Here is a 72,089-nt window from a genome sequence, read left to right on the forward strand (position 1 = left end):
AAACCTCAGTGTTGAGTATAGAAAAATCTCATAAGGTGGGGCAAACCTCAGCGAGGATGCTGAGTCTATAGATGGGGTGTATGTGACGCCCTATCTTAAGATTAGAAATTTCACATCGACAAAACAAGAAAGATGTTAGGTATTTAAGTAACTAGACCTTAGCAACTACTGACACATTTTAAAGTCGTGTGGGGCTAGGCCCTGAGTGGAAAAAACCCTAACGGGTTAGGTCATTACATTATTAATTTATGTGAAATCAATTTGACATGTCATGTATTGAAGGGCGGATGAACTACACACAGGCGTGGAGCTACAATTAATTAACGGGTTAGGTCATTACATTATTAAGCTATAATTTACATATTTACAGACTAGCTATAACTTACTCATTTTTATAATTGCACCTCGTTTGTATTATTTTTGGGTACGTTTCTATAATTCGCATGTATTTGTATAATTGAGTTATTTTCGTTCGTATTTATATAAATATATTTATGTTTGTAGATTTCTGTACTTATACAATTCGTATAAATAAAATATAGAAATATACAATTCAAATAATTACAATTACAGATTTATACAAATATGGGTATAATCATAGATCTAAAATTAGATCTGATGTTTGGAGTAATATAATAAAAAAATCCAAATTTATACAAATATGATAAATGATTTAATAAAAACACAAACCAAACGTATATATAAAACACAAATGATTGAAAATATACAAATAAGTAAATGTATACAAATGCTGAAACTGTATAAATAATAACTGGAATATGGTAGTGGCTGCCATGGGACAGCCAAGCTACCGCGCCAGCAAGAAAATGATAGTGGTTGTGCGTCATGCAGCTGAAACTCAGTGGGAAAAATTCTTGCCCTGCAATGTGGGGGTGTCACAAAACCATTCTTTCTCGAAATTTTCAAGAAATAAGATTTGAGAATGAGTCTGCGACGCGCAATGAACTCCCAGATTTGGTCGCGTCATTTTAAAGTCAAATTTAAATTGGTTAAATTGTCCAATAAGTTAAGGGGTATTTTGAATAATTTGGGGATGACTTATTAACGATTATTAAGTCTTTTTATACCCCTAAACTCACCAATCAAAGCTAAACCTTAACTCAAAACAAAACCTCTCCACTCTTCTCTCCAAAACCTTGATTGTTGAAGTTTGGGAGCTTCAAGGAAGTGTGATTGGTATGGTCCACTTATGGTGGCAGTGTTATGTGCTTTACTTGTGAATTATGTGGCCTCGTCACCATTACTTTATGAATTATGATGATCATAGCCTTTTCGACATTACTTGATATATTATGATGGTATGTGTAATTGACTATGTGAAGTATGATCATATCTATCTACGCGTGAGTAAGGTGAAATTATGTGTTATTCTATTGACATTAGGTGATCATGTTAGACTATGACTATGTCCTTATGTGTGTAGTTTTAGGATTTATGTATAATTCTTGCTACTTGATCATATAAGTGATGGTTATGTTTATGGTTCTATAGTAGTGTATAGGATGACCTATAGTTGAATTGGTTGTCTCTAGGTGCTCTAGAATAATATGCTAAGTGTATGGTATGGTGAAGTGTGTGTGTCTTGTTTTGGTAAACTTGTATCCCTTACTTAACACATGTATAAGTTGAATATGATGTCTTGACTTAGTATGCTAAATCTCCTTAGTCTTGTATGTGTGATTGAACATGTGACCTTGAACATAGGTAAGAAGGTCCTTTATGTGGAACCTTCATCCTAGATGGAAGGTTATGATAGCCTTGAAGTCAAAAGTCGTAATAGTATCCTTCTTGTGTGAATGGTGGACTTAAAGTTGGTTGGCTAGAACGGCATGAAATCATCCTTAGGAAAGTCATTGAGCTATCCTCTTAACCATTGTAGGTAGCCTTAGTGGAACCTTATTTGTAAGGTGAAATATGATTGGGGTATGAACTAGATATAGAACCTCTTCATGTGATACTTTATGTAAAACACTTAATGAGAACAAAGGCTAACACCGAGTGAGTATAGTTTGGGAATTAGATAACAAATAAACCCTTCATATTCCTTAACTATGTGCCTTCATGGTATGTGTCCTACATCTACCATTGGCCCGTTGAACAAACCTCCATCGGAGTAGGTTCATGAATCCGAATTCCATGCATAGCTTGTATGTTCTATGTCGGTTATTGCCTATTCTCATCATATGGGATACCCACTAGCGTTGGAGAAGTTTTATGAAGTTTAGGTGGTGGTATGAGACGGTATCTAGACATTGCACGATTAGGCTTTTAATATGTTTTTGAGTGAGTCCCTAGGTCTTCTCTAAGACCATTAATTCAATGTCTTTATGTGATGAATGTCTCTTAAATTAACTAATGAAGATAACGACTTAAGTTAGAAAGCATGTAAATAAATAAGTACTTATCTAGAGTAGTTTAAGAGTGTCTTAGTTAAGTTATGAAGGGGGTATAAAGGATGGTCTCTTCATGTATTACTTAGGTAAGTCTTAGAGTAATTCTAGGTAGGGAGTTTAACTAATGAAATGAGAATAATTTTATTCTAGGTAGTCTAAAGTATCTCTTTGATGTGTGTGAAGGGTTTATATGGGTGATCACTTCATAACTCACTCAAGTGAGCCTTAGATATACTTGTATTATGAAGTTTTACTCAAAAAAAATCATGTCATATACAAATGTCTGTTTCTTATGATTTTATGCATTATACCATACTTAGTACATACAATGTGCTAATTCCATATGTTGTTTACTTCTAAAAGTGTAGGTGGCGTTTGAGAGGTGTTGGGGAAGTCAAGCTTGGATTTTAGCAATCATTCAAGCAAGAGTTGTGGTATGTCCTCAATCGATTTGAGGACACCAATATGTTTAGATTTTCGAGTTATTGACATTGTAATAAACTTTGTTAATTCATATTCGGTTGTAGTATGGGATGTGACCCAAAGATGTTTCATGAGTCTAAGTTGGCTACTTAGAGACTTGACGTTTCTATTATTTCTTTAAATGAGATCTTTTAGATATGTTGTGAAAAGTATTAATTCCGAACTACTTTTCATATATGTTTTATGCAATGAAAGGTACGAAAGTGCTTGTACAAGACCTTCGAGAGGTCAAGTACGTCGTGTTGCACTCCGAGAGTGCCATATCTTCTAGGGTAACTTGGAATCAGAGCATAGGTTATGAAAGTAGTCTTTGGAATCAAAAAGTCTCATAAAACCACGTCTAGTAGAGTCCCGTTCATCAGTGTGAGTCGCGAAACATCTATGGACGAGAGGTTATAGGATGATAGTCTCCTTTCTTTCTCTACTCTTGTGTCATGTCGTAGAGTAAAAAGTTATGAATGTCTTTGTTAATGATTTTCTTTGTGTTTTTAGAAAGATGAATACTAGAAGGATGGCTCTAGAAGGTTGGAAGAGGGAAGGGTGAATGAGGAGATTCCTCCTCAAGTTGAGCAAGTTCATCAAGGTGCTAGGAATACTCAAGTTCCTATTGTAGAAGGAGGTCATGATGTTCCGGTGGTTCCCCCGGAAATGACTAATGGAGAGATTATAGAGACTCTACTTGCTTTAGCCCGAGCCATAACTACTTATGTGAATAGGGGTGTTGAGCCTAGAGAGAATGCTATGGAGAGAACTATGACATCTAGATTGAGATATTTTGTGAGGTGAATCTTCTTATCTTTCTTGGCTCTAAGGTGGGAGAAGATCCCCAAGAGTTTCTAGATGGTGTTTATAAGGTGTTGAGTGCCATGGGGGTAACTTCTTTGGAGAAGGCGAAGTTAGGTTTGTACCAATTGAGTGAGGTTGCTTAAGTGTGGTACACTAAATGGAAAGATAATAGGCTGGTTGAGTCGGACCCTATAGAGTGGAGGAGTTTAATGAGGCTTTCTTAGGAGAGGGAGGTGAATGTTGAAGAGTTCATTAATCTCAAGCAACACAATATGAGTGTTGAGGAGTATTCCTTGAAGTTCACTATGTTGTCTAGGTATGTTCCATCCTTGGTGTCTAACCCTAGGGATGAGATGACTAGGTTTGTGACCAGTGATGCCGACCTTATGAAAGAAGACTGTCGTACGACCAAGCTCCACAATGACATGAACTTGTCTAGACTAATGGTGTATGTTCAATCCATTGAGGAGTCTAAGCTCAGTAAGATTTCTAGAAACTTGAAAATGGGTGAATCTAGTGAGCAAAACAAATCCAGGTTCAAGAAGAGATCTCCAATGCAAAATGAACCTAGTGCTCCTGAGGTCAAACTTGAGAGTGGTAGTGGTTCTCAAGTTGGTAAGCCTACTTGTGGGAAAAAGCACTATGGGAAATGTCTAATGGGTACCGGGAATTGCTTTGGTTATGGTAAGGATGGACATAAGGTGAGGGATTTTCCTACTATTGCGGCTAGAGGAAAGGAAGGTAAGCAAGTTACCTCCACTAGCAGGTTTTTTCGGAAAACTCTATTTATTCTGGTGTGGATGGCAGGCAGGCCTATATTTCTTGGTTTTAATAGGACTCCTTACAAGCGTTGTTTCTATCTACTGTTATCTAAAAATAATCAAGTTAATAATGACTGGACGAAACCAAGAAATAACCCCTCACGTGCGAAATTATAGAAGATCCCCTTTAAGACCAAACAATTCTATCGAATTGAGTATTATTGTATGTGTGATAGCATCTACTATACCAGGAATATCAATGAAACCAATTATAGCAATTACGTGTTCTGGGTGATGATGTTCCAAAATAGAATTGCTTCTATGCACTCCGGTCTAATTGAACAAAGCCGAATGATGATGATGATGTTGGTAAGTTATAGCTTCTCTCTTGTAGTTGTTATGATTTCCTTCTAAGTGGGAGAGTATGATTAGTAGAGGAGGTAGATGGTCATAGTAGCATGTTGCATGTTGCATGTTGTATTGTGTTTAGGAGTCTTGTGGAATTGAATTTCATTGATTCCTTGCATTGTGCATTTCAAGAGATTATGTTATGTTGTAAAACTTATTTACTTGGTTTTATCTTTCATATTAGAATGTTACCATCATCAATGGTCTAAAGGTTGCATTATTGAAATTTTGAAGCATGTTCGCTGTAATACATCCAGCTTACTGTAAAATATTTGAAAAATTGACTAAATTATTCTTGGATCAAAAATTGTTATAATGTGTATAGAATTGATGTATATGAGCATGATAATGAATGTAAAAGGAGTTCATGCTATTTGAAATGAAGAATGTGAGTCTTATGACATGATGAGTCATAGATTTATTTCTAGCTTCTTATTGTGTTTTCAGTCTCTTGATTATGTGAAATTGATGTTTCTCCTATATGTGTGTACTATTTATTGTATGGTATGGTTATATGATGCTATTCTTGAGTTTTGTATCTCCTTGTAGTGTCAAAAATGAAGTAAGTGTCATTCGGGGACGAATGTTTCCAAGTGGAGGAGTATTGTTACACCCTCAAAATGAACTAGATGAAACTAGATCCTAACATGGGTGTCATGGTATTTTAAATTCATAAAATGGTTAATTATAGTGTTCTTAGGCAGTATATAAAGTTTGAAAGTGTTTGGAAGTCAAACATCCAAGAACGTCCAAGATGTTCGGAAACTAGTCGAAGTTAAACTAGTGTGTCGTAGTGTTTTGTGATAATGTTTTGGGAGTGAAATTTTGTATCGATGGTTCCTACGTGTATCCAGACATGAAAAAAGTCAAAATGTCAGAGAATGACACCCCGGGGACCAGCCAAAGGGTCCCGAAAGAGGACCCAAATATGGGACAACCAAGCTACCGCGCCAGCCAGAATATGGTAGTGGTTGTATGTCTCGCAACTGAAACTCAGTGGGAAAAATTCTTGCCCTGTGATGTGGGGCTTTCATGAACCATTCTTTCTCAAAATTTTCCAAAAACAAGATTTGAAAATGATTTCGCGACGCGCTGTAAACTCCCTGATTTGGCCGCGCTGTTTTTAAGTCAAATTTGAATTGGTTAAATTGTCCAATAAGTGCATGGGTCTTTTGGATGATTCGGGGATGACTTATTGACGGTTATTGAGTATTTTTGTACCCATAAACTCACCAATCAAAGCTAAACCCTCAACTCAAAACAAAACCTCTTCATTTTTCTCTTCAAAACCTGCATTATTGTAGCTTGAGAGCTTCAAGGAAGAAGACTGATTTTCTCATGTTTTTCTCCATCAATCTTGTGGGCTTTTCATCACAATTAAGGTATGATTTTCATCTTTGAATTTTTTTTCTTCATTCAAGACACCACTCTTAGTATATTCCATGGTTACAACACCACTGGGAGCAGAATTAGTCAAAGAAACTCGAAGAGTTTCCCAAGAGTCTGACAGAATATTAAGAAGCCAAAGTCCCTTTATCTCATCATCAAACTTTACAACCATTCCGGACAGCTGGTCAAGAACACTCTGAAAATCATTAATATGATCAGAAATAGGAGTTCCCTCTTTATACCCGATATTCATTAATTGTTTCAATAGGAACAACTTGTTGTTGCCAGTCTTCGAAGCATAGAGTGTCTCGAGCTTGTCCCACAAACTTTTGGCATGTGTCTCATTCACAATATGATTTCTAACATTATATTCAACCCATTGTCTAATATAGACACAAACCTGCAGATGCTCAAATTCCCATTCTTCATCATTCAAAGACTGAGGCTTATTAGAAGCAAACACAGGTAAATGCATCTTCTTGACAAATAGAAGATCTTTCATCTTGCCTTTCCAAATATGATAGTTACTACCATTTAAACACACCATTTTTCTCATATTTGCCTCCATCATTCAAAACGACAATCAACAATAACCAATGCTCTGATACCACTTTGTTGGGAAAGACAAGGCACTAACAAAGAATGTCTGACAAGATAACAGCGGAAGAATACCCAAGTCTATACTTTCCCTTCTAGATTTGAACCAAGAGAAGAAAAACAACCACAAGCAATATGATAGTAAGGCAGCAAGTAATTCAACCAAACAAATATAACAAGGCAATAATAAACCAATCACACAAGACACCAAGATTTACGTGGAAAACCCTTCGATGTGAAGAGTAAAAAACCACGGGACCAAAAGCTCCACTATAATCACCAAGAGTTACAATATTGTTCTCAAAAATTGTCCACAAAACAAGTGCCAAACAATGAGCAACAACAAAATAAGATTGCACTAAATCTAGAGAATTAAAGGAGCAAAATCACCAATTTCACAGCTACTGTTCACGACAGCAAAACTGAAGCTGCAGGCCACCAAATCCAACTCTGTCAGTTCCTAATCAAATATTGAGATGAATATAATATGCTATCCAAAAATCAGCTCAATCGGACAAGAAACGAAGCGGGAATTGCAATTGAAGTTGGCTGTTAGGGCTGAATTTTGACTGCGAAAACTGCTCTCTTTCTCTCTTGTTGGCTGCTGAAAAAAACTCTCTATTTATATGAAAATAAGTCCTAAATAGGCTTATATTTGTCTCATAAGAATGGGCCTATGGGAAAAAATGGGTTGGTCCAAATTGGGCTTTTATTTATCCACATAGGAAGGGAAAAAGGCCCATAACCCAACAGATCGAATGATAATAACAATGCATTAATAAGTGGTGTTACACCCCTTAATCAAAACAAGGGGTGTTTTTTTATTTTTCAACACATCTATCAAGGATAAGTTTGTAAACATCTTAATATTCAAGAGTTACTCCATCCGTTTTATAAAGAATGGTCTAGTTTGACTTGGTATGGAGTTTAAGAAAAATAAAGAAGACTTTTGATCATGTGGTCCTAAATTAAAGTAATGTTAAATGTACAAAATTGTCTTTTAATCTTGTGGCCTTAAACATGCTACGTGGAAAGTTTTTACCAAAAGAAAAGGAGGTCATTCTTTTTTTAAATAGACTAAAAAGAAAAGGAGGTCATTCTTTTTGAAACGGAAGGAGTAGTAGCTTTCTTAATGGGTATGTCCAAAATAAAAACATCACTTGTTTGGAAATGAAAGAAGTATTTATAATTTAGTTGTTGGATGTGAGTGTAACTACTATTGCTATTAAATAATGAAAACTAGTTTGTGTATTTCATAGTCACAAAATTTGGTTTGTTACACAACAACTTTCTGGTCAGCATCTTGATATATTATTTAGAAGCATGTATTCAATGATGTGATCATGTTCAAGGGTGCAAGGTACGTATTGGATTGGGTTACCATGTTTCGGATCAATATTGGATCGGATTGCCATGTTTTAACATAATCTATGAGATCGAATTGCCACGTTCCGAAAGCCTGGCTGTTTGTGTTAATATTTCGTGAGAGAACCAATTATGTGCTATATAATGTGAGTTATTTGTTGTTCGTGTACTTGTTGACAATATTGTATATGTTGAGATACATTGTGGATAGAAGTATTGGGTTGTCATGTTTTTGTTGTACTTAATAAACTCGTGCTCTTAGTAGCTTGTACCTGTTAGACTAGATCCTTGGGGTTGTTAGTTACTTTGTAATTCTTAACTAGTTCGTTGAAAAAGAGCTCGTTTATAAAGATTTTTATCTCTATAACATCTGTAGTTCGTTAATTTTTCACATGTTTAAACTTTTGGATATGAGGGTTCTCCTATTTAGGTGTTAGAGTGCTGCCCGCATGGCCCGGTAGTTTGGTTCGTAACAACATAATATTTTTAATATATTCTTTTTCTATTTAAGTTTGATACTAAAGCAATGATTTTAAAAAAATAAATTGATAAGTTGTATTTATTTAATAGGACAGTGACTTGAAAAATTAAATTTTAGAGGTCAATTGGGAAACATGTAAAAAATTATATTATTTTTTATTGAATTATTTTCATTTACTATCTTAAATATTTTAGTAGTTTAAAGAAATTATTTTAATAAATAATATGCTATGCCTCTTATAACATGTAAAAAGTTAAATCAACATTGAAAACACATAAAATTACATATACCCACAACCCGTCCTGCCCACGTTAGTTTTCAAAATCTCACTTCAACCCGATCCTCATCCCACTCGCTCCGCACAACCTTAAACCCGCCCCTGCCCACATAGCCTTAAACCACCCCGTCCAGCATCCGTCCCACCCCATTGTCATCCCTACAAGAATCCCACAGTAACCAAGAGCAAAGCAAAAAGTTCTATTTCAGATTCGTCACCATCCCTTCCTCAACAATTCATCGATATTATTTTCTGCAAGATTGAAGGATTCTTCAAGATTTGCCTTTGAGAAGATGAAGAAATTTGAGATTTAGAAAACGGCATATAGTGGATTTGATTGTAACCTTAGAAAAAGATTATATTTAATTGGGAGTGATGTAGGGTAATTTAGTCATTTTAAATTTTATTCATAAATTGGTTATTCAGAATTAAGAATTAAGTTATTTCACCTTCAATCCGTATAAAATAATATATAAATTGACTTATAACTTATATATGTGTTAATTATGTGACACTGTAATTTGCTAAACAAACGTAGTAATTTGTGTGTTGAATTTTATACATGACATAAAAATGCTATCAAACATGGTAAAGCTTATATAAAATTTTAAAACGGAATAACTCAACCCTTATTCGGTAACTAAACTGCCCCTAAGTGTTAATAGTATAGAGCTGTTCTGTTTAGTTAGTTCTTTTAATTATTTCCACTCTCCTATAAATGTATTTTGTACTGCCATCTTGTTTATGACATAAGAGAAAAAAAGATGGCAGTCTACAGCAAAAAAGATGATTTTCAGGCCACAATTCAGATTAGTTATGACAAAATGAGTGACCTAATAGCCTTTGATGATACTAAGGCTGGTGTCAAAGGGCTTGTTGATTCCGGAATCAATAAAGTACCTCAAGTATTCATTCTACCGCCAAAATACAGGGTAAAAACATGTGAAACACACATCAGTTTTCCAGTGATAGACCTCAAAGGCATTGATGAGGATCCGATAAAGTATAAGGAGATTGTGGACAAAGTTCGAGATGCATCGGAGACATGGGGTTTCTTTCAAGTGGTTAATCATGGAATTCCAACATCCATCTTGGAAAAAACGTTACTAGGAACACGACAGTTTTTCGAGCAAGATACCGAGATCAAGAAACAATATTACACTCGAGATATTGGGGAAAAGGTGATTTATACTAGCAATCTTGATTTGTATAGCCCTTCTGTTCCAGCTGCAAGTTGGAGAGACTCAATTTTCTTTTTCATGGCTCCGAATCCTCCTAGTCCACAAGAATTTCCAACAGCTTGCGGGTACATTTCTTATATACCATAACCACAGAGAGATAACCAAGCATACTCTGTTTTTTTTGTTTTTTTTTTTACAAATATGTCCTGTTTCAATGAATTTATGTAGGGAAATTCTAATGGACTACTCCAAGTATGTGACGGAATTGGGGTTCTCCTTGCTTGAATTATTGTCTGAAGGTCTCGGTCTCGATCGTAGTTATCTGAAAGATTATATGGATTATTGCCATCAAAGTTGCTTGTGCCATTACTATCCATCATGCCCTCAGCCAGAACTCACCATGGGCATCAGTCAACATTCCGACACTGAGTTTATCACGGTGCTTCTACAAGATGATATCGGTGGACTCCAAGTTCTTCACCAAAATCAATGGTTTGATGTTCCTCCTATACGTGGTGCTCTTGTCGTCAATATTGGAGATTTTCTGCAGGCTAGTACTCTTTTCTTTATAATCTTATATCTGATGCACCCGACCATATGGTAGAAAACAAAATGAATCATTGAAGCCATTTGAAACATCTTTGTTTATTTTGTACTAAAATTAACAAATTGTGCTTCTTTTTTTTTTCCAGCTCATGTCAAATGACAAGTACATGAGTGTTGAGCACAGAGCAATTGCAAAGAAAGATGGATCAAGAATGTCAGTTGCCTGCTTCTTTGGTGAAAATCCATTGCAATCTTCAAAGCTGTATGAACCAATCACTGAATTGTTATCAGAAGATAATCCTCCAAAATATCACGCAACCACAGTGATTGACTACAAAAATTATGTCCTTAATAAAGGCCTAGATGGAACTTCTGCGCTGTTGAGTTACAAGATCTAATATAATAATGTACCAGTAAGTGGTGTTACACCTCTTCATCAAAATAAGGAGTGTTCTTATCTTTTTTTCAACGTATTTATCAAGGATAAGTTAGTGAAAATACATCTTAATATCTAAGAAGTAGTTTTCTTAAAGGGTATTGCCCAAAATAAAAACATCACTTGTTTGGAAATGAAAGAAGTATCTATAATTTAGTTCGTTGAGTGTGAGTGTAACTACTACTGCTATTGAATAACGAAAACTAGTTTGTGCATTTCATACTTACAAAATGTTAGTATTTGGTTTGTTACACAACAACTTTCTGGTCAGCATCTTGATATATTATTTAGAAGCATGTATTCAATGATGTGATCATATTCAAGGGTGTAAGGTACGTATATGTATCAGATTTACATTAAAACTTGAAAATATTTGTATCGATATAAATGTTAGTGAAATAAACATCTACCTAAGATGGAATTATTAGTCTAAATATGAATGTTGGTGAAAGGCTGCCCCTTTTGTTGGTCGATAAAAATGACCATCAATTGATCATTAATAATGTTGATATGTTGGGATTTAACACAGAAATTGTAGGGGAAGTTGTTATAACAGCTAGTAGAGTATTAGTTGATCGAACTACTCATGGTAGTTAGGTGAAAATTTTCACATAACACTAGTTTTGTCTCAACAAGTGTTAGTTGATCAAACTACTCGTTGTGTCTTTTCTTTAATCACGTTCTTCAATTTCATGAATATATGTAACTTGAGACATTGTGAATGTTCATAATAAAATGAGTTTGTTGAAAGACAATCTTTCAAAAAGATAAGACGGTTCATTGGTATAATTAAAATAATAATTGGTGACAATAACTTTGATTACACATCATGAAATGTGTTATTAGTTGAAAAAGTATATGCACATTTGTGTTGGGATCAAGTTTTATGTTGGGTTTTAGCAAGTGTGAATGGGAAAAGAAAAGAGAGAATATCAAAAGTGAGGGAATTACTTTGGAGGAAAAATGAAAAGTCATTTGCAAAGTACAAATAAAAAGTCATTTCTTTGTATTTGGATTTGGCAAATGATGTGATTGATTGATAAATTTTATTGACAAAATTTATTTAATCAATTTTTGTTAAATCAAATAAATCCTGTTAATATTATCTCTTATAAATTTGCGGGTAACGGTAACATTCCGAAAAGTCGTTACTTTTCTGAAAAGTCGTTACTTTCCAAAAAGTAGTTATTTTCCTAACAGACACAATTTTTCGAAAAGTTATTATTTTTTCCAAAAGACACAACTTTCTGGATAAAATGGGTCTGAACAGATTTCACTGAACAGACATGTTCCTTGCTGAAAATGGCTATAAAAGGAAGTCAATTTTTTATTTTTTTTATCACTGAAAATTTTTCTTTCTCTGCATTTATTTTTTCTCTCAAAATAAAATCAAAGTGTCGATCAACTGAGTCTGTGTGACTTGTTGCTGTTCTTCAGTTCGCTGAAGTTATAGAAGTTTGAGGTACCGTTATTTCTTTAACAGGTTTAATCTGTTTTATCTTGGGAGAAATTAATCCATAACCTTAGGTACAATGAGGGGATTAAATTTCTTAAGGACACACAGTAGTTTCTGTGGACTCGGATTAATTCTTGTATTTTAAATTTTTTCTGCTTCATCTTGTTTCTGTTTCTGTTTATTAACTTCATAAATACAAGTTATTGTAAGAATAATTGTTTGACATAGTGATTGAGTTGTGTATTGTATTCATTGATCCCTAAAATAGATAAAAGTTAAAATTTTCCAGCCGTATGTAAAAGTTGGTACCTATGAAAAATGTGTGAAATTTGAGTCCTTGTAGATGTCGATGGACCTGTTGTAATATGAAAGTGCTACTTATAGTCCCTCATTTTTTGAGATCTTCTTTTAGAAAAATTCAACACTCAATTGCAGAAGTTATGGGAAAGATTGAATAAGCATCAATATATATGGTGGAATAGGATCCTCTTATTCTCAAAGTTATCACACTAATGCAAAAACTTAACATCAAATTCAAAAGTACAAGTATGAAATACACACACACAAAAAAAAATAAAAAAAGGAAGTAGTAACAAGGCTTAATTACTATGATGATTAGATCTAGTAACGCGACAATGCAGAAGTTCCATCAGCACCTCTATTAAGGATGTAATTAGTGTGGTCTTTCACTGTGGTGGCACGATATTTGGAGGATTATCTTCTGACAAAAATTCAGTAATCGGCCCATAAAGTTTGGAAGATTCCACATGACTTTCACGGAAGAAGCACGCAACTGACGTTCTTGATCCATCTCTGTTTGAAATTGCTCTGTGCTCAGCACTTAAGTACTTCCATTCGACAGGAGTTGCAAGGCGTTTGAAAATGTTTAGTATAACTTTTAAAGGGAAAAGGGTTTGATATAGCCCTCAACTTTGTCATTTGGAGTTAATATATGAAAAAATAACTTAAATACACAACTATAATTTTTATATACTTTTTTTAAATATTACATAATTCCCCCTTTTTTTTTTATTTTAGTGTAAGTTTTTAGATACATTACATTCTCTCTCTTATAATACACATTTACCCATTTTAATGCCTATTTTTTCTCCATTAAAACACTCAACCTCTTAAATCAGTTTTTGAATTTTAAATTTTATCCATTTAAACACTCAACCTTTTAATCAGCTTTTTGATTTTGAATTTTTTAATTTAATTAATTTTAATTAAAAGACTAAATTTTGAAATTTTGAATTTCAAAATTCAAAAAATTTGAAATTTAAAAAAGTAAAAATATCAGGAAGCAGGACAACTTCCATTAACTTCTACCGTCTTCTTCTTACTCCATCAAGTTTCAGTTCTTTTTTTTCCTTAATCATCTTCATTCATCTTAACCCATTACATTTTTTTCTTTTCTTCTTTTTATTCTTAATCTGTCATCGTCTATTTCTTCCTAATCTGTAATAGTTTGAACCCAGCATCTATTTTATTATTAATCCATCATCAATTCGTATATTCTTCTCTTTTTTGTTTTTGTTAATTGTTCTATTACATCATAGTAATGGATCCGTTAATTAATAGAAGGATATATGATTCCGACGATGAAAATTGGAAAGAAAATAAGAAAAAGTCTTTGCATGATCCTATGAATCTTCAGAAGGATTCAAACAAAGACTCTGGCGAAACATCAAAATCAAAGGTTGTCAAAATACAACAAAAAAGGAAAAAAGAAGCAGCAAACATTGTTGTTAGGCCTACATTGTCTAGGGTTAGTATTTTGGCAAAACCAAATGATACATATATACCAAACACACACTAAAAATAACTGATACATTGGCTAAACCGTATGTATCATGTACAATATGTTACCCTATAATCCTTAAATTTTACATGATATTTAGGTAAATTAAATAGCATATTCATATGAATTGGTATTATTTTTTAAAAGTTATTTACTGTATATTTCAAGAAAAGCATAACAAAAAAAGCATTACACAAGTTAAATTATATAAATTCACATGATACATGATTTATAGTCATTGTAAAGTACACAATAACCTCAATAATATATTTTTGTATTTTTTATCTAATGGAGATGTATCATTGTGCAAACCAATGATACACACTAAAAAGTACATGATACATTAGATAAACAATGTGTACCAAAAACACACAATAAAAGTACATGATACACTAGATAAACCATATGTATCATGTACATTATGTTACCTAATAATTCTTAAATTTATATATCTTACTGTAGCATAAGATTTATAAAATTTTATATTTAAAACAAATATTGACACGAGTATATTTATCAACACCAATAATAACAAAGTATTTATAATCAAAAGCACGACTTTAAATTTAATTACCACATGTTTGTAAGTTTATTTATCTAAACACAAAGTGTTCAATTTGCAGTTGTAATGAAAACTGAAATTCATTAAAATGTTTACGTTATAAATTATTCTTGATATCATAGAAATATTACGACTAATTCACTTCTCTTTTGGGTAGAAAGTACAAGTTCTTCTGTTGTGCCCTTCTTGTCCACATTGTCCACAACAGTTTGTGTTCACCAAAATCAGGACAGGATGAACTTCTCCGGTGCCTGCCCTTTCTTTTAGACGTCTCTTCTTGAGTAATCAAAGACCTTATCCGAGATAACATTGAACTTTTGGACACTTGATTAGGTTCTTTGATTTTTGACACAATCTGAAATGATACAGTCGATTACATAGTCAGTTTAGCGCGCATATATGTACATAATGTAGCAAGAAGCTGTCAACGGAGACTGCACAAAAATAGAGACTTAAAAACCTATCATATACTACCTGGCAAACTTACCGGGGAACTCTCAGTAGCAGTTGCATTATCCCCTAGATCTTCAACCACTGGAAAAAGTGAAAATAGTTAAACAGTATGCAAACATACAACTTCACCATCTAACATTTTCATCTGCATTCTTTCTTCTTCTTTTTCTTGGTCGTCCAGATGATATAATCTTTGATATTTAGGTAAATTGAATAGCATATTCAAAATAGATGATATAATCTTTGATTTTCAAATTTTGAAATTAATATTCAATTAAGTGCTGATTTAATGTTGATTAATGAACTGTTACCACAAATTAAGCTGTTTTAGTAACAACATTAACTTTACCATTTTTCTCCCCTATTTTTTCTTAACAATTTTAAATTACCATGTATCATTTACCATGTATCACTACAGTCTAAAGTATCACGGCTCAACAAATTTAAGGGATTTTTTGTAATTAGTAAACTTGTCGGGACAGAATGTAATTATTGATTTACACTATGGGATTCCTTAAATTTATACTTAATATATCCCTTGTCATGAAAGTGGCTCATATATGCCCTTACCGTTATTTTAACAGTTGACATATACCCCTGTCGTTACAAAATGACTCATATATATCCTTCATTTAACGGAAGTTAAAAAAATTAGTTCTAAATTTTTATTTATTACTTTTAATTTTTTTAAAAATTATTTAGGGGTATATATGATTCTTCTATCAAAGTTCAAGGTATATTTTAATTTTTTTTCATACATAAATTATTTTTTGACTTCTTTTATTATAATTATTTGAGTTTTTTATTCTTATTTTATTTTATTTTTTGTTTTCATTCTTTAGTTTAAAGAAAAAAATTAAAAATATTTTTTTGTCTATATTGTAATTTGATTTTTATATTCGGAGAAAAAAATTTGGTCCATCTACAATAAGTTTTACAAGAATATTAGTGAAACATAAATAAATTTGATTATCAAAATAATAATTCTAATTAGTCATTGAAACAAAAAAAATAAAAAAAAAATATGTTTGACAAAGATTATATTTTCTAGAAAGAATAGTAAAAAGTAAGATTTAAATTATCTTTTTTCTTCATTTCTGTTAGAGGAAAAGAGTATATGTGAGTCATTTGTTTATAAGTAGAGGTATATATGTGTCGCTTTCATAATAAGGTGTAAATCAGCTCTAATGACAAAGTTGAGGGTATATCAGACCCTTTTCCCATTTTAAAATTGCTTAATAGTGTATATGCGTACTAACCTTCAAAATATCTCCAAGGTTAACCACAAGAGCACCAGGTGTAGGAGGCACATCAACCCAATGATTCTGGTGAAGAACTTGGAGTCCTCCAATATCATCTTGTAGAAGGACTGTTACAAAATCAACATCGGTATGTTGAGTGTTGCCCATGCCGAGTTCTGGCTGAGGGCATGGTGGATAGTAATTGCACGTACAATTGAGTTGAAAAAAATCCATGTAATCTTTTAGATAACAACGAGACCAAATCCTTCATTTAATAATTCGAGCAACGAGAAGCCCAATTTTGTCACATCCTTGGAGTAGTCCATTAGTATTTCCCTGCACACATCGATTGAAACATGACATATGTTAAGAATAACAGATTATGCTTAATGACCCATCTTTTATTCACTTTTAGATAGTCAACTAACTGAGCTACTAAGATTTCTTTAACAATATACTCCAACACATTAAGCATAAGTAAATCATGTGTCATACTACATTTAATACTCCCTCCGTTTCAAAAAGGATACCCTAGTTTGACTTGATACGAGTTTAAGAGAAGAAAGAAAATTTTTAATCTTGTGGTTATAAATTAAAATTATGTCAAATGTACCAAAATATCCTTTAATCTTTTGATATTAAACATGTCACGTGGAAAGTTAAAGTTAAAGTATTGCCAGAAAAGGAAAGAATCATTCTTTTTGAAACAGAGTAAAAAGAAAATAAGGTTATGCTTTTTAAAACGGATGGAGTATATATTTGGATTAAGAAATGAATATGTACCAGCATGGTGTTGGAAATTCTTGTGGACCGGGAGGATTAGGAGTTATGAAACAGAAAAATGCATCTTTCCAACTTGCAGTTGGAACAGAAGGTCTATACAAATCAATATTGCTATTATAAAACACCTTTCTCCCAATATCTCGAGTGTAATACTGTTTCTTAACTTTGTTGTCTTGCTCGAAAAACTGTCGTGTTCCTTGTAACATTTTGTTAATGACGGATGTTGGAATGCCATGATTAACCACTTGGAAAAAACCCCATGTCTCCGATGCATCTCGAACTTTGTCCACAATCTCTTTATGCTTGATAGGATCCTCATCGATGCCTTGGAGGTCTACCACTAGAAAAGTAAAATTTGTTTCACATTTTCCGCCCTGATTTTTGGAGGTAGAATGAATATTTGAGGCACTTTAGCGATTCCAGAATCAACAAGTCCTTTGACACCAGCCTTAGTATCATCAAACAATTTCAATTCACTCATTCTGTCATAACTTTGCTCAACTTTGGAGATTGACATCTTGATAGAATGCATATTGCTCTCTGATAGGCTAGCTTTGAATGAGAGAGTTTATGAAGAAGAAGAATTTTTATTATTAGTTGAATGTGGCCATGTATCTGGCTTTATACAAATGTGATCACGTAAGCTCACATGTGGCATGTGCTGCTTCTAACTAACTCTGACACAATTAACTAAATAATAACAGAATTACTCTTATCTTTAATATCCCCCTCAAACTAGAGCTTTAGTATACATCAAACACTCATAGTTTGTTCAGTAGGAAATGATGTTGTGCAACACCTAAGCCCTTTGTAAGTACATCTGTCAGTTGCTCTTTAGTGCTGAGATACTCTGTGTGAATGAGTCCACTTTTGATGTGCTCTCTCACAAAATGACATTTAATCTCAATGTGCTTTGTCCGTTCATGAAAAATTGGATTGACATTGATTTGAATTGTTGATTTGTTGTCACAGTATAGTTTTACAAGCGTGTCAATGACTATATTCAGCTCCTTTAAAACCCCTACTAACCAAATGATCTCTGAGACTACAGCTGCCATGCTCTTGTATTCAGCTTCTGCTGAGCTTTTACTCACAGTATATTGCTTTTTGGATTTCCAAGATATGATTGAGTTTCCTAGCTTCACCAAATATCCTAACACTGACCTCCTAGTGTTGGGACATGATGCTCAGTCTGAATCACAAAAAACTTTCAAATGTGTGCTGGGAGTGCTCTTAGCAATATCTCTTGTCTTGGACAACCCTTGATATATCTTACCAACCTTAGACCTGCTTCCCAGTGAGAAACTTTGGGCTTCTACATAAATTGAGACAAGACTCGTACCGCAAAGCTTATGTCAGGCCTTGTTCTAGTCAAATATAACAACCTCTCAATGAGTCTTTGATAGGTTATAACATCGTTGTATAATAACATCATATGTGTTTCATGTGAGTTCATCATACTTAACTGTATTAAATTTATTGTTTGGCTCCAAAGGTGTAGCGGCTGGTTTGGAACCACTTAAACCTGATTGAGATATCAATTCCAAAGCATATTTTCTCTGGTTGAGAAAAATGCCCGTCTTAGACCTCAATACTTCAATCCCTAGAAAATACTTGAGATCTCCAAGGTCTTTCATGCTGAATTTATTGTGTAATGCTTCTTTTGTGTCTTGAAGTAGCTTGCTGCTATTACCTGTAATCAGTAGATCATCAACATAGATTAGGACAACAGCTACCTCAATTCCCTCCTTCTTAGTAAATAGAGAATGATCACAGGGACTCTGTGTGTATCCTGCTCCAACCAGGGGCTCAGTAATCTTGAGGTTCCATTGTCTTGAGTTCTGTTTAAGTCCATATAAGGATTTGATTAGTTTACATACTTTGTGTTCTTCCTGTCTTTGAAAACCCTGAGGCAATTGCATGTAAACTTCCTCTGATAAATCTACTTGTAAAAAAGCACTATGATCATTCTCTAATTACTAAGAAGGAGGGAATTGAGGTAGCTATTGTGCTAATCTATATTGATGATCTACTGATTAAGGTAATAGCAACAAGCTAATTTATGACACAAAAGAAGCATTACACAACATATTCAGCATGAAAGACCTTGGAGATCTCAAGTATTTTCTAGGGATTGAAGTATTGAGGTCTAAGACAAGCATTCTTGTCAACCAGAGAAAATATGCTTTGAAATTGATATCTGAATCAGGTTTAAGTAGTTCCAAACCAGCTGCTACATAGGACTGATATGTATCACTCATGTTAGAATAGGACAAGTAGTCTGCAATAGGATATAGACAACTAGAGTTGATTTTGTGAGGCATTATATAAAATCGTACACAATAATTGTGGTCTTGGTACTCTACCAGTTCTTCTAGTATCTTCAACTGGTGCTTCAATGTCAATGTCCCCAACTCTTGTACTAAAATTTTCCTCAATATCAGACTCTATTTGGGTAGTAGTTGTATCAGGCATTTGATCAACTGGACCATCTCTCTCTACAGATGATGACTCAGTAGCTTCATCAAGGTTTGGAATAATGGGATTACCATGCATTGCTTGTCTAGCAGGACAGACCTTAGCTTCAGTTGAACTTACAACATCTTGATCATGTTGGATAGGAAGTACAGTATCAGATAAAACACCAAAATGTCCTTGAAAGGAAAAATATGCTCCATGAATGTCATATCTCTGCTAATAAACACTTGATGACTTTCCAGATCCAATAATTAGTATCTTTTCTGAGTTTCTAAATACCCTATGAGGATGCCTTCTAGGCTCTAGGACTAAATTTATCCATTCGAGGAAGAATTGAAGCAAAACACAAGCATCCAAAAGCCCTTAAATGATTCAGAGCAAGTTCTTTCCCATATAGCTACTCATGTGGGGACTTCTCTTTCAACACTCTAGTAGGAACTTTGTTTATCAAATAAACGATTGTTTTAACACAATGTCCCCAATACTTAATAGGCATTTCACTATGAAATCTCAAAGCCCTTGCAGTATTTATTATGTGTCTGTGCTTCCTTTCTACTACCCCATTTTGTTGTGGGGTGTAAGCACATGAACTTTGGTGCACAATACCAAGAGAAGACAAAATATTACTACATTTGATATTAAAAAACTCTGTACCATTATTTGATGTAAGATTTTGTACTTTGACACCAAATTGTGTATTGATATAACTTCAGTTTTACATTGTATGAAACAAATCCAAGTAAATCTATTGAAATCATCAACAATTGTAACATAATATTGTTTCTTTTCATAGGTAGGGGTTTTGTAAGGTCCCAAAATATCTACATGCATAAGCTGAAAACACTTAGTTGAACTGCTATGACTTTCAGGAAAAACTATTCTACATTGCTTCGCTAAGGGATAAGTTTGACAATTATTATGTCTCTTAACATCTATATGATCCTTGAGGGATAAAATGTGTTGCATAACTTTGAGTGAAGGGTGTCCAAGTGTGATGTGCCACAAATCAGTGTGATTATCGGCTTTTATTGTTGTACTAACTACTGCAGGTACTTCATCTTTTAACAGATATAAACTATTGTGTTCTCTACCAATCCCAATAACCTTGCCACTATAAAGATCCTGCAATGTACAGAAATTAGGGAAGAAACTATTGTTGCAAGACAGGTCCTTAGTAAGTCTTGTAACAGAGAGTAAATTGAACTTGAATTCTGGAACAAATAGTACTTTTATCAAGTTCATGTCTCCTAGAATGGTTGAGATCCTAGTGTTCATTATTTCTGCTTTTTCTCCTACAGGTAATTGTACTGTGTTGGATCCCTCCAATCCTTTTAAATCATGTAAAATGTTTTTACTTCAACGACATGGTGTATTGCCCCTGAGTCAAAAATCCAATCAAATGCAGATGATTTTGAGAGAAGTGACACATTACATGCCAGGTTGGTTTGGCATTCTTGTCGCTCTTTGTTATACACTAGATTCCTGAACTGATCAAGCTCCTCATTACTGAGCTTAGTGTGATCCTAAATTGGTCTGTCAAGTGCTGCATTATTAGCATAAGGTCCTGAAGTTCCTTGTGTGATTTGAGTGCTTTAATTAGAACTACCCATACCAGTCTGGTAAGAACCTTGTTGTGTGTATCTACAATTACCCATTCCAGTTTGATAAGGACCTGGTGTTCCAGTTTGATAAAAACCTGATTGTGCGGGTTTTATCTTGCTCTTGAAGTCGGGTGGATATCCAACTAACCTATAACAATCAGCAGTGAGATGATTTTTAAATCCACATATTTCACATGCAGTCGCCAATAGTGGTTTCTTTCCTTTGTAATGCTGCTCTCTTCCATCTAACAATGTGACAGGTCCTTTGTTGGATACTACCACACCTAGTACACCTTGACCTTCCTCTTGCACTATAGTGGAATAGGTTTGATTTACACTAGGTATTTCTGTTTTGAGAAGAATATCACTCCTCACATGACTGAATGTTCCATTTAATCCCATTAAGAATATTAACAACCTTTGTTGATAAAGATGACTTATATATGACTTAGCCTCAACACATTCACAACAAGGGGAAGGGACTATCATATCCAATTCATCCCAAAGATCTCTCATCTTAGAGTAATAATCAGTAACAGAGTTAGTACCTTGCTTCAGGTTTGCAACTTCTGCCCATAGTTGATAAAATTTTGTCAGATTTAATTTTGTCGGATCTCTCATTGAAATCCTTCCAAACTCTCCTAGCATTTGAAGCATACATTGTTGTAGGCAGCAAATTAGGAGCTATTGTGCTACTGATCCATGACAAAACCACAACATTACACCTTTCCCATTTTGTATTTAGATCTCCCTTGTATGTGGACTTCAACAAGTTCCATCAATGAAACCAAGTTTATTCTTCACCAATAGGGCTAGCCTCATTGATCGACTCCACAAGCCATAGTTTTCTGGTCCTGTGAGTTTGACCGTATGTAAAGCAAACCAGGTGTGTCTGAAGACTGCAGATACAGAGGATGATGATGCTCAAGAGTGGCAACTGTTAATTCCGCCATTGACGGATCTTAGCACTTTCCAAGAGGATCACTCTTTAAGGAAGACAATCTAGAACAGTGATCGCTGCGTTGATACCATGATAGAATGGATATTGCTCTCTGATAGGCTAACTTTGAGTGAGAGAGTTTAGGAAGAAGAAGAATTTTTATTATTAGTTGAACGTGGTCATGTATCTGGCTTTATACAAATGTGATCACATAAGCTCACATATGGCAGCTAGACTCATTACAAACAAGATTAATGGCATTTGCATCACAAGAAACAAGAAGATCATCATTAGCAACAACAGCAACACGATTTTCGTTATCGCCTTCTCTCTTTTGTTGTCTCATATCTCTCTTGTGCTTGTAACAATATTTCATGATATGCCCATTCTTGTGACAATAGTCACATGTAATATTCTTGTATTTAGACTTTGACTTGCTTCTACTTTTACCTCTATCATTCTGACCTCTGGAATTGTTTCTCCCTCTATCTTCAGTAACCAAAACATCGGAGTGTGAAGCTGAAGAAGATGAGACTTGAGATCTTCTTCTCATTTATTCATTCAAGACACCACTCTTAGTACTGACACAATTAAATAACTATAACAGAATTACTATTATTTCTAATACATCTTTTCTGCTCTACTGTTTTATTGAATTCTAAGAGTTGAAATTCAGTGCACACCACATTCCATTTCTTTACTTAATAGGCTCCTTACGAAGTTCTAGTTACAAACAACTTCTCTCCTAATAAAGATTGTAGACACCATTTTAACTCCTCACATATTTCCTTTTTTAATCTCCTAATTGGTTCTATATAACCAAAATGGTATGTCAATTATTAATATTCTTGTGGTATAATATTATATTTCCATTGAATTCAATAACGGGTAACATGATTGGAGACACCATTTTAACTCCTCGAGGTATGACTTATTTCCTTTGTTTTTCTTCTAATTGGTTCTATATAACCACATGGTATGTCAATTATTAACATCCTTGTGGTATGTTATATTTCCTTAAATAATGTTGCCATAACGTTCTAACGATCAATTCTTTGATCTTTATATAAGTGCTCCCTTCGTTTAAAAATATAATATACTTTTCTTTTTAGATTATTTAAAATGAATGACCCATTTTTTTTAATATTTTAAATACAACTTTTCACTTGGATGTTTAAGACATAAGATCAAAGAACATTTTGGTACATTTAACATAAATTTAATTTAAAATCATAAGTTTCAAAAAAAAGTTATTTATGCTTTTAAATTTTATGTCAAGTCAAAACATGCCTTTTCTTTATGAAATGAAGGGAGTACTAGATAGGCCATGGTCCGTGCTCGGTGTAGGATATTCAATTGAAATAGAAAAACATCCATGAAACATCATCTTTTCTAATTAGTCTTGATGAATAGAGATATATTTATGATTTCGCTTCATTATTCCACCATTAAGGCTCACAAGGATGTCAATGTTAATATAAATAACAGTTAAAGTTCTTACTTTATTATTATTATTATTATAATTGCATGGTAAATTGAATAATGAGCAAACAAGTAAAGCTAAAAGATGGAAGGAATATCCAATTGTCAATCTACCAACATATAATAACATTTGGTTTATGTGTAAAAAAATCTAATTTACAATGAAAAATCTTTTTTGTGAGATTTTCTTATCCTTTTGAAAATGAAATAAAATTGTTATCCTAAAATATGACTTTTGTTTGGTTTGTAAATTGTAACTTTCAAACAAAATCTGTTTAAACTCTATAAAACTCAAAATAACGAGATTATACTTAAAAAAAAGGAAATATTTAATGCTAAAATTGTATAAAAATTACTAAGGGGATATTACTAGCATGAAAACAACATTATACAACACATACATAAACAAATTATGTATAAGCAGAACAATATTTATTCAAACAAAATAGAATAAAACCAAGAGATTCAAAATTTGAACCAAATGATGACATACTTAATTGTATAATCTGTTAAGATTCAAAATCTACCATGGAAATGTGCAGATAACTTGCTTGAAGAAAAGAAACTGATTGAGAAATTTGAGAGAGAGAAAAAACATGAACTTGCATACAAGATATTTTTGGTTATTATTTACAGTTGTATGTATATCTATTTATACAAGTGTTCCAACGAACGAATCACAATAATCGACCTAACTAACTTGCTAATCAACTAGTGTATATTGCAGTAACTAACTCACAAGTTTTGTTATGTAACTAACTAAAATATGATTACTAAGTTCCAAGAAACGTAACACTAACAATGTGATCTCTTCAATGTTGTGTGAGGTAATTCGTCAATTCCTCAACTCCCCCCCCCCCCCCTCAAGCTAGGAACAATGAAAATGTTTTTCATGCCTAGCTTGGATAGCTAATAAGAATGTTGGTGATGAGTGAGTCCCTTTGTGAGTATATCGGCCTGCTGCTCTGTAGTGCTCAAATAATATAGAGAAATCAACCCCGCCTGCACTCTCTCGTATGAAATGACAGTCAATGTCAATGTGTTTAGTACGCTCATGAAACACTGGGTTAGATGCAATTTAGATGGCCGATTTACCGTCACAATGCAAGGCCACAGGAAGGGAAACAATTACATCTAACTCAGTAAATAAGCCAATTAACCAGACAAGTTCAGACACGGTGGATGCTAAGCTGTGATATTTCGCCTCAACTGAGCTACGAGAGACTGTTGACTGTTTTTTAGACTTCCATGAAATGGAGGAAAGACCGAACTTAATCAAGTAACATGTGACCGACGAGTATTGGAGCACGATGCCCAATCAGCATCACAAAAGATCACATTCTGTAGAAAGGAAACCCCAAGACCAGGAGAATGTTTAAGATATCGAACCACTTGAGTGGCAGCAACCATATAGGATAACTTGGATGAATGCATGAACTGACTTAAGGTTTGGATGGCAAAGGATATGTCAGGCCTAGTATGAGTTAGATATAGTAGTCTACCAATAAGTCTTTGGTAGGAACCAACATCAGTAAGAGGTGGATCATCACGAGTACCAGTAAGACTGTGTAGGTCTACAATGTGAGTTTTAAGTGCAGCTCAAGAGGAGAACCTAATGGCTTGGCACCAGCCAACCCTAAATCAGAAATGAGGTCAAGTGCATATTTCCTCTGGTGCATAACTATCCCTACAGCACTTCTGGCAAATTCAATACCCAGAAAAAAATTTAAGCTCTCCAAGATCCTTGATTCTGAAACTATTTTATAAACATGCCTTAGTATCCTGTATCATATCCAAATCATCACCAGTGATTAGTAAATCATCAACATACACAAGAATAATGACAATCTTTCCTCCACTTTTCTTGGTGAACAAAGAATTATCTGATGGACTCTAAGAAAAACCAAATGAGATCAAAGCAGTTGTTAACTTCAGATTCCACTGCCTAGAGGCTTGCTTAAGCCCATAGAGAGATTTGAGAAGTCTGCATGCATGTGTGGATTTGTGCTGATTAGAAAATCCTTGGGTCATACTCATATACACTTCTTCCTCTAAATCACCTAGCAAGAACGCTTTATACACATACCATTTGATGAATATGTCAGTGCTTAATGGCAGCCAAAGATATCACAACTCTTATAGTCACCATTTTAACTACAGGGGAGAGAGTCTCCTGATAATTGAGTCTTTCCTGTTGGCTGTAACCTTTTGCTACTAATCTTGCTTTGAACCTTTCAACCTCATCGTTAGCTTGATATTTGATCTTATAAACCCACTTACGTCAAATAGCCCTCTTCCCTGGAGGGAGAGATACAACTTCCCAAGTGTGGTTATCTTCCAGTGCCTTTATTTCTAAATCCATTGCCTCAATCCATCTTGGATCTTTGATAGCTTGTGCATATGATTGAGGCTCTATGTCAGCAGAAAACTTTGCAACAAAACTTTAATAGGAGGGAGACGGTGTGTCATAGCTTAACATATCCTTGATAGAGTACAAACAAGTATTGCTGGATTGGCCATGTTCCTTGTGAGGCACAACAAAATCCTTCAACCAAATTGGAGGTTTAGTATGTTTATTGGACTTTCTGGGAACTATGCGAAGAACCTCAGGGATTGGAAATGTACTTTGACTTTCAATATCATGAGTAGAATGCTCACTCGAACTAGCAAGAGGAGTTGAAGGAGTATGAACATCAGGAAATGCTTGATCAGCATTAAAAATAGTAGTGACAAGCATGAGAGATGTGACAGTAAGTGAAGGAATAGTTCTATGGATGGACACTGAAGAAGGTGATTCCAAATCTAGGAAGGGATCATGAGTTTGTGATGCCGAAATAGTATCCGTAGAATTAAAAGGAAATATTGTTTCATGAAAAACCACATCTCTACTAATAAAAACTTGTTTCTTATCAAGATCAAACACCTTGTACCCTTTCTGATGTATGCCATATCCCAGTAGAATACAATTAACAGCCCCGACATTGAACTTACCTTGTCTAGGTAATAATGAAACATAACACAGACAACCTACAACTCTTAAATGATGCAAAGAAGTAACTTTACCATACAACATCTCAAATGGTGGTTTGTCTTGAAGAATAGTAGATGGCACACTATTAATGATGTATGTAGAAGTCTCAATACAGCATCCCCAAAACATAGATGGCAAATTACCCTGAAACTTGATAGCCCTGACTGTTTCTAATATGTGTCTGTGCCTCCTTTCCACCACTCTATTTTGTTGTGGACTATATGGACAACAGCTTTGGTGGAAAATCCCATGTACTTTGAACAATTCACTACAGGCAGTATTGAAATACTCTGAGCCATTGTCATATCGGAAAACCTTTATATGTTTTTCAAATTGATTCAAAATCATGAAAATGAATGTTTTAAGTACACTAGAAACATCAGATTTCACTCTTAGTAAAAAAAATCTAGGTCCATCTAGAGTAATCATCTACCAAGGTAAGAAAGTAGTTCATGTCATTGTATGTAGTGACCTTGTAAGGCCCCCAAACATCAAAATGAATCAAATCAAAATAAGCATAAGATCTATCAGTGCTATGTTTAAAAGAAAGTCTTGGTTGCCTGGCCATAGGGCATATATCACAATGGCCTAAGCAGTACTACATTTATTTGTAAGAACATCAATTTTCTTCAGAATTGGCAAAGGCACATGTCCCATCCTTTGGTGCCAAAGTCCTGAACCTGGTACCTCTTTTGACAACAAGGAATGACTAGTGAGTGAATATCCACTACCTTTGTGTTCCCTCAACAAGTAGAGCCCATCTTGTTCTTTACCAAGCAATTTCACCCTCCCAGTGGAGAGGTCCTGAAATGTGCAAAAGTCGGGATAGAATGAAGCATAACAATTCAGTTGTCTTGTAGCCTTAGAAACAGATAGGAGATTAAACTTAAATGTGGGAACACATAATACGTCTTTGAGTACATCACCTCCTGCCACCTGACTATTTTTCACATACGTAATCTCCATAGAATCTCCATTAGGTAGTTGTACTCTTCCCGCATTTCCTACTTTAGTTTCACTAGTCAATAGGTGTGAATCACCAACCATGTGATTAGTTGCACTTGTATCAACAATCCAACTAGGATTAACGTTAGAAACGTGCAGAGATGTACCTGTCATGTGATCACTAGGTTGGTGCTCAGTCACATTGTTCAGCATTCCTAAAATCTGAGCATACTGTGCAGGGGTAAACATAGGAGTAGCAAGTGGTGGATGAGGTGTAGGATTCCCTTCTCCCTGCACCATGTTTCTAACAGTAGTTGTGTACTTTCGTTTTGACTTAAAATCAGTTGGATACCCAACCAATCTGTAACAATTCTCCTTCAAATGAGCAGCAAGTTGACAGTGACTACATTTCATCAATTTGAAGCATTGACTCTTTGTGTGTCCTTGTACGTGACAAAATTCGCATTCTACTCCAAATTTTTTAGGCTTAGATCAAGAGCTTCTGGCAGTAAACAATGCAATGGGATCCGTTGCACCATTTCCAACAGCTATTTTCTGAGTTTCATCTTGCAAAATCATTGCATAAGCTTGATTGACATTTGGAATATGAGATTACATCAGAATTTGACTTCTAGCATGAGCATAATCATCATTAAGACCCATGAGAAACTGTAGGAGCCTCTGATATTGAAGATGTGTTGCATAATCCTTGGATTTGACACAATCGTAGCAAGGAGGAGGCATCCACGAGTCATATTCATCCCAGAGATCCTTCAACTTAGGGCCCGTTTGGATGGGCTTAATAAAAGCAGCTTTAAAAAAAGTACTTTTTAAAGTGTTGAAACTTATTTTTAAAATAAGCAGTTATGCGTTTGGATAAAAGTGCTAAAGTTAAAAAAAAGTTGTTAATGTGTTTGGCAAATAAGTGCTGATAAACAACTTTTTAAATGAAATGGTCTGAAATACCCTTAAAAGTTGTTAACATAATAAAAGTTAATTAATTTATATATTACAGCCATAAATAATTATATTTTGCTATCATTCACATATTTCTTTCTCATCACAAATTATTTATAAGAGAAATATAAACTTATTATAGATTTTAAAGATATATAATTTGAATAGACCAAAGAACAATTTAAGATTTTATTTTAGTTTCATTCATAGGTAATAATAATAGTCTATCATTCAAATATTTCTTTATTATCACAAATTATTTATAAGAGGAATATAAATTTTTATTTAAGTTATATGTGCAACTTATTTTACATTTTAATAATATATAATTTGAATAGATCACTTGAAAGATTTAAGATTTATGTTATTTTCATTCATTAGTAATAGTAATTGTCTATCATCCACACGTGAGAAGGGAAAAATAGAAGAGATGTTAGAGTTATGTGGGTAATTTGGAGATTGTATAAAAATATTAAGGGTAAAAGGATAAAAATTTGGTCAACTTAAAACAGCTTATAAGCTAAAAAAAAAAGCACTCCTACCACAACTTTTAACTTTTGGCTTAAAATAATTTTTTTAAACTTAAAATAAGTTATTTTGAGGATTGTCAAACAGCTAAATAAGTCAAAAACCAGCTTTTAAGCTGAGCCAAACAGGCTCTTAATTAGAGTAGTAGGTAGAAACAGGAAGTGTTCCTTGTGCCAAAGTGGAAAATTGATTTAAGGAAAACATACACGATGCAGTAACTTTATCAATCCTTTCACGCAGATCCTCCCAAATTGCATGAGCACTGATCGAAACAACACTCCATTGATTAGGTCACGACTCATATTGTGCATGATCCATGATTTGACTATAGCATTACAACGATCCCATAACAACGCATAGTCCTTTCCAAAAGTATCTCTGCTAATAGAGTCATCCACAAAACCAAGTTTATTACGAGTTAACAGATATAATTGCATTACTTCACGCCACAGAGAGTAATTCTCCATGCCAATTAAAGGCATCCGTATAGACATTGAGCTAGGCGCATCGGAGGTGTGTAGAAACAAAGGATGATGGTAATCAGTACCTTGAAGAAACCTTACCCCAGAACAAGAACCAGGTTCTTGTAAGTTGCTTTTATATAAAGACACAAACACTTATTGAATTAAAAACCTTCCTTACTCAAGGAAGGAAAAACCTTGTTTTATTAATTTCAATTATAAGATTTTGTGATTACAACTCAATAATCAAAAGTCTTATCTCTACTACCTCTTCGATTGACTCCAATCGATCTCTCCAAAAGGCCAAACCCATCTTTTGTTACACCTCTTACTAACACTCAACCCTACAAAGAGCCAAACTCACCCTTTGTACAATAAACTGTAAATTACAATCAAAACAAAAACAAGACAAATAGTTCTACACGATAAAACCTTCTCACTCAAGAATGTTTTAAACGTAGCAATCCTATCACCCTTGAAGACTTCAATTTGATGAATAGTTCTCCCTTGTTCTCTGCGTGAAGTCGTGTTGTTTTCCTCTGCCTCGTGCTCTTCTTATAGAGTTTTTGCCTTGTACAATCCTTGCTGATAAGGTAAGAAAGTTATATTTAAACAATGATTCTTTTTTAAATTAGAATCCTTATTATGCACAACTTCCTTCCTTAATAATATATTTAAGGTTTTCCTTATTTGTATTAACTTGTACCTTTAATATATTATTTTGTCTTTGACAAATAACTCTATTTTACATAATCTTGGACTCTAGCTTGACTTCTTTTGCTGTGTACATTTGCTAATGTTCTTTGCGCTTTTTGTCTATCATCAAAATGAATTATCGATTCTATCACATTCTATCATATTTCCCTTTTTTTTATGAAGAGAAACGTGTAACGTGTGATGCATGCGCAAATAACTCTTCCCCCTTTTGACGAATCAAAAAGAAACCAACAGCAGCTAATCAACACTAATCAATATCCATAGCAACAAAATACGCCTAGCCAGTTTAGCAATATAAATTGTTCTGGCAACAAAACAAAGAGCAACAAAACAGAGTGAAACCAACTAAGAGAACCAGGTTCAAACAACATGCGTCACTGTGGAGGTTGACAAGGCTTAGTTGAAACAGAAGCCAACATATCCAAAACTCTGTCAACTCTTGCATTGTTAGCAAGTTGCTGCTGCACCAACTGATCCTTCAACCTGTGTATTTCAGCATTTGATGAATCAAGCTCAGCACGTAACTTCTGGTTGTCTGATTCAAGAGAGGCGTTCTTTTATTTAGCTACTTTAAGTTCCCTAAGTAACTGAGCAACAGGACCAGATGTACGTGGAGACGCAGTTGAAACCTGCTCCGACTCCATAGGAATGTCACAATCAGCAAGGATAGTTTGAGTGAACATATCTGCATGAGTTAAAATCTTGCCTTCTCCCAATGGTACTTCTAAAGCATCAAACACTCTAGTCAACAAGTTTCCAAAGGCTAACTGATGAGAACCTAACTTAGGATCCACAATTCGAGCAAGATGTTTGATAATCAGTGTAGGCCAATCAATGCGCTCTTTGCACTCAAGTGCATTCATAAGTCTCATGTCTCTTATGGAGGCAATTTGACGTTGGTGACCTCTCGGCAGTATCACCTTATGAACTATCTCAAAAAGAAGCTTATGCAAAGATCGCATTATTCCCTTTAAAACAGTTTGAGCCCTAGAATTGACTCGACCTTGAGAGAATTTGGCTGGCAGACTAGAATATTCATCAAAACCCCAATTGTACTCATTTATCCCCACAGATGGTATATGCAAGATTTCCCCAAGCTTGGTTGCATCAAACACAATGTCAACCCCCTTTACACTAGACGACACCACATCTCCTTCTAGGATTATCAAGTTCGTATAGAAATTGACCACTTCCTTTTCATAAATCAAACTAGGTTCTAGAAACAACTCCTCCCATCCCTGAAACCTTAGTAGTTCACAAACCTGCTTCACTATATCCATTGAAAGTATATCAGGGTGAAAGGTTCTACCCCTAAGCACTGATTTTGTTTGGATATACTTTTTCCGTCCCACTTTGAGAAATTTATCTGCATTTATTTTTGTAGATTTTGATTTTGATTGGGGAGTAGCACAGTTTTTACCCTCAGACACATCATCAGTTGCAGAATAAAGATTCATTGAAGAGACTAATGAATGAACAGGAGACTTACCCAATCAGCGACGCTTCACCCCAGATGTTGTATCATCAGCTGGCTTGACCACATGTGCACTCCTTGTCACAGACCGGTGTGGACGAACCTGTTTAACTACAATGTGCTTTCTTGGACGCCTTGGTTTTTTAAGGTGAAGGGAGCTCAAAATAATATCATCATGGATTGGGGATGGTGGTGGATGTTGAGGAGTGGTGTGGTGAGATGGGAAAGAAGGGGGATTATTTGGGACAGTGGTTGTGGGAGATTCTGGGTTTGGTGATAGTGGGGTTTCATGGACCGGTGATAATGGGGTTTCTTGGACTGGTGATACTGAGGTTTCTTGGACTGGTGATGGAGATTCGATAATGGGTGGTGGTGGGGATTCTTTAACAACAAGTGAAGATGCTGATGTAGCTTGTGGTGGCGGAGATGTATCTTTTGGTGGTGGAGATGGAGTTTTTGGTGATGGAGATGATGTTTTTGGTGGTGGAGATGGAGTTTTTGGTGGTGGAGATGGAGGCAGATCTGATTGGATGAGGATGTAGGTGTGGGTGGAAGTTGGCTTTCTTCCTCAAGATTTGGTACAACATCAACAACTGAATTCTCTTCCCCCTGAGAAAACGCACTATTAGACGAGCTTTCGTCATCAGAGTAAGAAACAAGTGGATTAACTATGGTGATGGAAGGGATTTTGTTTTCTTGTTTTGCTGAAGAATGAGGATGAGAGAAGGTTGGTTGCTTGTTTAGAGAGAGTGGTTTATTGGGAACGGTTTTGATGTTGTATTCGAGGGGGTGAGTAATTATGGGGGATAGACATCGAGGAGACGGGTGTTGTGACGGTTGCACCTGCTTTTCAGAGGAGTGACATGGGAGAGAGAAGATGAAATTGATTTCCCCCCAATTTAATTTTTTTATAAATCCCCCTTCTTTTTTTTTGTTTTTAAATCCCTTTTTTTAAATTTTTTTAATTAAAAAGAACAGTTGAAATAAAACAAAATGTAGAACCAACTTGACTGAACCTGGTTTATATCTCCTTAGAACTTGGTTGGACAGAGATCAATCCAAAAAGATGAGCCCTAACTCAAGTCTATTTTTCTGGAATGACTCTCTTCCTAGTGCCTTGGTGAAAATGTCAGCAACTTGATTCTCAGTTTTGCAGAACTCCATTACTATGTTTCCTTTTTCAACATTATCACGAAGAAAGTGATGTCTAACATCTATGTGTTTGGTGCGTTTGTGTTGAACTGGGTTTTTGGCCATGTTCATAGCACTTGTGTTATCACATAGAATAGGAATACAACCTGTTTCTATACCAAAGTCTTTAAGCTGCTACTTTATCCAAAGGAGTTGGGCACAACATGAAGCAGCTGCAACATACTTAGCCTCTGCAGTAGATAGAGCCATTGAATTTTGTTTTCTAGTTGCCCAAGATATTAAGCATGGTCCTAAAAAGTGTGTCATCCCAGAGGTACTTTTTCTATCAACCATATGTCCTGCATAATCTGCATCAGCAAATCCCTTTAGAACAAAAAAGTCACCAGTTGGATACCAGAGAACCAGGTTCATTGTGCCTTTCAAATATCTCAAGATTCTCTTGACAACTTTTAGATGTGATTCCTTTGGACAGGACTGAAACCTTGCACATATACCAACACTGAACACTATATCAGGTTTGCTGGCAGTGAGATATAGGAGTGATCCAATCATACCTCGATATCTGGTGTCGTTGACTGGTGAACCTGGTTCATCTTTATCAAGCTTTGTTGTTGTCCCAATGGGGGTGTCATTTGACTTGGATTCATTCATATCATACTTCTTCAATAATTCCTTGATGTATTTTTGTTGATGAATTGATGTTCCAACTGAAGTTTGCTTAATTTGGAGTCCCAAAAAGAAGTTCAACTCTCCCATCATACTCATCTCAAACTCACTATTCATTAGTTGAGCAAATTCTACTCCAGTGAGTCATTGGTTCCTCCAAATATGATGTCATCTACATATACTTGGAATATGAATTGATCTTTACCTTGTTTTCGAAGAAACAGTGTATTATCAATTTTTCCTCTTGTATATCCATGTGTAAGAAGGAAAGTAGACAATCGATCATACCATGCTCTAGGTGCTTGTTTTATTCCATAGAGTGCTTTCTCCAGTTTATATACATGATCAGAATACATGGTATTCTCAAAACCTGGGGGTTGTTTTACATACACCTCTTCTTGTAGGTAACCATTTAAGAAGGCGCTTTTGACATCCATTTGGTAGAGTTTGAACTCCATGTGAGCAGCATATGCGACCAATATTCTAATTGCCTCAATTCTTGCTACTGGTGCAAAGGTTTCATCATAGTCTATACCTTCTTCTTGGTTGTATCCCTGTACAACTAGCCTAGCTTTTTTGCGCACTATTTGACCTTGCTCATCGAGCTTGTTTCTAAACACCCACCTAGTTCCTATCACTGTCCTGTTTTGGGGTTTTGGAACCAGGTTCCACACTCTACTTCTTTCAAACTGGTTGAGTTCTTCTTGCATAGCACCAATCAAATCAGAGTCTAGCAGTGCTTCCTTTATATTTTTAGGCTCAATCAGGGACACATAGGCAGAGAATGCACACATACTACGTAATTTGGATCTTATAGATATGCCTGAGTTAAGAGGAGTAAGAATGTTTTGCAAAGGGTGAGAGCTTTGATGTTTCCAACTGTGAGTTGGAATACTTCCTGGTTCTTGAGGTGCAGATGAACCAGTTTCATTGGTAGACTTATCTCCTATTTCAGATGTTTTATTAGAGGGTATGGGTTCTTTTTCACTTATTTTTGGTTCTGATGGCTTGGAGCAGGTTCCCTCATTTTGTTCATCCTCTGAATTTCCTTCTTCACTAGTGTGTTCATTAAAGACAACATGGACACTTTCTTCTACACGGTTTGTTCTTTTGTTCAGTACCTTGTAGGCCTTGCTTTGTGATGAGTAGCCCAGAAAAATTCCTTCATCACTCTTGGCATCAAATTTTCCCAAATTGTCTTTGTCATTGTTGTGTATAAAGCATACACACCCAAAGGCCCTAAGATGTACTAGATTTGGTTTTCTTCCTTTTAGCAGCTCATATGGTGTTTTGTCTAACATTGATCTGATCATACATCTGTTTATTAGATAGCATCTTGTGTTTACTGCTTCAGCCCAATAGAATTTTGGAAGTATGCTTGAGATTAGCATTGTTCTTTCAATATCTTCCAGTGTTCTATTTTTTCTCTCAACAACACCATTTTGTTGTGGTGTTCTAGGTGCTGAAAAGTTATGTTCAATCCCATTTGTAGTACAAAATTGTAGGAATTGTGAGTTCTCAAACTCCAGCCCATGATCAGATCTGATGCTGATTATTTCTTTGTTGAATTTCTTCTAAACCAGCTGTGCAAAGATTTCAAACATAGTGAATGTCTCGTCCTTTGTTGCAAGAAACAATGTCTAAGTGAATCTTGAGTAGTCATCAACTATTACAAACACATATCTTTTTCCACCCCTGCTTAGTACACACATTGATCCGCACAGATCCGTGTGAAGCAGCTCTAGTGGCTTGGTAGTACTTACTGTCAACTTTGGTTTGAAGGATGACCTAACCTGTTTTCCTTGAATGCAGGTTCCACATACTTGGTTGTCCTTGAAACTTTTGGCTGGCAGTCCCCTAACCAGGTCTTTAGATATGAGCTTGTCTATAGTTGTCATGCTAATGTGTCCCATTCTTTTGTGCCATAGCATAGAGCAATCAGACACTGCACTTAGACATTTAAGAGTACCTTCCTTGGAGTCAACAATCTTGGCTTTGTACACATTCTTGTGTCTCTTACCTAGTAGAACCAGGTTCCCAGTTACTGAGTTTGTTACTCTGCATTCCTTTTCTGTAAAAAAACGTTGTTTCCTTTATCACATATTTGAGATATGCTCAATAGATTATGTTATAGGCCATTGATATAATATACATTCTCAATTGCATGAGTATCCATTGATCCAACCTTTCCAATTCCCTGAATTTCACCACTTTTTCCATTACCAAAGGCAACGTTTCCTCCTTTGATGTTCTTGAGTGAGAGGAAGCTTCTTTTATCTCCAGTCATGTGTCTGGAACATGCACTATCCAGGTACCATTGTTGCTGCTTCCTCTTCACTGATCCCTGCAATTTAATTTTGGGAATTAGATTTTGGTACCCAAATCCACTTTGATTTATGCTTAGGGAATGGGTGGATAAGATTTCTTCAGGCCCATCTAGGAAAAGATTTGTCTTTAGGAATTTGGTTTTGCGCATTGGGTTTCTCATGATGAGGTTTTCTCAAGGACTTCAAGTTTTTGTTATGAGCAGTTTGTTTTCTTTGACAATCATGGCTTTCATGTCCTTCCAGCCCACAGTGCATGCATAGACAATATATGTTGGGATTTTTTACTTGAGAGCTAGTTCTATCAAAACCTATCCCATGTTTCTCAGATGTGCGATTCTTGTGCATGTTGTCAAGCAGTATGGAAGACCTGGTCCATCTCATTCCATTTTCTGCTTCAGTTTTAGTCACAAGAAGCTCTTTGGAGAGTGATTCATTCCTTTTAGTTATCAAGTCTAGGTTTTTACTTAGTTTAGTATTCTTGGATAAAAGATGAAGATTTTGTTTTTCAAGAATCTTGTTTTCTTCCCTTAGTGATGCATAGTCTTCCATTATCAATTCCTTTTTTGAGTCTACAATTTTATATGCATCAATAAGAGTGTAGAGTAGGGATTCTAGCTCCCTTTTTGAGTATGAGCTTAGATTGTCTTGTATGTGATGAAGACTAACCTTTTCATTCATATCTTCTTCTTCCTCCTCCTCTTCAGAATCTGATCCAGCCATGAGTGCTAGTATGGTTTCTTGTGATCTGCAAGTTTTCTTTTCTTCCTTAGTTTCCACTGCTACAGGGGCAAGAAAGTCATAATCATCTTCTTGTTCTAGTGCAAGAAGAGACTGGTTTTTTGTCTCATCACCCTCAAACTCTTCATCAGATCCCCATTGCTGCAAAAGCCCTCTTCATTGACATGTCTGCCTCTTGAGTTGTCATTCTTCTGTTTGAGGGGACAAACTTATCCTTTTTTATGTCTTTCCCCTTCTCAAAGTTTACCTTTTTCTGCTCTAAATCCCAAAGTGGACATAATTTGATGAAGTGATCTAGGCTCTCACACTTGTGACAAACCTGGTCTTTAGTGTTTTCGGATGGTTTTTGAAAAGCTTTCTTTTAAAAGGTCTGCCCTCTCTTTAGCATTCTAGTGAACCTTTTGGTTATGAGGGCAATATTTTCATCTTCAAAATCATCTGATTCAGTAGCCTTTAGAACCGGGTTCCTTTCCTTTCTTTTTCCTCCAATTTCCTTTTCTTGGTTTTTCTTAAGTTCGTATGTGATGAGATTACCAATTTACTCATCCATTCCCAGTGAGTCTAGGTCGCGGGCTTCAGTGATAACCTCGACTTTGCTTTCCCAAGTTTCAGGAAGGACACTCAAGAGTTTCCTTACTGCCTTTCTGTTATGCACTATTTCTCCTAAAGAGTACATCTCATTAATGATGGAGGTGAACCTGGTGTGCATGTCTTGAATAGTCTCCCCTTCTGCCATCCTGAACAACTCATATTGCCTGTTCAAGTTATCAATTTTAGACTTCTTGACTTGCGTTGTTCCCTCATGAGTTGTTTGTAGTGTTTCCCATATGGTTTTGGCATCTTGACATGACGAGATTCGATTGTATTCGTCTGGTCCTATGCCACATATCAGAATTTTCTTGGCTTTGGCATTGTTTTGAATTGCAAGCTTGTCTTCAACATTCTATTCTTTTCTTTCCTTTGGGATTTTGGTGATTCCATGAGTTGCGGTTTTCATAGGTATGGTTGGGCCATCTAGAATTACTCTCCATAGATCAGGGTTTTCGCCAATAAGATGGTCCATCATACGATTTTTCCACCATCCATAATATTTGTCATTGAACAGTGGTGGCCGTGTTTGTGAATCTCCCTCTTGTGGGTTAGGTGGTGCTGCCATTGAGTCTTTTCAAGGTGTGAATCTTTGGACGAAAAGACCTGCTCTGATACCAATTGAAGAAACCTTACCCCAGAACGAGAACCAGGTTTTTGTAAGTTGCTTTTATGTAAAGACACAAACACTTATTGAATTAAAAACCTTCCTCACTCAAGGAAGGAAAAACCTTGTTTTATTAATTTCAATTATAAGATTTTGTGATTACAACTCAATAATCAAAAGTCTTATCTCTACTACCTCTTCGATTGACTCAATCGATCTCTTCAAAAGGCCAAACCCACCTTTTGTTACACCTCTTACTAACACTCAACCCTACAAAGAGCCAAACCCACCCTTTGTACAATAAACTGTAAATTACAATCAAAACAAAAACAAGACATATAGTTCTATACGATAAAACCTTCTCACTCAAGAATGTTTTAAACGTAGCTATCTTATTACCTTTGAAGACTTCAATTTGATGAATAGTTCTCCCTTGTTCTCTGCGTGAACTCGTGTTGTTTTCCTCTGCCTCGTGCTCTTCTTATAGAGTTTTTGCCTTGTACAATCCTTGCTGATAAGGTAAGAAAGTTATGTTTAAACAAGGATTCTTTTTTAAATTAGAATCCTTATTATGCACAACTTCCTTCCTTAATAATATATTTAAGGTTTTCCTTATTTGTATTGACTTGTACCTTTAATATATTATTTTGGCTTTGACAAATAACTCTATTTTACTTGATCTTGGACTCTAGCTTGACTTCTTTTGCTGCGTACATTTGCTAATGTTCTTTGCGCTTTTTGTATATCATCAAAATGAATTATCGATTCTATCACATTCTATCAAGTACCAAGCCCATCCTTAGATCGAATAGAATCAGTACCAGGAACTTGGATGTGAGCATCCATGGCAACACTATTATTGTCCATGAAAACAATAAAATTGAACAGAAATAAGCAAGCTAACAACAAACAGAAAAAGAAAAAAGAAGAGAAATCTCTCGATCTCCAGTCAATCTATGAAGGAATCCCCTAGATTCACTCTATAAAAGCTTTGATACAACGTTAAGATTCAAAATCTACCGTGGAATTGTGCATATATCTTGCTTGAAGAAAAGAAACTGGTTGAGAAATTTGAGAGAGAAAAAACGTGAACTTGCATACAAGTTATTTTTTATTATTATTTACAGTTGTCTGTATATCTATTTATACAAGTGTGCCAACTAACTAATCACAATAATCGACCTAACTAACTTGCTAATCAGCTAGTGTATGTTGCAGTAACTAACTCACAAATTCTTTCATGTAACTAAGTAAAATATGATTACTAAGTTCCACAGAAATGTAACAGTAACAATGTGATCTATTCAATGTACTGCGAGACAATTTGTCAAGTGCCCAAACATAATCAAGAAAGCAAATAGACTAAAAGTCCTAGTAATTATTGTTAGGTTTTAGCAAGTGTGAATGGGAAAAGAAAATAGAGAATATGAAAAGTGAGGGAACTACTTTGGAGGGAAAATGAAAAGTCATTTGCAAAGTGCAAATGAAAAGTCATTTCTTATAAATTTGCAGGTAACGGTAACATTCCGAAAAGTTGTTACTCTTTCCGAAAAGTCGTTACTTTTCGAAAAGTCGTTACTTTCCAAAAAGTCGTTACTTTATAAAAAGTAGTTATTTTCCTAACAGACACAATTTTTCGAAAAGTTGTTATTTTTTTCCAAAAGACACAACTTTCTGGATAAAATGGGTCTGAACAGATTTCACTGAACAGATATGTTCCTTGCTGAAAATGGCTATAAAAGGAAGTCAATTTTTTATTTTTTAATCACTGAAATTTTTTTCTTTCTCTGCATTTTTTTCTCAAATAAAATCAAAGTGTCGATCGACTGAGTCTATGTGACTTGTTGTTGTTCTTAAGTTCGTTGAAGTTAAAGAAGTTTGAGGTACCATTATTTCTTTAACAGGTTTAATCCGTTTTATCTTGGGAGAAATTAATCCATAACCTTGGGTACAGTGAGGGGATTAAATTTCTTAAGGACACACAGTAGCTTCTGTGGACTCGGATTAATTCTTGTATTTTAAAAAAAAATTTGCTTCATCTTGTTTCTGTTTCAGTTAATTAACTTTATAAATATAAGTTACTGTAAGAATAACAATCTTAAGAAATTTAACAGTTTCTGTATTTGAGGTTTCTGGAGATTAAAACCTTAATGGTTTTCTACTCTGCTTGAATTTTTAAAATTCATTCGATTAACGATTAAAAGAACATAAAAACTTTATCGTTAAATCAGAAACAGTTTGTGTAAAGATTTGTTCTTTACTGTTAGTATTTTAAATACTTAATTTATCTGACATTTGTGACAGAAAAGAAAATGACTAATTCAAGTGAAACAAATGCTGGAACAGTTTGTGCTGCAACAACAACGGTTGCACATAATCGTTCAAATGCTGCCTTAGCACCGGCAGAGAAACCTGCAAAGTTTTCTGGAGTCAACTTTAAGAGATGGCAGCAAAAGATGTTCTTCTATCTCACTATGTTGAGTCTGCAGAATTTCATCAATGAAAATGTTACTGTTATGTCAGATGAAACTCCGGCTGATGAATGATTCTTGGTAACAGAAGCATGGACACACTTAGATTTTTTGTGTAAAAATTATATTTTGAGTGGTCTGCAAGATGATCTGTACAATGTGTACAACAATGCAAAAACCTCAAAAGAACTCTGGGATGCTTTAGAAAAGAAGTACAAAACAAAAGATGCCGGAATGAAGAAATTCATTGTGGCAAAATTTCTGGACTTTAAGATGATAGACAGTAAGACTGTCGTCACCCAAGTTCAAGAATTGCAGGTCATAATCCATGATCTCCTTGCTGAAGGTATAAATTTATTTAATGCCTATGTTAGAAATATTAAGTTTTCCCTTACTACTCACATAACATTTAATGTAGGATTGATTGTGAATGATGTTTTTCAAGTGGCTGCAATTATTGAAAAGTTACCTCCATTGTAGAAGGACTTTAAAAACTACTTGAAACACAAACACAAGGAGATGAGTGTTGAAGATCTCATAGTAAGTTTGAGAATCGAAGAGGATAATAAGGCTGCAGAAAAGAGGTCACGTGGTAATTCAGCAATATTTGGAGTAAATTTTGTTGAAGAAGATTCCACAAAATTAAAGAAAAGAAAGAAAGCATCTGGTCCAAAAGGCAATCCTCCTAAGAATAAAATCAATGGAAACGTCTTTAATTGTGGTAAACATGGTCATAGGGCTAATGAATGCCGGGGTCCTAAGAAGGACAAGAAAAAAGAAGGATCAAGCAAATTTGGTTGAATCCAAAGGAGAAATGGACGATCTCTGTGCAATGCTTTCAGAATGTAACTTGGTTGGAAATCCAAGAGAATGGTGGATAGATTCTGGTGCCTCATGCCATGTTTGTGCCAACAAAGAATTATTTTCATCATATACTTGAGCACTTACAGATGAAAAATAGTTTATGGCAAACTCCGTTGTTGCAAAGGTGGAAGGAACTGGCAAAGTCCTATTAAAGATGACATCAGGCAAGGTGGTGACTTTGAATAGGGTCTCATATGTTTCAGAATTGAGAAAGAATTTAGTTTCAATTCCAGTTCTGACTAAGAATGGATTTAAATGTGTATTTGTTTCTGATAAAGTACTAGTAAGCAAAAATGATATGTATGTAGGAAAAGGCTGCCTTAGTGATGACATTTTCAAACTCAATGTAATTGCAGTTGATATGAATAAAGATTTTGCTTCTTCTTACATGCTTGAGTCTAAATGTTTATGGCATGAACGTTTGGGACACGTTAATAACAAAACCTTGCGAAAACTGATTAACTTAAATATTTTGCCAAAATTTGAGTGAAATAAATCAAAATGTCAAATTTGTGTTGAATCTAAGTATGTTAAGCATTCTTATAAATCTGTTGAAAGGAATTCAAATCCTTTAGAATTAATTCACACTGACATTTGTGACATGAAGTCAACATCATCATGTGGTGGGAAAAAATATTTCATAACATTTATTGACGATTGCACTAGATATTGTTATGTCTATTTGCTAAATAGTAAGGATGAAGCAATAGATGCAATTAGGCAATATAAAACTGAAGTTGAAAATCAGTTAGATAAAAAGATCAAAATGATCAGAAGTGATAGAGGTGGAGAATATGAATCTCCATTTGCAGAAATATGTTTAGAAAATGGAATAATCCATCAAACTACGGCTCCCTACATTCCTCAGTCTAATGGAATTGCAGAAAGAAAAAATCAAACTTTAAAAGAAATGATGAATGCATTACTTATAAGTTCAGGTTTACCACAGAAATTGTGGGGGGAAGCTATCCTTACAGCAAATCAGATACTTAACAGAGTGCCTCACTCAAAGACAAATGTAATTCCATATGAGAAATGGAAAGGTAGAAAACCCAATTTGAAATATTTCAAAGTGTGGGGGTGTCTAGCCAAAGTCCAAGTTCCTATACCTAAGAGGGTAAAAATAGGACCTAAGACTGTGGATTGTGTATTCATTGGATATGCAACAAATAGTAAGGCATGTCAATTTTTGGTTCATAAGTCCGAACATCCGGATATTCATGATAATACGGTAATTGAATCAGATAGTGCTGAATTTTTTGAACATATCTATCCGTATAAAACTAGACTTGAGTCATCTAGTGGGAGATCTAAACAACCCAGAGAAGAACCAAAAGAGAATGAACAAAATGAAGAAAGTCCAAGACGCAGTAAACGTCAAAAGACATCTACTTCATTTGGATTGGATTTTGTAACATTTCTTCTTGAAAGTGAGCCTCAAACATTCAAGGAAGCAATGTTGTCTAGTGACTTAACCTCTTGGAAGGAGGCTGTTAATAGTGAAATTGAATTAATCTTAAGCAATCATACTTGGGAGTTGGTTGATCTTCCTCCAGGGAACAAACCCTTGGGTTCAAAATGGATCTTTAAAAGGAAAATGAAAGACGATGGAACTATTGACAAATATAAAGCAAGACTTGTTGTCAAAGGTTTTAGACAAAAAGAAGGTCTTGATTATTTTGACACATACTCACCAGTGACTAGGATTACATCAATTCGGATGTTAATTGCACTAGCTGCAGTATACGGTCTTGAAATTCATCAAATGGATGTAAAAACAGCCTTCTTAAATGGAGAGCTTGAAGAGGAAATTTACATAGAGCAGCTTGAGGGTTTTGTAGTTCCTGGTAAAGAAAAGAAAGTGTGCAAACTTATTAAGTCACTTTATGGGCTAAAACAAGCACCAAAACAATGGCATGCAAAGTTTGATCAAACCATGTTGTCAAATGGATTTAAGATCAATGAATGTGATAAATGTGTTTACATTAAAGATACTCCGAATCTGGAAGTTATTTTATGTCTATATGTAGATGATATGCTTATAATGAGCAAAGACATTGCTAATATAAAAGCTACAAAGCGTATGCTTGCTAGTAAGTTTGATATGAAAGATTTAGGAGTTGCTGATGTGATATTAGGAATTAAAATTCTTAAAACTCCTAACGGTCTAGCATTGTCTCAAACTCATTATATTCAAAAGATACTTGAAAAATTCAAATTTTTAAATTTTGAAAGGGCAAAGACTCCAATTGATGTAAATCTTCATCTTGCAAAAAATAAAGGCGAAAGTGAGTTTCAATTGGACTATGCTAGCGTATTGGGAAGCTTAATGTATGTCATGAATTGTACACGACCAGACATAGCTTGCGCTATCAGTAAACTGAGTTGATACACAAGTAATCCTAATGATAATCATTGGTTGGCAATGAAGAGAGTTTTAGGATACTTAGATGACACCCAAAACTATGTTTTACATTACAACAGATATCCAGCCGTTCTTGAAGGATATAGTGATGCAAATTGGATTACTGGGTCAACTGAAACAAAATCCAAAAGTGGATACGTTTTTACTATTGGTGGAGGAGCAATATCTTGGAATCATCCAAACAAACATGTATAGCTCGCTCTACAATGGAGTCTGAATTTTAGACAAGGCAGGTGAAGAAGTTGAATGGCTCCGGAATTTCTTAGAAGATATTCCATTTTGGCCCAAACCAATGGCCCCTATATGCATACATTGTGATAGTCAAGCTGCAATAGGAAGGACTGGAAGCATTATGTATAACGGCAAGTCTCGTCACATAAGACGAAGACATAACTCTGTGAGGCAACTACTCTCTAGTGGAATTATCACAATTGACTATGTGAAGTCAAAAGATAATGTGTCAGATCCACTTACAAAAGGCCTAAATAGAGAGGGAGTTGAGAAATCATCGACGAGAATGGGACTATGGCCGAGAACAAGTCATCGTGGTGGTAACTCTACCTAGAAGACTGGAGATCCCAAGATCTAGGTTCAAGGAGATAAAACAAATTCATTGATGACGGTTCAACATTGTCAAAGGAAAAACAAAAAAAATATTATTATTATTTTATGGTCCATTCTCATGATGAGACAATGTTTAATAACTAAGATAAAGACATAAGGACTTTTTAATGGTTTCTAAGTTTGATACAAGGAATATCAAATGGTGTATCTATAGGATAACACATTGAGAAATCACATATGTAAGTGTAAAGTGTAAGTCGCTTCAAGGAGAATCCGGTAAGGCCAGTTCTTTAAGCACTTACTATCCAAGATGTGTTCATGGCTGAAACGAACAAAACAATGAGAACTAAGAATAGTTCAAGCGTTGATTGTGTGACATATATTGTCTAGGTATAAACCAAAGCTCGACGGTTCAAAGATATCAAATCTACCGATTGACCGAGTATATCCAATAGATGTTCACTACGGAAAGTTTAAAGGGAAACCTACTTATCCAAATGCGATTAACCTTTACCTACAAGACACACAAGTTTTTTTATGCATATGTTTTAACAATAGTCTTCCTCATTCATGTGGGGGATTGTTGGGTTTTAGCAAGTGTGAATGGGAAAAGAAAAGAGAGAATATGAAAAGTGAGGGAACTACTTTGGAGGGAAAATGAAAGTCATTTGCAAAGTGCAAATGAAAAGTCATTTCTTATAAATTTGCAGGTAACGGTAACATTTCGAAAAGTCGTTACTTTTCGAAAAGTCGTTACTTTCCAAAAAGTAGTTATTTTCCTAATAGACACAATTTTTCGAAAAGTTGTTATTTTTTTCCAAAAGACACAACTTTTTGGATAAAATGGGTCTGAACAGATTTCACTGAACAGACATGTTCCTTGCTGAAAATGGCTATAAAAGGAAGTCAATTTTTGATTTTTTAATCACTGAAAATTTTTTCTTTCTCTGCATTTATTTTTTTTCTCAAATAAAATCAAAGTGTCGATCGACTGAGTCTGTGTGACTTGTTGCTGTTCCTAAGTTCGTTGAAGTTAAAGAAGTTTGAGGTACTGCTATTTCTTTAACAGGTTTAATCCGTTTTATCTTGGGAGAAATTAATCCATAACCTTGGGTACAATGAGAGGATTAAATTTCTTAAGGACACACAATAGTTTCTGTGGACTCGGATTAATTCTTGTATTTTAAAAAAAATCGGCTTCATCTTATTTCTGTTTCTGTTCATTAACTTTATAAATACAAGTTACTGTAAGAATAACAAACATAAGCCGGCGCGGGCAGTACCGTGCAAGAACTTCGGTGTTCCTTCAACACCTTTACAACCCCCAACGCGCTATGACACAGACTGCATGGGCTTTGTAACATCGATATCAGCATCGGCGCACGACATCTTATGTTGGGTGTTAGGGTAAGTGTTGAGGGAGTATCGACAAAGGAATTTACATAGGACGCATGAGCAGCGTTCGTCGTGTGTGGTTAGGTTGAACTTTTATAAATTTGAATCTTGAACACTTACAAATATTTTTTTGAGTCAAAAATCGAAAACTCGAATTGGACCCAATTATTTAAAAAAATAAAGGAAGACTTTTTTTTCTTGTTCTTCCGTGTGATGTTGTATTTTTGGTGTGTTCGATTGTGTGGGTACAGTATATATGTACATATAGTTGCTAAGTGTTAGGATTGTGTAAGAGTGGAATTTTGAGTTTGAACGATTTTAAAATTGAGTTTAAAATTTGAGATAGATTTTATGTAATTTGAGATTAGGTTTAGTATGAAAGTTTTTCAAGGATGAAGACTAATTTTTACGAATTTTTTTCCATTTTTCCTCCCACTTTATGCGCGTGTTTCTTTTCCTTTTTATTTAATTTTGTTTTTCTTTCCTTCTCTTTGTATGTTTCTTTTCTCTGTTCTTTTTCTCCTTTTTTTTTGAACGTTTTTTCCTGTTGTTTATTTTTCTTTTCTTCTTATTCTTTAAAATATAAAATTATTCGAAAATACTAATGGACTATAATATTTCATTCAAAAACATATTTTTTGTAGACTTACTTTTAAAAAAGTGCAACTTTTACAAATATCAAACATAAAATTTATAATTGCACTCCATATCAAACATAAATATGTATAACTCGGTATACATATACAAAGAAATCAATTGTATAATTCGTTACATATACAAAAGAAAACAGTTGTGTACAAAATCAATTGTATAATTTGTGTATATATAAAACGAAAAAGAAAAGAGAAAATTGGACAAGAAAATATTTGTATTGTATAACAAGTATATAGGATGAAGATATATGTATTTGCAAATGTATATACAGTTTTCTCTCGCTTTATACAAACAGAAAATAATTTATACATTTCATTTCTATTTTTATAAGCGATTCAGGCGAGGGTGGCGAGCGAGATATGGGAAAGGAGAGAGAGGGGAACAAAAATATATGTATATCTACAATTCTTTTCTCCCTTTATACAAACACAAACACATTTTATACACTTGTGTTTGTATAAAAGGGAGAGGGAGCGAGCGAGAGAGGGAGAGTGGCAATCAAAAGTTTGAGGGAGAGTGGTGACTGACAAACAATTTGCTACAGGGCACGATTAAATCAAAGTGTGGTTATAGCATTAAATTTGATTTATTGGTTTGCCATTATGTACAATTTTCCCTTTTAAAAAATAATAATAATAATATTAAAACAAAAATTATCCTTAAGAGTGATTCTATTTTTGAAGTTTTCAATTTTTTAAAAATAAATTCACAAGGAAGAAGTAAAACTAAAAAATAATTTAATTTTAACCTACAAAAAATAATTTGAACACTAAAATGGTGCAAAATCTCAGGTGCGATAAAAATTAAAAAGTATTTACACTTACCATAGATGTTTATCTCGATGTTAATATTGTCGGGAAGCTATGAAATAGGGGGAGTTCAGAAACTTAGCCGGGAGATAATTTACATAGACCACTCTATTATAAAAAGTATTTATCATTTGAAGAAGCAAGAGAAATCCGAAGAAATTTGTGAAATTTTCATCAAGACGCGTGGCTCAAAGCTCCATTTGAGTTCTTCCACGACAAGTATGGATAGTTTCAAAAAATCACTTTAAGAAAAAGTGTGAAAAATAAAGATAGTTTGTTGGAGGTACAAATAATCATAGATATTTGGTAGAACTTTCTAGAGTTACATAAAGTTGTACCTTAATAAACATTTGGTAGATGTATCTCATAATTGTATAGATGTTCTAGGGAATTAGATATCAGAAAATATATTTGGTAAGACATTTTTTTGGCATGAAATGAAACAAACAATAAATTTGAGGTATTTTCGTAATTTCTCTGAAAGCTAAGGGTGATTGGGTAAGTTCCTTAATTTCTTGTACCCAAATTCCCCTTCAGAGTAAAATCACTATCTTTAAAAGTAAAACCAAAAGTTCAACCTATAAGTATTATCTTGCAGTTCACACTGCCCAAGAGGTGACTGACAATACTTATATGAGGCTACATTTATGTTGTGTCATATGAAAAGTGTTGGGTCTCATTTCATAATATGATTCAAATTAATTTCTCTCTCTCTCTCTTTCTTCTTTTAACGATTTTTTCTCTTTCTTACTTTTTTTAATTTCTTTTTCTTTAACTTTTCTTTTCCAATTAATGTTTCGAATTTCTCTACTTCCATACTTATATAATTTTATTGATGAAAATATGAAATTCAAAAAGAAAATATTCTTTCTATTTCTCACATTTAATATTATTTTTCCATCTCGAAATTAATTATTTATATTACTAAAAGAAGTTAGATAAAATTATTTGTTAATTTAAAAAAATATAATTAATTACAATTTTTATTTTATTATAACATCTTTTTTCTTTTTGTAAGTGTGAATAAAATTTTTAAATTTAAAAAAATTAAATGTACTATTATTTTATTTATGTTTTTTTATGAAATTTGTAAAAGAAAATAGATTATTAATATGGATAACAAAGTATAAAATTTATTTATTTTTTATTTCTTCTCACCAATTTCATAATTCCAAAAGCACTTAAATCCATCAAATACTCTTCAAAAAGAAAATATAATGGAAAAAGCATCTATGTTCTTGACAAATAATTACATAAGTTTTGATACTAATTTCATGAAATTAAAAAAAAACGGAAAGCATCCATAGATACATATGTAAATACATATTCTTTCCGTCAATTTATACAATATTTTTAATTCTTGAAATTTAAGCTAGGTAAAATCTTTCATCATTTTAAATTTTTTTTTCTTGCTATTTGATGGATATCTCAAAATTATACAATACTACAAAATTTTGATAAGGTACAGTCATATCGGATCCTTCAAATAAATTACGCATTATTTAAGAATTTAATCATTTTAAAGAAATATGATAAATTATTTCCAACGATTTTACTACTTTTTTATAATATTAAATATTTAACGACGATATATTAAGATAGCTTGTTAATATTTGATTTAACTAAAATAATTAATTAAATTACAAGTCATATCAATGAGAAAAAGCATTATCAACATTGTCAAAATAAAACTATAAATTCAATTACGAAGTAAATGCAATAAAATTTGATTATCATAAAGAGAAACACATGAATACTAACAAAGAGAACAAAAAAAATATGTATTACGTCAATATGATAGTTTTTTCAATTTTGTATAAAATCATTACGGACCATATTTATTAATAAAATAATAGAATGAAAAATTTTATCCTAAAAAATAAATGTCTAATGTTTTATCAACGAACACACAAATTATGATATATGCATGATCAAGTTATAATTGTGTAATACAATTAGTTATAGTACATGTCAATCATTGATCAATTTATCTATACATTTTATGAGTTATTAAACTATATTTATTGATAATATCTCATTTTAAATTTTATTAAACAACTAATATAAAGAGACTAAATAAAAAAATTCGTAATTATGATCGAATGTTATTGCAACGCGAATGGCTAAAGTTTAAACGAATAGTCAATAGGTTATGAGTTCGAATCTAGATTAGGTCCCAATTTTAAGTATATTGTTTTAAAATTAGACTTTTTGAAACTTTTAGAATTTAAATAATTTTTTATTTCTTGTTTTTTTGGTAAATAAGATTGTAAAAGTATATATCTTTGGATCCTTTTCACAAAAATTGAAGATTTTTCATTATTATGAGTTGAATCATTATGACGAAAATAATTGTAAAGGATATAGTATTATATGAGTTATGCTCCCTCACAAATACAAATCAATGGAATGTGATTATATATGCATGATCAAGTTATAATTGTGTAATATAATTAGTTATGATGCATGTCAACCTTTGATCAATTTATGTTCACATTTTAGGGGGTTATTAGACTATATTTATTGATAATATCTCATTTTAAATTCACTAGTGGTATTCATTAAACAACTGATATAAAAAGACTAAATATATATTCATGATCGAGTTATAATTGTTGACACCCAATTTTTGACCCACATCGGTATAAATTAATTGTCGAGCTTCGTGAGTTTCCAAATTATTTAAGTTAATTAGTTTTATGCTACTTGTCATAACTTTAGATAGTATATATATATATATATTACATAATTATGTATATAGTTTGTATATCTTATGATTATTCAAAAAACCATCAAAATATATATTTAAATGCTTTATTAAACTAGTTTAATTTAGATTATAATTATACTTTTGAATCACTTTTTGCTATTTTATAATTATATTACTAAGTAAAGAAGCTCGATGACTAATTAATACAAATTTGTTTATTTAAATTTTGGCCAAATTCGTTGTTCAATTGGTTATCTTCTAAGTTAAACCAATTCCTCTCCCCCATCTTAATTAAAATCCAAGCCCATGTTCCCTTCAGGCCCAAACGTCCCCAATTCTCTCCTTCACCCTCTTTATCACTTCAATTTAATTCCTACAAGCCCATTCCTTAATCCAGCCCACTTTTTTTTTACCCGACCCAGTACCCGATTCCCTTTACTCTTGACCCGGTCCCACCCCTTTTCCCCTTTCCTTCTTCCCCTCACGATAATTCCCAGCAAAAAGACGCCAAAAACCCCTTCCCCAGACGCGGAACTCGCGTCTCCCTCACGCCAGGCTCACCCGTATCTCCCCACGTTCTCTCACCTTCAAGCATCCCTCTCTCCTTTCCTCTCCCCATCGCGCGTGGACAAGTCACAACGGAAACCTGCACTCCCTCTGTACGCAGCCTCGCAGATGGCAGACCTCTGTTTTCAGCTTTGCCAGGTGAGTCTCATCCTTGGCAACGTAAGATCGAGCCACGTCGTCTGCCAAGGACGAGAGATTGATCTCGACCCTCCACCTATGCCCCCATCCGTTGGGAAATTTGTTTCTGTGGGGGGGAGATTTTTAAAATTTTGAATTTGAAATGAGCCAAATGGGTTTTGCCCGCCTTCCCTCGAAAACCATTTTTTTTCTATTTAAACCCCTGTCCTCGTCAGTCCAGGGGTTGGAGATTTTGGGGGTAGGAAATTTTCTCGAAAAATCTTTTGACTTGGCTGTTATTGATTTTTGTTGGCTGTTGTCGATCTTCATTAGCGATTTTTGTTAGATTTTCGGAAATAGATTTTTAAGATAAAGTGTTAGAAACTTGGGGGGAACGATTTTTCTGGGAATTTTTTGGGGTTCCAGCACAAAAGGTTGAGATAAAATTCGAGAGTATTCTGTTGCTTTTCGGTTTTGTCGTAGTTGGGACAATTTTTGACGAAAATTTTGGAGAGTTTTGGGAGTTAGAAATTTTGGGGGTTGACAATCTTCATGAAAAATTTTGAAGGGTTGGAAATAAAATTTCTTTTGGCTGTGCTGTTTGTTCGAAAATTCTTTAGCTGTTTCTGTTTGTTTTCGGGGAAACTAGAGGAGAGTTTAGGGCGATCTTTGTGTTGGAAAAGGTTGGGGATTCGTAATAGTTTAACACACGCACATAAACCCGTTGGGGTCGAATTCGAAACAGAAAGTTGTTGGGTTCCGAGTATCATTCGAACTCGGGGTTGTGCAGCGGAGGACCGTCTCCTCGCTCGTTCCCGTCTCAGTTTCGTTGCTTCAAGAAAGGTAATCAACTTATGTCATTAGCCTTTCTCGTTTCTTTTGATATTTGTCATGTCTGTGTGAGAAAATTATTGTTATGTCGTTCGTTTGCTGGGTTACTGTTGTAGGATTGGTGTTGTTTTGATATGAAGTGGGTGTTCCTAATCGTTGCCATGGATTAGTCATGATGTTTGTTTTAAGGTTTGCCAAAGTTTACCCAGTATGATAGTTTCCATCTTTCTTTGTTCAAGTTGGGTTTAGATGCCTATTTTATTTCGTGTACGTTGTGTTTAGACATTAGATGGGTTGATTTATGAACGTATTGTTCTGGTTTTTTTTTCCTTTTTATGAATATGAAGCTTACATCGGCTCTTTTTCTTTTTCTTCCTGTGTGCTTCAAGTCTCTTGTAGTCTATCATCACTAAAGCGATAAATGTATTGTCTCAGGTTGAGTAAGGCAGCTCCGTAAATAAAAATGGTGTATGTTTCATAGGAACTATTCGTTTGAAGTTTTTTTTAAAAAAAATAAATAGAACAATAGTCTGTCGATTTTGTGGGATTTTAATGTCGTGTATCCATTGTTAGTATTGCATCAAACCCATTTAAATATTGTTGCTTGGCCTTCACATTTAATAAGGGTGATTAATTTGTGCCTCTGGAAGTGCATTTCCTCTATTTTCCATTATATTATCTTGTTGGAATTTTCTGTATTTAATATGATTAGGTAGTAATATTATTATGTAGTAGTTGTCATGCCTACCTTTGTTTTGTGCATGGCCTTTTCTAGTCACAAGTGAAGTATATTGGAAAATTATATGTGTTATTAGCTTAGTTCTTAGAAAAATAAAAATGGGTTAGTTGAAATATTTTAATCCAAGTTGGATATTAACAGTTTACTCGTTAGTCCTTGGTTTTGCCTATCGCTTAATGGTTTGTAAAATTAATCTAGTTCATAGCATGTTTTGTTTATTATGTCTTCTCATGTGTTTTTTTGTTGTTTGATTGCATGTAAAATCTTCTTGAGTTCTTTGTGAACTCTCCCTCCTTGCATTTCGAGAGAGTCGCAAAGACTCACATTTTCTTGCCATCGAGTAAAGCCAAGGACAATGAAAAAAAATGATCGAAGACTGAAGCAATCAAAGAAGGCGAAATTGGATTTTTATTTACTTTCTTGTATTTTGTTTGTAATGGGCATAAGCCCTTGTTGTTTACTTTCCTTGTATTTCATTTTGTATGTTTAGCTTAGGACAGGTGAATGGGTCAAAACCCAAAAAACAGGTGGGTCCAAAATTCGGTCAAGGCGAACAGAACCCGAATTTGGACCAAAAAATCTCTCTCTCTCTCTCTCTCTCTCTCCCTCCCTCTTTACTTGTTTATATGTTTTCTGTGGGTTATCGTTAGTTTTAGGGTTGGAAAAATTCCAAACCCTGTCGAATCCCTTTCCATTTTTATCAAACTTGAAACTAAACTAAGTCTTAAAATGATAGTGTTTCAAACTTATAAATTAGCCTAGATAAAAAATCTTAAGAAGTTCAAAAATTTGCAAATCTTTAAAACAAAAATAGTCAAATAGTTAGTCGCCGGAAAATCGTGTTTAACGGAGTGTATTAGGTGCCTTAAACACCTTCCTAAGACACTAATATGAATCCCAAACCCCCTTAAAAGTGTTTCAAAATAATTTTTCTGTTTAAGTTGTTTTGAAAACAAGTTTTCTTAATTTTTCTTTAAAAATTAAGTGGCGACTCCTAAAAGTCAAAAATACCTTTAAAATAAAACGAACTCTTTTCGAAATCCATTTTTCGATAAAACAGAAATGGCGAATCTGCTGGGGACTTGGAGGATTCTAACCTTAAGAGTAACTCTATTTGACTAACTTGTAATTAATTGTTTAATTATTTAGATTACTTTAGTTTTCAAAAATTGCATTTCATGGCATAACTTTCGCCAAACGGCAAATAGTTTGCATTAGGAAACGGAAGTTACGTGGCTTACCGCGACTTCTCTCAGATATACCCAAGAAATAATTTGGGAGTATCGAACAAATAGTCGGAATGTGGTCATCCCGCGTTGTTCGATAACTCCACCCCGATGTTTGTCCGACTCGGGTAACCGTCGATTTGAAAACAATTCTAGTAAACCTAGGATAGAGCGAAACCAAAACTGAAAATAGCGCATTGGCCTAAGACGACCTGACACCCAAGGAGTGTCGGGCCCATTAGAAGACCACCTTGAGTCTAAAACGGCCAACGGTCTAATTGGACGTTCATGCTTATATGTTAAAATTTGAAGGATGTATACGGTGTTCAAAAAATATTTCAAAATGACGTATACATCCCTTAAATCGCTAGGCCCACCCTTGGCACAAAAGGGTCACATATCTGTTTAGAACGCGTAATATTTGTTTATGTGTTATAACTGCTTATGTCAATATGTTGTTTATCCGGAGATATTCTAGCTCACTCTTCTTCAAATACTTTTAGAACCCATAAGCATAAATATCAAGTCACTATCAAAAGTGCGTCCAAATACTCATCGAGTCTTTAGTTTCCAAAAAAAGGGCGTCCAAATACTTCATTTTTTTAATACTACTCTAATATCCAAAAAGATTCAACATTTCAAATCAAAAGAATTTTGAGAAATTTTGTCTTTTCGACTTTTACCAGGAAATTGGAGTTACATCTCAATCAAAAATCAAAGTACGGTAATGAAAGATACCGTCAATTTTGTCTCGACTCAAGTCGACATTTTTATTTACTAAATCCCAAAGTCAAGTGGACAAATTCCTGTTTATTTAACCATTTCTTTATATTGGTGAGCAAGTTTATCTCCGAATAAAGCAACTCTTATGTGTTTACGCTATATGTGATATCTTGTATTATTTACCACCTTCAGGCACTAACATACTGGTCTTTTGAGTTTTTTCATTAACAGGTATTTAAAACTAATTTGTGTTGGTAAGTTGGTTTATCATCCGAGATCTAAGGCTCCAAAGATTCCTTCCCTGCAAATTCGCGAAAGGAAAAGACAACAATGGGGGATAACAATGAGGAGATTGAGATTGATGATGTTGTCGTGGCTCAACCCGCCGCCGCTGATAAAAATGAATTGATTATGCAGTTGATGCAACAAATCGCCGAAATGAGGGTCGAAATGCAAAGTATGCGAGATTTGCCCAATCCAATTTCGTCCTTCAACCCTCCAAGAGACGGAAGACCTCCACTCCACTTTCCTCCCTCGAACGCGGAACAGGTTCAGAATCTTCTCTCTAATCCCGCTCAAAATCCTCCAACCATTGACTCAGCTATCCCCAATCCCCGTCACGCCACCACGTCGTGTCAAGCACCACATCATCCTCAAAACACTAACCTTCAAATCCCCCATCTCCCTCAAAACCAAAATACAAACAATGCTCAAACCTTCCCCCATCCTCAAAACCAAAATACGAACAATTCTCAAGCCTTACCCCATCTTCAAAATCAAAATACCGATCCTCAAAATTTCCCCCAAAATTATCAAGCCACTCAAAATACCCAGAACCCCTCCATTGTTCCACCCGTACCTCAGAAGACTACTTTCAAAATCCCAACTTCAAATGAACCTTATGCCGACTGTTCCGAGCTTGATCGTTATAAGGAACAAGAGAGAGAGTGGAAGTAAAAAGAAGAGGTAGTCAAGGTGAATATGAAAGAAGAGATCAGGAAAGCCATGAAGGAGTTGCACTATATTTCCGAAGTCGATGGATTGAGCTATAAGGATTTATGCATCCATCCGAATCTCGACCTCCCAGAAGGGTTCAAAGTGCCAAAGCTTGTCATTTTTAACGGAACAGGAAATCCTCTAGCACATTTGAAAGTTTATTGTGATCAACTCGTGGGAATTGGCAAAAACGAAGCATTGTTGATGCGTCTCTTCGGTCGAAGTATGAATGGAGAAGCTCTGGAGTGGCTTACATCACAGGAGCTGAAACAATGGAAAAGTTGGAGTGCACTCGCAAAGGATTTCACGGAAAGATTTGGACATAACATAGAAGATGCCCCAGATCTCTACTACTTGGAGAAGATCAGCCAGAAGTCTACAGAAAATTATCGAGAGTACGCTCTTCGTTGGAGAAAAGAGGCCGCAAGAGTTCAACCTCCAAGGTCTGAGCGTGAAATCACCGAAATGTTCATTCGTACTCAAGATCCTGAGTAGTATGAAAGAATGTTATGTATGATGGGACAAAAGTTTGTCAAGATTGTCAAAGTGGGAGAAGCTTTGGAAGATGGTTTCAAGACTGGAAAGCTCACCAGATTTACCGCATTGCGATCTAATGGAAAATCTGCTAGAATCAGTGATATGGATAAATCAAAAGGAAAAGTGAAGGAGGTAAGTATGATCACAGCTACTCATAAGAGGTCAGCTTCTCAAAGGAAATACCAAAACTATAATGTCAATCAGGAAAAATTTCCTCGCCCAAAATTCAGAAAGGATCCTAAAGTATTTACGCCATTAAGGGAGTCTCAAACTCAACTTTATGAAAGGTTGAAAGCAATGGGTATGCTCTATCCTATAGAAGGAAGACCAGTCAATCCTTTGGGAAAATTGTATAGAGCCGACCACAGATGTGCTTATCATTCAGGAGTCGTTGGACACGACACAGAGAATTGTTCAACTCTGAAGCACAAGATACAAAACATGATCAACAACAACTTGATCGATATTGAGGAAACCACCTGAATGGGTGACATATTGGATACTCAAGAGTGAGTACAAGACATTTTGAACTGAGTCATTTGAAGATATTCATCATCAAGGGTCGGGAAGAAGAATGCCCAACATTGGCCAAATTTTGCATATGAAGTTTTGTTACCTTCCCTTTGAAAATGTATCGCACATTTCAAACGAACTACGTGTGACCTGAATTCTCGAGAACGAGATACGTAGGCAGCCTATGTCGGCTTCGGTCACCCCATTTACCCCTTTAATCATTTCCTTGAGTTGGAACTACGTTTGACCTGAATTATCAAGAATGAGATACGTAGGCGGCCTACGTCGGCCTCGGTCATTTCATTATCAAAAATTCCTATTTTGGTTAACCCTTGAGTCTGAACTACGTTCGACCTGAATTCTCAATAATGAGATACGTAGGCGGCCTATGTCGGTCTCGGTCATTTCATTATCAAAAATTCCTATTTTGGTTAACCCTTGAGTCTAAACTACGTTCGACCTGAATTCTCAAGAATGAGATACGTAGGCGGCCTATGTCGGCCTCGGTCGTTTCATTATCAAAACTTCCTATTTTGGTTAACCCTTGAGTGGGGAACTACATTTGACCTGATTCCTGCTCCAACGGGATACGTAGGCGCCACAACGGCTCGGTTATATACCCAGTAAGATTTCCATTTATCTTCATAATGGAAACTGGGACAGAATTTTGAGAGGATCTCAAAATTCATTAAAAGTAGGACTTCTGTAACAAGGCAAAACAGAAGACCAAAATTCTACGGAGATTAGCTTGGACGGATCTCAAAAATTACGACAAATCTAGTTTGCAATAGGGACAGAATTTTTGAGATGATCTCAAAAATTCCACAAATGTCATTTGTTACTTATTGAGGTAAATTAGGACGAATTTTGAGGAGCGGCCTCAAAATTCCAGAATGAGCAACCTCAAAGTTAACAACGCAAGTTATGAGAGTTCTTGTATATTGTAGACCGGGACAAATTTTGAGGAGGATCCTCAAAAATTCCATCAAATATCTTATATAAAGACATGCAAGCGAGTAAGTCAACTGCAGGAAGGAGCATGGAGACAAGACCAACACACATCAGTTCTTCAAACTAAGAATTTTTCTTTGGATGCAAGAACATTGAAGTCACAAAATGGCTATACAAAGCTGTCATGAATGACAAAGGGCGTCACTTGCACCCATCGTGGACTCATCAGCGAAATCTAGAAAATTTTCAATCTCCTTTTATCTCTATTGTTTTATATTGCCTCAAGTGATAAACAAGTTTCTCTTTATCTTGCAGGAATATTGAGGCCGAACATTGATAGATTCTTCCAAAGGTGCAAGAAACAAGGTGCAGGAGGATTGCTAGTTATGAGTCATGATCAAAGTTACCGTTGGACTCATCATAGCCTAATCTGGATAAGTCAAATGACTCAATCTAGTTCCTCAATTTTACTTTTATTCTTTACTTCATCATCGATACTAATGTTTGGTATCGAGCTTTGCAGGTGATAGTATTGATAAAGTCATGTCGTATATTAAAGCGACATAAAATTTTGAAGACGATCAAAGCGACACTAACTTAGAAGTTTGCAAGGGAATTTGCCAAGTCTATCACATCAGAAAGATGATGGTGACCAATATCTCCTCGACAGTCAAAATTATCGAATTGTTACAAGTTTTCGATAAATGATTAAAATGACTGCAACAAACTTAAATTCTGCTGAGTTTGTCAAGGAAGACGAGAATGTCTTTATTTTTCATGTGGATGAATTAAGTCATTCACCTCGATAATTCTTTCTTTTAAAGAACAGAATCATAGTTGCGACGTGCCTAAACGTAAATTTAGTTTTAGTGTGTTTGTCGCTTAGCAATTTCGGCATACTTTGATTTTTTGAATATGTCAGCGTAATAATTCTTATTTGTTGGGTATCCACCCCATAAGTGGATTATGTGTTTTGATTGGCCAATCAAAGACTTTAGCATAAAGTTTGTTGGGCGATCCACCCCATAAGTGGTTCGTATATATGCTTTTCCATTTCAGGTTTCTATTTTTGAATCAGTTGGAATGTTATCGAGCATCCACCTCGTTACAGTTGGAATATTATCGAGCCATCCACCTCGTTACAGTTGGAATATTATCGAGCATCCACCTCGTTACAGTTGGAATATTATCGAGCCATCCACCTCGTTACAGTTGGAATATTATCGAGCATCCACCTCGTTACAGTTGGAATATTATCGAGTCATCCACCTCGTTACAATTGGAATATTATCGAGCCATCCACCTCGTTACAGTTGGAATATTATCGAGCCATCCACCTCGTTACAGTTGGAATATTATCGAGCATCCACCTCGTTACAGTTGGATTATTATCGAGCCATCCACCTCGTTACAGCTGGAATATTATCAAGCGTCCACCTCGTTACAGTTGGAATATTATCGAGCCATCCACCTCGCTACAATTGGAATATTATCGAGCATCCACCTTGTTCCAGTTGGAATATTATCGAGCATCCACCTCGTTACAGTTGGAACATTATCGAGCATCCACCTCGTTACAACTGGAATATTATCGAGCATCCACCTCGTTACAGTTTGATAATTATTGAGCTAGCTAGCTCGTTACGAAGAACTCCAAAGAGGAAAAAACTATATCAAAATCAGTAATTTTACTGAAAACATGAAGCATTTTATATTGTTTATTTGGGAATGTGGTTTGTTTATTTCAAGCCATTCCCAACAATACAAAATTCCCAAAGGTTGTCTAGTCAGATTCAAAGGCGAATCAAACAGAAATCTCAATGAAGATTTCACGATTTTCATAAAGGACGGTATTTGCTTTACATTGTCGAAGCAAGATAATTGTTGTCAATCAAGACAATGCATTCCCCAGAAGAGATAGTTATTTTATTATTATCGATCAACTCGATATATAATCTGGAGGTCGTCTTGCTGTTATCATCAGCACAGACGATATAAATATCCATGCATCGCGGAAATCATGCATCGCGAAATTATGCATTGCAAAAAATCATGCATCACGGAAATCATGCATTGCAAAAAATCATGCATCACGGAAATCATGCATCGCGAAAAATCATGCATCGCGAAAAATCATGCATTGCGAAAAATCATGCATCGCGGAAAATCATGCATCGCGAGTCAATAATTATGCACGACGGGAAGACTTCATGCCTCGTAAAATTTATATATCATGAGAAGACTTTATACCTCGCTTGAATTTATGCACGACGAGAAGATTTCATGCCTCGTCAAATTTATATATCGCGAGAAGACTTTATACCTCGTTTGAATTTATGCACGACGAGAAGATTTCATGCCTCGTCAAATTTATATATCGCGAGAAGATTTCATGCCTCGCTGAAAGTTATGCATTGCGAGAGGATTTCATACCTCGCGGGAATTTACGTATCGCGGGAGGATTTCATACCTCGCGGGAATTTACGTATCGCGGGAAGGTATTCATGCCCCGCAAGAGGACATACACGGATAAAGAAAGGGAAATTGTGTATCCCAAGAACAACACTTATCCATTGGCCTCGATCGCATTTTGTTATTTATTATAAAGGTAAACATCAAGAAGAGCATCAAAGATGACGACAAAACATCGCATCAACGTCTATTTATTTATTTTAGCATCAAATGAAGAGTACATTGAAGATTTTATTGCAAAACAAGGCGTAAGATTTATTTACTGGACGCCAGACCGATCGAGTCGACGTCGATTTGAAGAGAACAATGAAGTGTCGACACGGTAAAAAGACACTGTCTCCCATCCTAAATGCATTTTTTTAAGCTGACGAGTTTTATCTCAGTCTTTGTTGAAAGCATCTGAAAATGATGAATTCTCCAAAAACCACAGGTGCGGACGACATAAAAAAGGATGTAGCACAACGTGGAACTTTTCTTAGCAGCGAACTGGGACACAGTCCAAAGAGGAATGTCAAACTCTTAGAACGCGAGCAGAGGAGCGACTTCCACCACAATCGAACCACCCCACGAAGCATGCGGGACTTCCTTTAGTTCTGTCAGTTTCAGTCTCGCATCAGGAAGTTTTGATTTATCGGAAGCAAGTTTCCAATCTAAGTGACAAATGCGCCAAGAGCTTTGGAAATTATGTCCGTGTAAGTTCTTAGTTACGGGTGTGAAGCGCACCACATTCATGGCTAAAGAGGTTACAGGCCTCCTCTTCATATTCGTTAATTTGTCACTCGTCCAAAACCAAAGGTTATCTAGCATAATAGATTTCCTTTTCCACCAATCGAGTCGAACTACATACAGCCTGATTCCGAAGGTGTAAGGGTATGTAGGCGGATTCAATGTTGAAAACTCGGCTGTATTCCAACATTTGCTCTAGAATCCTATTCTCGAGCATTTCGATACCTTCATAATTCGATATCGAGGTGGCTTTTGATTTTTTCAAAATCGTGCGGTAAATCAAGCTTATCGAACTACAAGTGGCCTGAATTCTCATACAGCCTTAGATATGTAGGAGACCCATTTGCAAGGGTTCGGCCATAATTCCTAAACCCTGTGTCGACTCCTTCCTTTAAAAGATGAAGGGGGTTGGTCAAAATTGGTCTGGTCAATTTCATTTTCCTCGAGTTGCTTGCATCAACCCAAGTAAAATGAGGGACAGTTGTTGACACCCAATTTTTGACCCACATCGGTATAAATTAATTGTCGAGCTTCGTGAGTTTCCAAATTATTTAAGTTAATTAGTTTTATGCTACTTGTCATAACTTTAGATAGTATATATATATATATTACATAATTATGTATATAGTTTGTATATCTTATGATTATTCAAAAAACCATCAAAATATATATTTAAATGTTTTATTAAACTAGTTTAATTTAGATTATAATTATACTTTTGAATCACTTTTTGCTATTTTATAATTATATTACTAAGTAAAGAAGCTCGATGACTAATTAATACAAATTTGTTTATTTAAATTTTGGCCAAATTCGTTGTTCAATTGATTATCTTCTAAGTTAAACCAATTCCTCTCCCCCGTCTTAATTAAAATCCAAGCCCATGTTCCCTTTAGGCCCAAACGTCCCCAATTCTCTCCTTCACCCTCTTTATCACTTCAATTTAATTCCTACAAGCCCATTCCTTAATCCAGCCCACTTTTTTTTTACCCGACCCAGTACCCGATTCCCTTTACTCTTGACCCGGTCCCACCACTTTTCCCCTTTCCTTCTTCCCCTCACGATAATTCCCAGCAAAAAGACGCCAAAAACCCCTTCCCCAGACGCGGAACTCACGTCTCCCTCACGCCAGGCTCACCCGTCTCTCCCCACGTTCTCTTACCTTCACGCGTACCTCTCTCCTTTCCTCTCCCCATCACGCGTGAACAAGTCACAATGGAAACCTGCACTCCCTTTGTAAGCAGCCTCACAGATGGCAGACCTCTGTTTTCAGCTTTGCCAGGCGAGTCTCATCCTTAGCAACGTAAGATCGAGCCACGTCGTCTGCCAAGGACGAGAGATTGATCTCGACCCTCCACCTATGCCCCCATCCGTTGGGAAATTCGTTTCTGTGGGGGGAGATTTTTAAAATTTCGAATTTGAAATGAGCCAAATGGGTTTTTCCCGCCTTCCCTCGAAAACCATTTTTTTTCTATTTAAACCCCTGTCCTCGTCAGTCCAGGGGTTGGAGATTTTGGAGGTGGGAAATTTTCTCGAAAAATCTTTTGACTTGGCTGTTATTGATTTTTGTTGGCTGTTGTCGATCTTCATTAGCGATTTTTGTTGGATTTTCGGAAATAGATTTTTAAGACAAAGTGTTAGAAACTTGGGGGGAACGATTTTTCTGGGAATTTTTTGGGGTTCCATCATAAAAGGTTGAGATAAAATTCGAGAGTATTCTGTTGCTTTTCGGTTTTGTCGTAGTTGGGACGATTTTTGACGAAAATTTTGTTGAGTTTTGGGAGTTAGAAATTTTGGGGGTTGACAATCTTCATGAAAAATTCTGAAGGGTTGGGAAATAAAATTTCTTTTGGCTGTGCTGTTTGTTCGAAAATTCTTTAGCTGTTTCTATTTGTTTTCGGGGAAACTAGAGGAGAGTTTAGGGCGATCTTTGTGTTGGAAAAGGTTGGGGATTCGTAATAGTTTAACACACGCACATAAACCCGTTGGGGTCGACTTCGAAACAGAAAGTTGTTGGGTTCCGAGTATCATTCGAACTCGGGGTTGTGCAGCGGAAGACCGTCTCCTCGCTCGTTCCCGTCCCAGTTTCGTTCCTTCAAGAAAGGCAATCAACTTATGTCATTAGCCTTTCTCGTTTCTTTCGATATTTGTCATGTCTGTGTGAGAAAATCATTGTTATGTCGTTCGTTTGCTGGGTTACTGTTGTAGGATTGGTGTTGTTTTGATATGAAGTGGGTGTTCCTAATCGTTGCCATGGATTAGTCATGATGTTTGTTTTAAGGTTTGCCAAAGTTTACCCAGTGTGATAGTTTCCATCTTTCTTTGTTCAAGTTGGGTTTAGATGCCTATTTTATTTCGTGTACGTTGTGTTTAGACATTAGATGGGTTGATTTATGAACGTATTGTTCTGTTTTTTTTTTCCTTTTTATGAATATGAAGCTTACATCGGCTCTTTTTCTTTTTCTTCCTGTGTGCTTCAAGTCTCTTGTAGTCTATCATCAATAAAGCGATAAATGTTTTGTCTCAGGTTGAGTAAGGCAGCTCCGTAAATAAAAATAGTGTATGTTTCATGGGAACTGTTCGTTTGAAGTTTTTTTAAAAAAAATATAAATAAATAAAACAATAGTCTGTCGATTTTGTGGGATTTTAATGTCGTGTATCCATTGTTAGTATTGCATCAAACCCATTTAAATATTGTTGCTTGGCCTTCACATTTAATAAGGGTGATTAATCTGTGCCTCTGGAAGTGCATTTCCTTTATTTTCCATTATATTATCTTGTTGGAATTTTTTGTATTTAATATGATTAGGTAGTAATATGATTATGTAGTAGTTGTCATGCCTACCTTTGTTTTGTGCATGGCCTTTTCTAGTCACAAGTGAAGTATATTGGAAAATCATATGTGTTATTAGCTTAGTTCTTAGAAAAATTAAAATGGGTTAGTTGAAATATTTTAATCCAAGTTAGTTATTAACAGTTTACTCGTTAGTCCTTGGTTTTGCCTATCGCTTAATGGTTTGTAAAATTAATCTAGTTCATAGCATGTTTTGTTTATTATGTCTTCTCATGTGTTTTTTTGTTGTTTGATTGCATGTAAAATCTGCTTGAGTTCTTTGTGAACTCTCCCTCCTTGCATTTCGAGAGAGTCGCAAAGACTCACATTTTTTTTGCCATTGAGTAAAGCTAAAGACAATGAAAAAAAATGATCGAAGACTGAAGCAATCAAAGAAGGCGAAATTGGATTTTTATTTACTTTCTTGTATTTTGTTTGTAATGGGCATAAGCCCTTGTTGTTTACTTTCCTTGTATTTCATTTTGTATGTTTAGCTTAGGACAGGTGAATGGGTCAAAACCCAAAAAATAGGTGGGTCCAAAATTCGGTCAAGGCTAACAGAACCCGAATTTGGACCCAAAAATCTCTCTCTCTCTCTCCCTCCCTCTTTACTTGTTTATATGTTTTCTGTGGGTTATCGTTAGTTTTAGGGTTAGAAAAATTCCAAACCCTGTCGAATCCCTTTCCATTTTTATCAAACTTGAAACTAAACTAAGTCTTAAAATGATTGTGTTTCAAACTTATAAATTAGCCTAGATAAAAAAATCTTAAGAAGTTCAAAAATTTGAAAATCTTTAAAACAAAAATAGTCAAATAGTTAGTCGCCGGAAAATCGTGTTTAACGGAGTGTCTTAGGTGCCTTAAACACCTTCCTAAGACACTAATATGAATCCCGAACCCCCTTAAAAGTGTTTCAAAATAATTTTTCTGTTTAAGTTGTTTTGAAAACAAGTTTTCGTAATTTTTCTTTAAAAATTAAGTGGCGACTCCTAAAAGTCAAAAATACCTTTAAAATAAAACGAACTTTTTTCGAAATCCATTTTTCGATAAAACAATAATTGTGTAATATAATTAGTTATCATACATGTCAACTTTTAATCAATTTATCTTTACATTTTAGTGGTTATTAAACTATATTTCTGCATAATATCTCATTTTAAATTCTCTAGTGGTATTCATTAAACAACTGATATAAAGAGACTAAATAAATTTTCTTTCGTAATTATGATCGAATTTTATAGCAGCTCGAATGGTTAAAACTTAAGGCATTTTTGTTAAAAAAAACATTAGACTCTTTGAAGATTTTAGGATTTAAATAATTTTTAATTTTATATTTTTTGGTAAATATGATTGTAAAAGTTTATAGTTTGATTGTTTCACAAAAATTGAAGATTTCTCATTGTTATAAGTCGAATCATTATGATGAAAATAAATGTAATGAGTATAGTATTATATGAGTTATGTTCCTTCACAAATACAAGTCAATTGAATGTGATTATATATGCATAATCAAGTTTTAATTGTGTAATATAATTAGTTATGGTACATGTCAACCTTTGATCAATTTATCTTCAGATTTTTGGAGTTATTAGACTATATTTATTGATAAGGTCTCATTTTAAATTCTCTTGTGATATATACAGAGACTAAATAAATTTTCTTTGGTAATTATGAACGAATGTTATTGCAGCGCCAATGGTTAAAGCTTAAACAAATAGTCTATAGGTCACGAGTTCGACTCTAGGTTAGGTCCCAATTTTAGGTATTTTAAAAAAAATAGACTCTTTGAAGATATTAGGATTTAAATAATATTTAATTTTATATTAGCTTAGTAAATATGATTGTAAAAGTTTATATTTGGATTGTTTCACAAAAATTAAAGATCTTTCACTATCATAAGTCGAATCATTATGATGAAAATAAATGTAATAGATATAAGTCGATTGAATGTGATTATATATGCATGATCAAGTTATAATTGGATAATACAACTAATTATGGCACATGTCAATCTTTGATCAATATATCTTAACGTATTAGGGGTTATTAGACTATATTTATTGTAATATCATATTTTAAATTTCCAAATGATATTCATTAAACAACTGATATGAAAGAGAGTTAATACATTTCTTTCGTAATTATGAACGAATGCTATTGTAGCGTGAATGGTTAAAGTTTAAACGAATAGTCTATAGGTCACGAGTTTGAATCTAGGTAATGTCCCAATTTTAGGTCTTTTTTTAAAAAAAGATAGACTCTTTGAAACTTTTAGGATTTAAATAATTTTTAAATTCATTTTTTTTTGTAAATAAGATTATAAAAGTTTATATTCACAAAAATTGAAGATTTTTCATTATTATAAGTCGAATCATTATGATGATTGTAACAAACCTAAAAATAAACTAGGCTTATCTAGAGCTTCACTAATGTTGTAAGGGCTTCTAATTAGATTAATTAATGTTTATATGAGTTTTGAAGTCATTCCGGTTGAGTATGAATTCAAATGTCAAGGGACGACCAACACGTTCGACGACTAGTTCCTTATGTGCTTGCATGTGCTCTAGTGTGCCTTTGCATGTTTCATGACTTGTTTGATGTTGAAATTGATGGGAGGGGTTCCTATGACCTAGACGTGCATGTTTAGGGGTTTAACGTCCAGTTACGACTCCACCTAGGACCCACTAGGGGCCCTACAGGAGGACCCCAACTCAAGGCATGAAACTGCCTGGAACCCACATGCAGTGCCAAACGATGGCTAGCCGTTTGAACGATAGCTTGTCGACTTGGGGCGTCGATGAATCATGCAGGTCTGCAACTTTGGAGTCTTTGAAGCAAACCACGATACCTCCATCAACGGAACGTGGTCCAAGCAACGAACCGTCAATTGGTAGGCGTGGTTTGGGCCTAGTTTTCTGCCTGCTACACGATTAAGCTTGGGGTGTTTTGGGAAATTAACCCCAAGTCTTATAAATTAGGAGGACAGTTTGTTTAGGTGTATTTGGGTATTTTAAGAGTATTGAAATGGTTTGAATCTCACTTAGACCCCTAGCACCTAAGTCAAAATCCTTTCCCTCCCAAATTCTCTCCAAAAACCTCCATGAGCGCTCAAGGTGAAGATGGAGCTTGGATGATAGATTTCAAAGGAGTTTCTTCAATTCTCCTAGGATTCTTCTAATAAGGTATGAGAGTTCTTTATCTAAGGCTTGCTATCACCTTAAAGAAAATTTCAAAGTGATTTCAAAGATGTCAAAAAGATGAAAAAGTCCAATTTCTACTCTAAGTCATGGATTCTTGCATGAAATATTTTTAAATATTGAGATACGATGTTATTGATGTATAATTGATGTTTTCCAATGAAAATATCTATGAACCCTTGACATTCTCAAATCTCCATATTGGGCTATACTATGGGTGAATTGATCATGGCTTGATAGTAATGAATTCATGTGTAGATTGTATTAGGCTATTGATTTATGTAAAGATCATGTAAGAATTGTATATAGGCTACCTTAATTTGATTATTTTCATATTGTATTGTTGGTTGGAATTGTGTTGATGGTTATTGGTAAGAGCCTTTGTGAGTTGAATTGATTGAAATGGCTAAGGAACAGTGATGATGATGATGGAAAGGTGGTAAGTGGCTTGATCTATCTATATTGTGTGGAATTAATGTAGAATTGTTAATGAATTGTATTGAGTGGTATGGTCCACATATGGTGGCGGTGCTTATGTGTTGATTATGTGATGAACATGACCTTGTCGGTATTATTTATGTAAATTGTAGTAGTATCATGCTAGGGCTTATATGAAGGCATGATGTGTAGGTGTGATTGTGAGGTAAGGTGATCATGTTGAAGATTATATGGCTTATATGACTATATAAAGTGAAGTATGACGTGAAATATGTGTGATCTTGTGTATTGTGAAGGTATGAAGTGTAGTACTCTTGTAATGGCTTATGTGGTATTGTAGGATTGATTATGTTATGATTCTTCTCTTAGTAATCGTATATGATAATGTTGTATATGTATGTGTGAGGTTAAGGTATGATTTCCTTGAAATGGTTATATCTGTGACTATGGTAGACTATGATGAGTTTCTATATGTGTTGATACGTTATCTTGTTAGGTAGACTTAGTGTCCCTACTTGGTATTTGAATGATATTGTATGAGTAATATGAAGAGTGTTGTGTCTTGATTTGGTAAACCTAAATCCCTCATCTTGATGCATTAAAGATATGCGAATAAGTGATTTCTTGACTTTGATGCTTAAGAACCTTGTCATGTACGTGAATGAATGATGAATGAAAGTCTAAGATAGGTAGACCTAAGATAGTGCCCTTCTAAGTATGACTAATGCATAGAAACCTTCAAGAATAAAAAAGGTTATGATATCCTTGAAGTTGAAATTCGTAACAGTATACTTCTTGTGTGAATGGTGGACTTAGAGATAGGTTGGATGGAACAGCATGAAACCATCTCTAAGGAAGTCATTGAGCTATCCTTATTGACCATTGAGTGGTAGCCTTAGAAGACTCATCTTTGGTAGGTGTATCATGATTAGGTAATGACTAAGAGATGATACCTTTTCATATGCTCTTATGTGAATGAACTTACTCTATGAGAACATGGCTAGCACCGACTGAATATGCTTGTGGTAGTAGCTCTACTTGAGAATGAGACTAGAGTGCAAAGAAGCCCTTTATATTCCTTAACCATGTGCCTACATAGGATGTATCCTAGTTATACCCTTAGCAAGTAGAACACCCTCCATCGGGGTAGGGTTGACTCCGAATTCCATGCCTAGCTAGTATAATCTATGTCGGTTAATGCTTATTCTTATCATGTGGGATGCATTCTAGTATTGAAAAGTTTTAAGTAGTGGAATAAGACATTATCTAGACATTGCACGAGTATGCTTTGAAGATGCTAGTATGTAGGTTCCCTAGGTCTTTCCAAGACCAATATGTGAAGTTCTCTAAATGTATGGTTTTCTCTCAAACGTGGTTTTAATGAAAAGTATCGCTTCTTAATGAAGTATGTTTTATAGAATGCGTACTTATCTAGGTAGCTTTGAGGATTTTTAGGTAGGCTTGAAGAGGGTGTATGGGTGCCTCTTCATGTTTTACTTAGGTGAGTCTTACAATAGCCTTAGGTAGGGAGTCTAAATGATGTAAAGTCTTGTGTTATTTAATATGCATTATGTGTTATGTGATGTACGGGAATAACTCTAGTTTAGGTAGTCTTGAGGGCCATCTAGGTCAATCTGAAGGGGTTGTATGGGCGGCCGCTTCATATCCTACTCAGGTGGGTCTTAGGATAACCATAGTATAGGGGTCTATCTTAATATGCTTATGTGAAATACGTTACTTGAATATGTTCTTTATGTGATTGTTGACTTGTGATATGTCTCTTAAACTCTTTTATGAAGGTTTTTATCAAAATGTCATTGAAAGCATGTTTCTATACTAAATGTCCCTTTTTCATGTTTTTTGCATGATTTCTATACTTAGTGCATTCAATGTACTAACCCTTTCTTTTTTCTATTTGACTAAAGTGTAAGGAAATGGATGTGTTGATATGTCATGTAAGATGGATAGGTTTTTAAGGGTTGAAGATGAAGTATTGGTGAGTCCTCATTTATTCGAGGACAAGACCAACATGTTTCTTTTATGTTTTAGTCTTTAGTTAAGTCTTGTGTGGGGTTAGTCCCTATGATGTACATTCCAAGTATTAGATGGTTTAAAGAGACATTGTATCGATAGATGTTTTTAATGAAACCTTCTGCTTGCGTATCAATAAAAGTATTTTTTTTCGTGTGTGAAGAAAGTTTTAAATTCTTACAAATTTTAAAGTGTACATTGTGTGATGATTGATACGAGAGGCTTGTGTGAGACTTCTTGAAGTCTAATTCGCCGTGTGGCAACTTGACGGTGTCATTTCTTCTAGTGTATACCTTCGAATCGTTACAATGAAATAAATGTAATGGATATAGTACTATATGAGTTATGCTCCCTCACAAATATAAGTTAATTGAATGCAATTATATATGCATGATCAAGTTTTAATTGGGTAATACAATTAATTTTGGTACATGTCAACCTTTGATCAATTTATCTTTACTTTTTAGTAGTTATTAGACTATATTTATTGATAATATCTCATTTTAAATTTACTAGTGATATTCAATAAACAACTAATATGAAAGAGAATAAATACATTTTCTTTCGTAATTATGAATGAATGTTATTGCAACGCAAATGGTTAAAGTTAAATGGATAATTTATAGGTCACGAGGTCGAATCTAAGTTTAGGTCCCCAATTTTAGAATTGTTTTAGTTTTTATTAAGTCTATAGGTCACAAGAATTTTTTTTCATTTTTTTCAGGGCTATCATATGCACCATCAGAATCTTCATGATTTTGGAACAACAAACTATCATTTTCATCTAGCCCTCAAAACGTTATTCATTACTTCGTTTAATTGACTATTGTGACTATTCAGATTCATCTTATTAAAATTATATAAATTAACAACAAAATAAAATCTTGAACAACCAATGAATCAATAAAATAAAATCAAATTGATGAGTGACGTGAAGAAGAATAAAAGAATAAAGCAAGAGAGAGAGAGAGATAGAGTAGATAAGAAAAAAAAGTCAAGAGTGATTTCTCTTTTGGAGGGAAAAAAAACAAGCGGTTTCGGAGCCAAAGGGCTATTCGGTAATTTACCCTTGTCTTGGCAATTCATGCGAAAAAAGTGTCTTGCCGTTTAGCACTACCCATTAGATATTTGTAGTAAATTATAGAATAGTCTAGATTCTTGTAGATAGTTAGAAGATAATGCTATCTAGATTCTTCTTGTAAATGTATCTGGAATAGGTGTTTAGAACCATCTTTACAGAAATATAAATAACTGTGGTCTTAGTCATTTGTAACTAGCCTAAATTAAAAGCAATTAAAGAGTGTTCTTCTATAACAAAGTTCTGCTATCCAATATCATCCTTCTCCTTTCATAGTTTTCTCTTCTTTTGTTGAATCGTGCGATCTTAATTAACGATCTTGAGCTAGTAAAAAGTTTCTTCATTTTCCTAACTCTTACCATATATTTTTTTCTTAATTTTTCTAATACCTCTTACCATATATTTTAGGATTCTTTAATTATTAATTCTCCTAACATTTCTCACCATACATGTTCCTCTTTCCATAAATTTTATGGCTCATTATTATTAATTTTTTTAATACATCTTACCATATGTTTTTCACTTAGATATATATTCTAGGACTCCTTACTTTTTAATTTTCCTAATAGTTCTCATCGTACATTTTTTTCTTAACATGTTATAAACAATTTGTATTATAGTGAATGTCTAATTATGTGGAGTCCTTGTAGGATATAGTTAGGAATCCTACTCGGGGACCAAGTAAGGTTTTTCCTATAAATAAAGGGTTTTCCTTCATTGTAAATAAGAAGTCTTTTCTCTTCTCCCTACTTTCTTATTCTTCTAAATCTATATAGTTTCATAACACGTTATCAGCACGATCATTCTATTCTTAAAGAATGATGAAGAAGACAGGAAAAGTGCAAAAGAGATTTTGCATTCTATTCTTCAAGAATGATGAAGAAGACAGGAAAAGTGCAAAAGAGATTTTGCATAAGTTATGCAATAAGGTTCTTATATCTTCAAGGTATGATTTATCTTATGTTATAATTATTTATGTAACAGATCTAGAGGTACCATCTAAATTAAGTATTTAAAGAGACTTGATGACTTTTTATATATTTAATTTTAATCGATTGGGAAGAAAATTTCTTAATTTGTTTTAATAATTGAATAAGCACAATCTAGTGAAAGGTATGTTTTCAACCTTTATATGAGGTATGTGATCTATTACGCTCTATTTGTTAACTACTAATGTTGATTATAATAAATCAATAATCTCAATTTTGTGTGTAATTATAATGTACGATCATATTGATGATCATCAAAAGTGATAAAATTACAATTATTCTGAAGGTCTGAGGTTGAGGCTCATTATTGGTAAGACGATAGGTTTAAGTTTTATCGCACCAAAAGAATAAGACGATCTATTTATGTCCAATCGCAAAAAAAGGGTAAGACATTGGGTTAAAGTCGTGATGCACCATGATAATAAGATATTGGATTCAAGATCCATTAATTTATGAACTAAAACACTTTTATAGGATAAGACATTGAATGTGAATCTAAATGCACCATATTGATAATATAATAATGACTAAAGAAAAACTAATGTATTTCTGATGAGAAGTCATGAAATTTACTAAATTTGCTCCATTACATAAAGTGAATGTTGGTTGTAGTGCATAATATGTCTGAAAGAAGACAAGTGATTGAATAATGCACATAAATATGGATTTAGGTACTAAAGCTATCATAATTTGATAAGCTTACATTTGTGTGTTCCATTCATGAAGAATGAGAATTTCTGATAAATGCTAAAATATGGATCCATTCTCTAAAGGGAATGAGGTGTAAGACATCATGCTAGTCATGAGAAATATTGCAACCTTGGTCAATGATGTGGTATCCCAAGAATGTCTCTAAGAGGACATGTATTAATGAAAAGTTTCATGTTTTATCTTCGGGCTTGTATTGGATAAGAATTAATGCAATTGAGGCACATTCTATGGTAAATAAGAAATTTACTAATTTTTATACTTTCTTAGTTTGACACGATCGTCTGGGATATCGTTAGTCAATAATGTTTAGACGAATTATGGAAAATTAAAATGGACTTTCATGGAAGAAACTAAAAATTCTTCTAAATGGTGAATTTTCGTGTACTACTTGTTAGCAAGGCAAGCTAATT

General features: G+C 34.6%; 1 protein-coding gene, 1 long non-coding RNA gene and 1 pseudogene across 2 annotated transcripts; 2 read left to right on the forward strand and 1 right to left on the reverse strand.

The window, feature by feature from the left end:
* Window positions 1-9,648: 9,648 nt before the first annotated feature.
* On the forward strand, window positions 9,649-11,380 carry E8 (1-aminocyclopropane-1-carboxylate oxidase -like). Its single transcript, NM_001247032.2, is given in 3 exon segments — window positions 9,649-10,267; window positions 10,371-10,692; window positions 10,835-11,380. Coding segments are annotated over 3 exon segments (1,116 nt in total). The 5' UTR covers window positions 9,649-9,725; the 3' UTR covers window positions 11,087-11,380.
* Window positions 10,986-18,181, reverse strand: LOC109119748 (1-aminocyclopropane-1-carboxylate oxidase homolog; annotated as a pseudogene).
* LOC113146421 (lncRNA1459) lies at window positions 12,464-13,533 on the forward strand. Its single transcript, NR_158561.1, is given in 1 exon segment — window positions 12,464-13,533. It is a non-coding gene; the product is annotated as a lncRNA1459 (long non-coding RNA).
* Window positions 18,182-72,089: the final 53,908 nt, after the last annotated feature.

Source organism: Solanum lycopersicum, chromosome 3 (genome assembly GCF_036512215.1).
Source record: "Solanum lycopersicum chromosome 3, SLM_r2.1".
Lineage (NCBI taxonomy): Eukaryota > Viridiplantae > Streptophyta > Magnoliopsida > Solanales > Solanaceae > Solanum > Solanum lycopersicum.